Source organism: Triticum dicoccoides, chromosome 3B, assembly GCF_002162155.2.
Source record: "Triticum dicoccoides isolate Atlit2015 ecotype Zavitan chromosome 3B, WEW_v2.0, whole genome shotgun sequence".
Classification (NCBI taxonomy): domain Eukaryota; kingdom Viridiplantae; phylum Streptophyta; class Magnoliopsida; order Poales; family Poaceae; genus Triticum; species Triticum dicoccoides.
Window position 1 is genome coordinate 67176034 of NC_041385.1, and position 67185 is coordinate 67243218.

Consider the following 67185-nt stretch of genomic DNA (forward strand, 5'->3'; position numbering starts at 1 on the left):
ACCACGGTTGCCCTGCCCAATCTCAACGCTGTCTGCGATGGCGGCGCCATGTCCGAGATCAAGCATCTGGTTTATCAGCACCTCTCTGATCTAGAAGTGCTTTTCTCTTCCGAAGATTTAGCCGCAGAGTGCTCCGAGCGAGAAACAACTCCTCCTGATGTCGACGAAGGTGGAAAATCCCACGAGCATCACGCAGTTCAGGCCGATTAGCTTATGCAACGTGGTGTACAAAATCATTTCCAAGATGCTCGCGAGTCGGCTTAAGGTGATTCTCCCGGAAGTTATAAGCCCAACGCAAAGTGCCTTCGTCCCCGGGAGATTGATCACAGATAACATACTAATAGCTTATGAGTGTGTCAACACAATTAAGAGGAAGAAAGGGAAGTCTGGCATTTGTGCAGTAAAGCTTGACATGCACAAGGCGTATGATCGAGTTGAATGGTGCTTTCTCAGGCGAGTAATGCAGAGACTGGGTTTTGCGGAGCAGTGGATTGAGTTGATGATGGAATGTGTGTCTTCGGTGTCATATAATGTGAGATATAACTCCTGCTGTACAGAGGGTTTCTCTCCTACTTGGGGGCTTCGACAAGGCGACCCGTTGTCACCTTACTTGTTTTTGATATGTGCGGAGGCGCTATCCAGTATGCTCCAGGCAGAAGAGAATGATGGCTCGCTTATAGGGGTCAAGGTATGTAGGGAGGCACCGCAAATTTCACATTTGCTTTTCGCTGACGATTCTTTGATCCTAATGAAAGCAGAGGAGTCTAATGCGGCGTGCCTCCGAAGGGTACTCGATGACTACTGTGCGAGCTCAGGTCAACTGGTTAGTGATGCAAAGTCCAGCATTTTTTTCAGTGCAAACACTCCGGTACAGGAGAAAGTTGTCATATGCCAGCAACTAAATATTGACACTCAGGCTCTCAATGACAAATACCTTGGCCTACCTGCAATGGTAGGAGTTGATAGGAGTGATTCTTTTGAGTACCTGATTGACAGAATAAACCAGTTGGTCATCGGATGGAAGGAGAAGTTACTCTCCTCTGGCGGTAAAGAGACACTTATTAAGGCTGTTGCTCAATGTCGGTGTCAAAACCGGCGAATCTCGGGTAGGGGGTCCCGATCTGTACGTCTAGGCGGATGGTAACAGGAGACGAGGGACACGATGTTTTTACCCAGGTTCGGGCCCTCTTGATGGAGGTAAAACCCTACGTCCTGCTTGATTAATATTGATGATGTGGGTTACAAGAGTAGATCTACCACGAGATCAAGGAGGCTAAACCCTAGAAGCTAGCCTATGGTATGATTGTTGTTCCTCCTATGGACTAAAGCCATCCGGTTTATATAGACACCGGAGAGGGCTAGGGTTATACAGAGTCGGTTACAATGGTAGGAGATGTACATATCCGTATCGTCAAGCTTGCCTTCCACGCCAAGGAAAGTCCCATCCGGACACGGGACGAAGTCTTCAATCTTGTATCTTCATAGTCTTGGAGTCCGGCCGATGATGATAGTTCGGCTATCCGGACACCCCCTAGTCCGGGACTCCCTCACTCAAGCTATGCCGGTTTTTGCGATGTCGGTGTTCAAAATTCCGAAGAAAATTTGTAAAGGAATGACGGACGCGATAGCAAAGTTCTGGTGGGGTGATGATGACAACCACAAGCGGATTCATTGGGCCGCATGGTGGAAACTCTGTGTGCCTAAGGACAGAGGAGGACTGGGGTTCAGGGATTTTCATAGCTTTAACCTTGCCCTACTTGCTAAACAAGTGTGGAGGTTGCTGGAAAACCCTGAGTCTCTCTGTGCGCAGATTTTGAGGGCCAAATATTATCCGGATGGAAAGTTACTAGATGCTAAGTTAAAAAGTGGGAGTTCATATACATGGCAGAGTATTTGTGCTGGTATTAATACGTTCAGGAGAGGAGCAATTTGGCGCATAGGAGATGGGTCACAAGTGAATATATGGTCTGACCCTTGGATTCAAACGAGTGTGGATGGACGAATTATTACACCAAGAGGTACGACCTTACTGACCAAGGTTTCAGAGTTGATCGACCCTGTCACCGGCCTATGGGACCATGAGCTGATCAATAATGTGTTCTGGCCGGTTGATGCCCATCGAATCTTGTCAATACCTTTGGTGCCGAATGGCATGATGGATGATTTCGTGGCTTGGAGATTTACAAGGAACCATATCTTCTCGGTAAGATCTGCTTACTACATAGAGTGGGATCATCAATTTGCTCGCTGGTATGAGAGAACAGAGGGATAACCATCACAACGGCACCCGGATTGGGCAAATATGTGGAGCTCCCAAGTCCCAGCGAAGATAAAGATCCACGCTTGGAGGATCCTACATGGTTTTATTCCATGTCGCGGGGTTCTGGTGAACCGGCATATTGGCACGGATGATAGCTGCCCCATGTGTGCAGGTGGATTTGAGGACATCATGCACTCACTGTTTACATGCCCGAGAGCAGCGGAAATTTGGAGATGCCTGAAGCTAGACAGATTCATTGAAGAAGCTTGCGCAACGGACAGGGCGGGAACGGCGGCTCTGGACTATATTCTATGTGCACCACGGCGAGTGAGCCCATTATCGCATGCTCCTGCCCAAGCTCTCATCTTAGTTGGAATTTGGTATATTTGGTGGGAACGACGACAACACGTTCATGGCGAGGAAGTGCAAGTCCCGGCGCGGTCAGCTCTGGCGATTGCGGCGCTGACTACTAACTATCTTAAGGCCATGAAGAAAACTGTTGAACCAAGAAAGAATGTTTGGACAAAGCCGCTCGAGGGCTTCGTGAAGCTGAATGTAGATGCATCATTCAGGACACAGACCCTCCAGGGAGTTGTTGGTGCAGTCCTAAGGGATCACAAGGGAGGATTCATTGCGGCGTCCAATGAACAATTGGAGCATGTTGCAGATGCAGGGATGGCGGAAGCCTATGCACTTCGACACGGACTGCTACTGGCGCAACAACTAGGGATATGTAAGCTTGTGGTAGAGTCCGATTGTCTTGAGGTGATAAATGTCATGCAGAACGGAGGATTCACGGCTTCAGGCGCAGCGGCGATTTATTCGGATTGTTTGGTCCTTGTAATAGGTTATACTTCGATCACTTTTGTTCACTGCCCTAGGGAGGCAAATTTTGTAGCTCACGACCTTGCTAGGTTGGCGGGTCCATCACCTTCATTATGGGTCGAGGAACCGCCTGATTTTATTGTAAAAGGCTTGGTGGACGATGTAATTGTTATTTGATCTAATAATGTGATCGAAGCTTCAAAAAAAAATGCAACTCTATGTCCGGATGCGTCCTTTGGGCTGCTGGAGCCGGGCATCAGTTAGAGTCGTAGTCCAACAAACACACGTATAGTATTAAATTTATTTTCCTTTAGTAGATATTATACAGTATATATGTGTATTAGATTTCGCGGTTCCATCAGTTCCCCGTGGACCAAGTTTTCCAAGTGACCCCGCAAAAAAAAAAGTTTTCCAAGTGACGTCCATAAAATAAACTCGGCCTCTTCATAGGCGAAAGCCACAGGACGATCGATGGCGGAGCACGAGCAGCCCGACTGGCTCTCCAAGATCCCCTTGGACGTCCTGAATCTCATCGCGCAGAGGACCCGCAACGCCGTCAAGGGGCTCACCACCTTCCGCTCAGTCTGCCGGACGTGGCGCGCCGCCGTGGAACCAGCACCGCGCCTCCTGCCTCATTCCCCTTTGAACGCCACAGACGTCCAAGACGGTTCAGACTACACGCTCGTATTCCCCTTGTCGCGCGGGTGGTCTATCGTCGTCGATGCCCGCGATCTCTCCAGCCACCTGTCGCACCTCGCCACGGGCACCACGGTTGCCCTGCCCAATCTCAACGCTGTCTGCGATGGCGGCGCCATGTCCGAGATCAAGCATCTGGTTTATCAGCACCTCTCTGATCTAGAAGTGCTTTTCTCTTCCGAAGATTCAGCCGCAGAGTGCTCCGAGCGAGAAACAACTCCTCCTGATGTCGACGGAGCAGATGATGCCGACGATCAATCCATAGATCAAGACGTCCAGTCTTCCTATGACGACATCTCATGCCAAGACCAAAAGGAGGACTATTTCCCAGATATAGAAGCGCCTTCATGGCATGGCAGCAAGGCTGACCTGACGCCATTGACCAAGACCTCGCCATGCATCCACGATGTCTTTGAGCAGAGGGTGGATTTGCGACGGCACAACAACCTCACGAGAAGGAGAGCATCGCCTCACGAGAAGTCCTAAATCGCACACGCACCCCGCACGCGGATGGATGACTATCTCCAACATATATAGACATGGTCTTAGAAGGCATGACGGAGCCGCCATGCCGTGGATCAATGAGGTGGCGCAAGCCGGAGCCTGGCTGACCGCTGGACTTTCCTAGGGCCTTCAATGACATGTTGATGATGATTCATTTCCAAGAAAGAGAATCATTAAGTACATGTGGTAGTGTGTCTCTGAAATGCATGCAAGCCCATGCGGGAAACTCTAGGCTGGGGCCCTCCAGCGAGGAGGGAGAGCGACTTTACTTCTTCAGGACGACCAAGAAAGAAAGAAAGAAAGAAAGAGATCTGGCATCCACAAGGTGACTTTTGCAAGTGCCGACCCGTTGTCACGACGCTGACCTGACCCTGAGGCTGAAAAACTGAGAAGGTGTAGCTTCACGTCGAGCCAAAGCAAAGCAAGAAGGCCAAGTCCAGTAGTAATAATCGATGGGCACTCTTGTTTTCTCTTATTTCAAAAGAAAAGGGAAAAAAAAGACAAGCTCAGTTGATCTAGAGCTTGTTATTTCTATGTTATTACTAAATTTTAAGCCTTCTTTGATGTTGATGGGCATGGGGCATATATGCTAGCTAGCGCTTACCAGCAAATGGACCATAGCCACGCAAGCGACAGCAAAGACAAGTTGATTATGTGATCAACTATAAACCAAGATTTGCTTTTATTGCATCTTTCAAAGACATACAATAATTCTCATCAACCTTGCATACGTTCACTGGTTGATGTTTACATTTACCCACACGCCTATTAAAAGTTTTGCTAATGAAAACAACAACTCTCCAAGAACATATGCATCACCTCACAAACAAGCGGACGAAACAAACAAAAGACACCTTGGTAATGCCCTCCAAGGAGGCGATCACAAAGCGGAAGCATTACCAGTAGTAATAATCGATGGATGTACGTGGGTGCTTGTGTTGTACAATTAATGGCATGTATGATCTCCAGAATGTGAATGTTACACGGACTTCAAGTTCATCCGTTTGTTAGCAAACTTTCCAAGTTAGTCAGTTATGCTCGTTTCTTCAAAGATGTCAACAACAACAAAAACCGGCGTTGAAGGGCACTCTGTTTTCTCTTATTTCAAAAGAAAAGGGAAAAAAAGACAAGCTCGGTTGATCTAGAGCTTGTTATTTCTATGTTATTACTAAATTTTAAGCCTTCTTTGATGTTGATGGGCATGGGGCACTCTCTTTTCTCATATTTCATAAGAATATCAAACAACCAGGTACATATATGTGATCAAGTAGGTGACAGCAAATGGACCATAGGCGCGCAGGCGACAGCAAAGACAAGTTGATTATGTGATCAAGTAGGAACCAAAATTTGGTTTCATTGCACCTTTCAAAGACATACAATAATTCTGGTTGATGTTTACATTTACCCACACCCCTATTGAAAGTTTTGCTAACGGAAACAACAACTCTCCAAGAACATATGCATCACCCCACGAACAAGCAAACGAAACGAACAAACAAACAAAAGACAGCTTGGTAATGCCCTTCAAGGAGGCGATCACCAAGTGGATGCATTTCACCACACTACCTATGTTTCCAGTTAGTATTAGTGTACATGCAGATGATTGCACCAAAGACAGATCCACGCTTCACTCATGGAGTCACACCCATCAGGGAGCCGCTCGAGTTTTGCCTGTAGAACATACGCCGGCATCTTGTTCCTGGCCGTCAAGCAGAATCATGGTTGCATATCGTACAAACTGCCCTGGCAAAACAACAAATAACAACAACTCAGTTGGTTACTATCAACAAGAAGAAAGGATTGCACGCAAATTCACCCGATTCAACAGCGACATTATTCCATGAGATGATTTCCATGCATCAATACCAGGATTTCTAGATGTTCCCATCTTTCTCCATCTCCTTCAAGTACATACACAGGACACTCATGCAATGTATCAGCCCCCAAAAAAAACACAAAAGGAGACGATTTTATTTGTTACAACTCAAGCAAACCAAGGATGATCAATTCTAAAATTCATTCATGCACTCCAAATCAAGGATGATCCATCACCCCAAACCAAGGATTATCAAACTCATCCTACCAAAGCATGAAAGCAACAGGTTCCACAACTAAAATCAAACACAGCAGAGCTAGCTGTTCACCACGATTCTAAAAGCAAGAAGCTAATCGAACACCACGACAAAACTAACCTGATGAATCTAATCCAAGAAAGCCAGCTTTGAGTACTCGTCGCAACCGATGATGAAGATGGCCTTCTTCAGGAAGATCTTGAACAAGAACACATCAGGCACTCGCCAAAAAATGATCAACACCACCAGAAACACAAAACGACGAGCTCAAATTTACAGATACTAGAAATACAAAAGAAACCTACTGATTTCCCATAGACCAAGCTCCATCGATCACTCTTCTCGCCCAGGATGCGATCACTCCGGTCCACCATCACCAGCATACATATCTTCGACGTGCCGCCTTTTGGGATGGCCCAAAGTTTGGCACCAAGTCGCCACTGCCATAATGCATCTATGACTATGAGGATGAATTTTGCCTAAGGACAATGTTAACTAAGTACTAAGAACAATATGCTAAAGATTTCCGGAAATCTAATGAAGAGTGTATCTATTAAAAGTTTAGAATGACACGCCATCATTATTTCTAGTCAGCTTGTTACATGGCCATCTACTTCAAGGAAAGGTGTCTGCAGATATATCCTACTCACTTCACAATACAGTAAAGAAATTTTAGCTCCAAACGGAGAAGAAGTAATGCCATTTGAGAAATGAACAATACTGGCGCATACAAAATATTACAAAGAGGCATCTAAAACAAAATTTCACTACCCATCTACTGACCACAAGATTATGCAGTTGGGAAAACATCAATTTCATATATAGAAGGAACTACTCTCACACGATTTGTTTACCAACATCAAAGAATCAATATAAATTATCATCCCTGAGCATCAGGGAGGGAAGGTGTAAACACAAAAGGGGACACGGGCACCTCTAATCAAGAGACCAACTGATTCTATATTACCAAACAGGAGAACATGATTCATGTACATCGAAAGAGAACATTAATATCCAAAATAGCACCTCACATTATTGTGAGTATCGACAGGATGGTATGCCTTCGACATGTTAAGGCGAAGGTAGTAGTTATGTTATTACAAATTTACTATACATAAAGGTTGATATTTTCACATACCTGTGAAATTTATTCTTTAAGCTTCAAACTGATGAATTCATCTGGTGCTCTCTTCACAATCATGAAATGGCCCTTCTGGACCATTAATCGTCTCCCCCCAGCAAGGACCTGGGTGAAGATACTAAATCAGAAACACACAAAAGCACCACTGAAATACTCCCTCCATAAACTAATATAAGAGTGTTTAGATCACTACTTTAGTGATCTAAACGCTCTTACATTAGTTTACAGAGGGAGTACATGGTATTCTGCAGCACAAACTGAAGGTTCGATCAACATTTACTTCAGTAATGGTTCAAGCACCTGTTTATTGTGAGCGAGAACAGGATGGATGTCATTTTCTTATTTAAGCACAGCCGTTATAGTTGATCCCGAAAGGTCCTTTGGAACGTGATTGCTAAAATCTAGAAACATCAAACGACTATTCTGATGAGGGCATGTCATCTTCTTGAGAGTTTTGAGCATTCTTTCTGAACATTGACCAAAACTGGCTCCTCCGTGCCTGCAAGCAGCCACCACACATCAGAAACTCATCTAACAACACACCAAAACAATGAGCAGGAGAAAGGCAGTAGGGCATGCCACAAACGAAGAGGGTAGAAAGATGAGTTTCGTACCTGCTCGTGTAGTTCTAGATGAGCATGTAGCCCAGGTTATCGACGGCACTGACGAAGAGCTCATCCTAGGCCCATTCTCCTTGCCGTGGCCGAGTTTAGCTGCGCCGGAATATATGGGTGATCATAGGGGACGCCCTCAGGTTGAGAATGTTCATCTAACCATTTACTCTGTTGTCCAACAAAAGAGACCACCAAAATCAAATATCACTCAGCCAAGCAAGCACAATTAAATCGAGTATTTACATTATTCAAGCCATCAAAGATATCTTGAGATTTTTCATCCCCTATGTGCATAGTACCAATCAAATTAACTCTCCAGATTATGTTTACTCTAGCTGTACAACATAAAAGAAAGAAATAGTAGGCTGCATAAAAGAAACAAAAGCCCATAAAGATTCTGGACCAGCATAACACTCCAGTTAAATAAAATTCAAGCTCTTTGTATTGAGGGAATCGTTTAAGCCACTTTGTGGAAGACATTTATGCCAAATGTGGTGGTCCATGACCAAGCCTCTTTTTACTTGTAGCAATATAAACACTTGCAGGGGAGGGGTTCCAACGTAAGCCCAAATAAATTAGAGCTTACCACCTATGTCGAGGAGGAAGAATAATCAAGGCCACCGGATGGGCAGGGCAGGAGTCATCAGGAGAGGCCACCTTGGTAGCATCCGATCCTCGCCAGATTGGAGCAGCTTTTCCTTTCACCAGATGGTAGCAAAGAGCACACAACCTGCGGTGTTGCTGCAAGAAAAAGCATCATGTAATCAGGGAATGCAATGAGTTGTTAAGGTACTAGACTTCAATACACAAGATCAATTCTTTTAAAAATACACCATGTCAAATTATACTGAATGCACAAGAAACAAAATCCCATAAAGATTCTAGACCAGCAAAATTCTCCAGTTAAATAAAATTCACGCTCTTTGTATTGAGGGAATCATTCAAGCCACTTTGTTAGGAAGACCGATGAATAAAATGGGTACCGATATGAAACAAGAAGGGTTGTAAGACTGGAAACTAACGACTACAATATGAGTGTAAGTAGCCGTTCAAGGATCCAATTCATCGAAAATAAAATACTGCTAAACACAAGCAGTCGACTTTGTGCACTCAGCCAGTGGAGGTGAGCATCAGATAAAAAATTGTTGAAGGTACTTGTTTTGCACAAGTGTGGTGGGACTTTGCATCTACCAGTTGGTCAAATTTCATGGCCAATTGCAAGATACAATGATTTGTGCTTATGTGGTGGTCCATGACCAAGCCTCTTGTTACTTGTAGCAATACAAACACTTGCAGGGAAGGGGTTCCAATGTAGGCCCAAACTAATTAGAGCTTACCACCTATGCTGTGGAGGAAGAAAAATCGAGGTGACCGAAGGGGCAGGGCAGAAGTCGTCAAGAGAGGCCACCTTGGTGGGCATCCTCACAGATCGGAGCGGCTTTTCCTTTCACCAGATGGTAGCAAATAGCACAAAACCTGCGGTGCCGCTGAAAAAGCATCACGTAATCAGTGAATGCAATGAGCGGTTAAAGTACCCTTCAGCAAACATGCAATCCAGTAAGCATGAAAAGGTACTGGACTTCAATACATGAGATCAATTCTTCCAAAAAAACACACTATGTCAAATTATACTGAATGCAGGCACCAGTACCATAATTGTCTATCCAGGAATATTCAAGCCAAGAAAAAAGAAACCTATATAGCTAGATTTCCGAGCAATCAAACAAATTCTCATCTAGCCATTTACTCTGTTGTACAACAATGACACCAGTGATCAAATTCAAATCTCACCCACCCAAGCAAGCAAAAATTAACCAAATATTTAAGTTATTCAAGCCATCAAGCAAATCTTCAGCGTACCATCTCCTATGTATACTCTAGTTGTACAAGATAAAAGAGATAATAGACTGCACAAATAAAAGAAACAAAAGATTTTAAGAAACTGTTAAGATACATACATCTTCCAAACCAAGCTGGAGTGCAAGGTACAGTGCACTATCAGAAGGTTGGCAAGAGAAAATGGGTACTGTAGAAACTAACATTGTACTCCAAAATAGGTGTAAGAAGCAGTTCAAGGATCTAATTCATCAAAAATAAAATACTAGTTGACACAGACAGTGGTGAAGGTGATCATCCGATAGTAAATGGTAGGTAGTCAAATTTTATGACCAATTGCAAGCAAATCAACCAGCCTTGAGTTGTCTAGGTTTATTTCCTTAATTAGGGACTAGCTTTCAATTTTTTATTAGAAGAAATAAGAAGACAATTTCCATGAGCCGATACAAGACAGCTAAACCCCAGTTTATAATACAGGAAACAAACATGGGAAGGCTCTTTCATAACTCAATTGAAATGATGATACATATGGGCGAAACAAAGCAATTGACTTATCACATATGTTATGATCCATGACCAAGCCTCTTGTTACTTGTAACAATAGAAGCGCTTGTTTGTTTAGCACTAAAACCGCAGAAATCGAGATGCACAAATGTAAGCCTATATGGCATGATGGCCAGCGTAAAATTCAACACGGTTCAATGCTCATGAACACAATCAACAGAGAGAGAGAGAGAGAGAGAGAGAGAGAGAGAGAGAGAGAGATTTTACAAACCACCTTGTGTAAGTCAACGCAGCAGCGGGGGAAACTGTAGATGGCGGCGAGTTGCCAAAGATGGGCGGCTCTTGCGGGCCGTGGATCTGCAGCTGAATATGGTAACCACGTAAGCAATTCAAGAGATAATTGACTATAAGATTTTGTTACAGAAACAACAAGTTGCTTGAGAAACACATGATGTACACATAGACAGATACAGTACAACTACAGACTAATCCACCAGAAATTCAATTCACTTTCAAAAATGTTAATTTGATCTCCATCAACATCTTGATGTACCCAAAGTTACTGCCTTGTAAAAGAAGGCAACTAGCAATAGCTCCCTACTAAAAATTATACTAAAGCAACGACAAGTAATATGGATCGGAGGAAGTAATAAACATGCAGAGCCTAATAGCAGAGTGCAATTAACTAAGATCACTGAGATGAATCTTGTGTTGGAGAAGTAAACTGTGTGCTAGAGCAATCTACTACACTATGTGACAAGATTATGAAGAGTGTGTTAGACTAGAACAGGGCGGTGAGGTGTGATCCAGTTTAGTCCACCAAGGATGGAAGCGCTAACCAAACAATGTCGATCCCGTAGCAATTTTAGGTGATATAGTAGCAGTGCGCTAAAACAGGTACAGACTGAAATACCATTAAGTAGCAAAACAACATCCTTAGCTAGCACGTGACCATCAACAACACACGCATCATGCAGAAATAAGGGGCATACTCAGCCTTGAGTTGTCTAGGTTTCAAAAAAAATTAGGTACTAGCTTCCGGTTACTTTTTAGAAGAAAAAGTAAGACAATTTCCATGAATGGATACAAGACCCAATTATTTCAAGTACAAACCCAGCTTATATCAATGATCTACTAGCGTGTGATCATCAATCACACAAGCATCATTATGTAGCATCTAAATCAGTACTGGAGTTCCGGCAGAAGATAGGCCAGAAGCCACTTCGCACATAGAATTTGGAGACTACGTCGATTAACAGTAGCAACTAGGTGAGAGCTAGAAACTAGTCCACTGTGTGAACAGGACCCGATGCGAGTGTCTAGAAACTATACTAGAGCAGAGCAAAAAAACTTGGGGAAAATAAAATACTGCTAAACACAAGCAGTCGACTTTGTGCACTCAGTCAGTGGTGAAGGTGAGCATCAGATAGAAAAATGTTGAAGGTGCTTGTTTTGCACAAATGTGGTGGGATTTTGCATCCACCAGCTGGTCAAATTTCATGGCCAATTGCAAGAAGCAATGATTTGTGCCAAGAAAGCAGAGCTTCCGGTTTAACAACCAACCGATCAGCTTTCAGTAATCTAGTGAAACATGGGGCAGACTCAGCCTTGAGTTTTGTAGCTATCAATTCTTTAGAAGAAAAAAGAAGACATTTTCCATGAATGAATACAACACCGCTAAACCTCGGTTTATAATACAGAAAACAGACATGGTAAAGCTCTTGGAGTACTCAATTACAATGATGATACACATGGGCAAAAGCAAAGCATGTCACTTATGCCAAATGAGGTGGTCCATGACCAAGCCTCTTCTTACTTGTAGCAATACAACCACTTGTAGGGGAGGGGTTCCAATACAGACCCAAACAGATTAAAGCTTACCACCTATGCCGGGGAGGAAGAATAATCGAGGCCACCAGAGGAACAGGGCAAAAGTCGTCGGAAGAGGCCACCTTTGTGGGCATCCTCGCCAGTCGGAGCAGCTTTTCCTTTCACCAGCTGGTAGCAAAGAGCACCCAATCTGCGGTGTTGCTGTAAGAAAAGGCATCATGTAATCAGGGAATGCAATGAGCTGTTAAAGTACCCTTCATCAAACATGCAAGCTAGCAAGCATGAAAAGGTACTAGACTTCAATACACGAAATCAATTCTTTCAAAAAAATATACACCATGTCAAATTATACTGAATACACGCACTAGTACCATAATTATCTATCCGGGATTATTCAAGACAAGAAAAACGAAACCTATACAGCTACGAGTACATTTCCAAGCAATCAAACAAATCCTCATCTAGAAATTTACTCTGCTAGACAGCAATGACACCACTGATCAAATCTCACCCAACCAAGCAAGCAAAACTAAATCGAGTATTTAAGTTATTCAAGCCATCAAGCAAATCCTTCAGCTTGCCATCTCCTATGTACACAGTACCGACCAATTAATTGTCCACATTATGTTTACTCTAGCTGTACAACATAAAAGGGACAATGGACTGCATAAATAAAAGAAACAAAAGCACATAAAGATTCTATGGACCAGCATAACTATCTCCAGTTAACTAAAATCCAGTTATCACCATTGCTCAAAATATCAACAGAGGTGTTTGAATTCAAATAAGCAACACAAACCGGTGAATCAAGGAACAAGATATTTACAACTGAAATATTAAGAAATTGTTGAGATACATATATCTTCCAAACCAAGCTGGAGTACAAGATACAGCACACACTCAGAAGTTTAGCAAGAGAAAATGGGTGCTGATATGAAACAAAAAAAAGGGTTCTAAGACTAGAAACTAACACTTTACTCCAAAATTGGTGTAAGAAGAGGTTCATCCAAAACTAAAATGCTAGCAAACAATGACAGTGGTGAAGATGAGCATCCGATAGTAAAAGGTAGGTAGTCAAATTTTATGGCCAATTGCAAGCAAATTAACCAGCTTTCAGTACTCTGGTGGAAATAAGGGGCAGACTCAGCCTTGGCTTGTCTAGGTTTCAGTCCCTTAATTTAGGGACTAGCATTCAATTCTTGATTAGAAGAAACAAGAAGACGATTTCCATGAACCAATACAACACATTTAAACCTCAGTTTATAATACAAGAAACAAACCTGGGAAGGCTCTTTCAGAACTCAATTGAAGTGATGATACATATGGGCAAAAACAAAGCAGTTGACTTATCACAGATGTTGTGATCCATGACCAAGCCTCCGGTTAAAAAGGACAGACCCAGTGCATAGAAGCTCCCACACAAGGTGGGGTCTGGGGAGGGATTATAGGAACCTAGTCTTACCCCTGCAAAGTGCAATGCAGAGAGGCTGGTTCGAACCCAGGACCTCTTGGCACAAGTGGGGAGGACTTCACCACGCGCTTGTAAGAGAGCTTGTTTATTTAGCACTAAAACCCTAGAAATCGACAAGCACAAATGTAAAAGCCTATATGGCACGATGGCCAGCGCAATTCAATGCAGTTCAATGGGAGAGAGGGAGAGAGAGAGAGAGAGAGAGAGAGAGAGAGAGATTTTACAAACAACCTCGTGGTTCAAGGTGAAGACATATTGGGCTGCATCTCAACCACCTTGTGGAAGTCAACGTAGCCGACGCGGGGGCGGGGGCTGTATGTGGCGGCAAGTTGCTGAAGATGGGCAGCTCCAGCGGGCCATGGATCTGCAGCTGAACATGGTAAGCACAAAAGCAAGTCAAGTGATGATTGACTACTAGATTTTGTTACAGAAACATTACGTTCACATTATGATTCCCCGACAGTGTTGCTTGAGAAACACCTGATGTACACAGATAGATACAGTAAAACTAAACACTAATCCACCAGACATTCAATTCGCTTTCAAAAATGTTAATTTGATTTCCATCAACATCTTGATGTCAGGTAGTGTACCTACAGCTACTGCCTTGTAAAAGAAACAAACAAGTGTACATGCATGATGGCCACTGGAGAGTAGAGACTGGACACTGGATTGGCATATATACTAGCCACTCTTCTACCATGCTCCCTACACAGCGATAGATTGTGCTACTATCAATGCAAGGTATTTTAATTACTGTCAATTGCTCAAACAGAGCAACAGTCGCTCCACACCAATAACTAACAAGAGAGGCAAACTTAAACCTTGATGAAGCCATGGCTGTTCCTCCTACCACAAGCCTTCTCAAACATCCTTTCCTTGGAGCACACGTACATCTTGATGTGGTTTGTGCGGCACGCCAGGAGCCTTGCCAAAGTGCCTCACCGCCTCACGAGCATTCTTGGGTCCCCTCAAGAGGATCTACAGATGCACACATTTGCAAATATAAGAGTTCATTCCCAACACTACTGGAAGGACTATTAACACAAATAGCTGAACTGTGTTTCTAGAATCAATTTTGAAAGTACACTTCGTCTGCACACCGCTGCCACCCCATTCTTGCATGAAAAAACAAAGCCCAAACTGAGAAGGTAACGACAAATGCTTTAACGTCACCCAACTATATCAATGGTAACAATAAGCTTCCAATAAAAAAACCTTACGTAAAAGGGAAGAAGGATCATTCTAGGAGTGGAAATTAGCAACATTGCACAGTGCCAACCATTAAAATCCAACACGAAAAGAATGCACCAGTTCATCTCTTAATCCTTGAAGTAGGGGGTAATAAAGAAATATAATCAGATTCAACATCTATTCTTTTCAGCATGCGAGAATTCTACTTCAGACGCATGCAACATAGCTCCTATGTCTCAGTCTCAGTAAGTACTGCCTATACAGTGCTCAAACAGAGCAATAATCGCTCCACACCAACAACAACTAACAAGAGAGAGGCTGGCAAACCTTGAAGCCACCCCTGTTCCTCCTACCACAAGCCTTCTCAAACTTCCTTTCCTTGGAGCGCACATACGACTTGGTGTGACTGTGCGACACACCAGGATCCTTGCCAAAGTGACTCACTGGCATTCTTGGGTCCCATTGAGAGGATCTGCAGGTGCACAACTTTGCAAATATAAGAGTCCATTCCCAAGACAACTCGAAGGACTACTAAGTACTAACCACTGCATAATGGTAACGGGAAATCGTGCTCTGAAACTACTGTGCTCAGATTACCTATAACGCTTAGCTCATATCACAAATGACGTACAGAGGAAAGTCTTTGGGATTATAGTAAGCATGGTGATATCTCAGGATTAAGCACTCATTAAAATAGAACTCTTAAATAAGGTGCCTATCAGACCTACCAAGTGGTATTCACGACATGCACATTCCTGGGTTGCAATGGCTGATTTGTTCTTTGTCAATATACAATTGAGTTACTTAAATTTATTTTACTGACAACTGTTACTCTGCAAGTGTCTGTTTTGTCATCACCCAGCATCCAGCAAGTTGATCAGAATGAGCACAATGATATTTTGATTCTTCATTAAGTTTTGGGGGAAGATGGTATTTTTCGTTGAAAAAACCTGGAAAATGTTCTGCTAATGTTTTTCTAAGACTCTGCTCCCATGTGAAGTGTTTTGAGTACTCTGCACCTGTGGTGATCGTGGGTTCAGGAAAGAATTAAAAAATGAGAACTGAATGTTTTTCCACACAACGTCAGGTAGCATTGGCATTTGACAGGTGCATTAGAAAATCAAAAAACCAACATCAATGAAATCAATGAACAACATGAAGCATTATGTATTATATGCAAATATTAGTCATTAGAAGGTTAACCACGAAGAGATAAGCCTGATATGAATTCTGAATTTGGGGACCAACTGGGATCAGTGCGAGGGCTCAAAATTCAAAAAAGAATCTCGGAAGAACTGTGGGGTAGCATTTAGGGAAGGTAGCAACTTTTGTATTTAGTAACCCACATACATACTGATGTACTCTTGACAGTGGACAAGAGAATTGTGTATCTACTCTCGACAACAAACTTAATTCTTCAGGAAGATGCTTCAGAAGTGGATTTCGTAGAAGAGCATTTTCTTGTATAGCTATTAAATCTAAAAAAGAAGAAACTACACAAGAGGGGTGCACAGGAGATTGTGATGAACGGAAAATCTATATGATATCTAGTCTTAATTATGAGCACATCATTCAGTGAATTATGTTGTTATCATCCATATCAACTATATAATAAACCAATCTACTCTATTCAAACAACACAAACTAATTTTCTATTCATCTTCCAAGAAAGTAACCTAAAATGACAACCGATCAGACAAACACAAGCATGAAGTTGGAGAAGATGATCTAACCATACTAATTAGGGATATGTTAATTCTAGTACATCACACAGAAATGTTCCCTGATAAGGGAAAATGCAGTTGAGTCCCATATACATAATATAACCATTGCCCAATAGATATATTTAGTACTAACAAGGGATTTGTTGATTCTTGCTCATTACAGTAAAACAAAAATCGTCTGATGCACTAGTTGATAACAACATATAATTGAGTTACCTAAATTTATTTTACAGACAAACGATTAATACTACCATGACCATGTGGACATGCAGTTTAGAGCTCAATCTCAAAGTCTGACAGAAAAAATACAGAGAGAAATCTTTGAAGAACAGGAATGTTGCAGTCTAGTTAATTTGGGTCATAGCAGTGAGGTCTACAGTCTAGTTACATGAGAAAAGACACGCCAAATTTATCATTCATCATTGACACAAAACAAGTGCAGTCTATAAAAACTGATCCCTATATGACCAAAATCACAGCAAAATGAATTATCTAGGAACCACAAACTGCTCTTCGTGTACTGCTGCACAGTAATTAAGTATACCACAGCTTGATGGCCGTGGGCACACAAAGCATGAGAAAATATAATCACTAGCTCTTGGTACTCGTATATTTCAAAATACACAATACGTTCCTCGAAAATATTTTGTATCAATGCTGCTGACTATCTGAGAGCTGAGAATCAAATGTTAAGGCTGTGGATTGTTTCTTAAGACGAAAGAGCTCGAGGCTGAACAGATTCAGAGACTCGAACTGGAGTTGTGTTTCAACTTTCAAGACAGAGGAAAACAAGTCTTTGAAGAAGCAGCATGAAGAGTTGAGAGTTGAGAACGAGTACTACAGGAAGACAGTAAGCTCTACATGGAATTCTACTCGTACCCGTGTGCCTCTAGATTAATTGCTTCATATGCAAATTTGTAAAATATGGTTGAATAACCAATGCCGCTGTCTTGACTACTGAGCTAGCTGTAGATGTTATTTGTATTACAAATTACTTTTCATTCTGCCTTAGCCCCTATATTCCTAGGGCAATCACATTTACTTTTATTCAGATGCTATAATGTATGTGTTAAGCAAGCAGCCTCCATAGTGAATATTCTCATTGACTAGTCCCAAAAAATTGATATGACTAGAGTATTTTAATCTTTACAATGTAATAATTTTTAGAAGTTGCAGACGACTGGTCCTGATGGTATTCTTTATTTTACTGCTAGTAAATCATCCATTTAGCTATGATATCACCATGCCATGTCCTCTATTGAAAACATTGTTTCGACTTACAAGCAGTTGCATATATTTATTACTGACTAGATCCTCTTGTGTACCAGGCAGAGCCAAAAAAAGACGAAGGTTGTGCCAGGTCTGTAAGGAATGAGATTGGAAAGGGAATGCCAGCTCCAAAACATAACATCATTCACACGATAAAATGTTTCTAGATGGCTTTGGAACTACAACCAACAAAAGGTCACTGGAAGAATCTAAACAAAGTTTCCTCATTCACATAAACTAAAAAGAACTTGTACAACCAGAATAAATTGCCCCTATGACTAACAGTTCATTAATCCTACAAGTTGTGCTGCAGGGTAACATCTCATCCTCAACTTGACAGTGTTTGACCTTGCAAAAATCAAACCAAATGTATCATTTTTCCTCTGCAGTCGTTCACTTGTTAGACTTGATAAGATGACACTAGCTGTGGTATGAGAACTAGCACAGTGAGGCAAAACTGAACATCATGTCTCACTCAATATTTCTGCACTATACTACTGGCTATGGCGTGCAGTGTACTACCAACAACATATTGCAAATCGCAGCACTACAGGGAGGACATGTGTGGAGGCAGAGTGAGACGCACCTATGGTCTCCATCGTCGTGGAGGTTGATGCCGTGGCTGCGAAGGATGGCACAGACGTTGGTGCGTTGGGGATGCTCCTCGACCTTGTGCTCCAAGTATTCGAGGCAGAAATGGTCGATGCGTCTGCTCCTGCCCAAATTACATACACCACTGCACGGATTTCAGAATCAAAACCAAATCAGATATGCAAGAGAGCAGTGAGAGGGAGAGGGAGGAGGGGGCTTACCTGAAGGAGAGGGCTTTGCTGCGGACGAGGAGTAAACTAATTTTCCATTCATCAAGTGGAACTGATCTTCCAAGAAAGTAACCTAATATGAACAACCGATCAGACCAACACACACATGAAGTTAGAGAAGATCATATAACCATACTAATCAGGGTTAAGTTAATTCTAGCTCATCATGCAGAATGTTTCCTGATAAGGGAAAATGCAGTTGATTGCCATATATATAATATAACCATTACCCAATAGATCTATTTACTACTAATCAGGGATTTGTTAATTCTTTCTCATTACGGAAAAACAAAAGGCTTCTGATGCACTAGTTGATAACAATATATAATTGAGTTACTTAAATTTATTTTACAAACAAACGAGTAATACTAACATGACCATGCAGAAGTGCAGTTTAGAGCTCAATCTCAAAGTCTAAGGGAAAAAATACAGAGAGCAATCTTTGAAGAACAGGAATGTTGCTGTCCAGTTAATTTGGGCGATAGCAGTGAGGTCTATAGTCTAGTTACATGAGAAAAGACAGACCAAATTTATCATTCATCGTTGACACAAAACACGTGCAGTCATTGTAAAATCTGATCCCTATATGACCAGAATCACGGCAAAATGAATATCTTGAAACCACAAATTGTTCTTCGTGTAGTGTACTGCTGCACAGTAATTAAGTATAGCACAGTTCGATGGCCATGGGCACACAAAGCATGAGAAAAGGCAGAGGAGAGAACCCGAGTAGCTTACCTATGCCGTAGTCAAATAGGAAGTGGACATCCGAGGCGGAGGGGGGAGCCGCAAGGGAAGCGTGCGTCTGTGTGAGCTGAGCCAAAAAACGGAGCTCCAACTCCTTATCCGTCTCTTCCACAAATAGGTGAACATGCCCTTGAGCACGCTTTTGCAGGACCTCAAGTAGGGAGGTGAAGATCAAGAAGTGAGTCCCCGCTGAGAGTATCAAAGTTTGAATTAGAAATGCTAGTTGCTGACTAGGCAAGAGGCTATGCATTGCAGGCAGTAAATATGTACATGGCTTGGAAAGAAAACTACTTCCTGCAATATTACCAATCCACTCAACCAATCTGAAACATCAATATTAAGAAAACCCAAAGGTAATGAAGCGTGTGAAACAAATGAAGAACTCAACAAAGTGCTTCCAATTCAATATGCAAAATAATATATGGTACTTCCAAGTCAAAAATTGTTTCGCTTCAGTTAAGTATTCTGCCAAACAAGAAAAATGCCGATAGACTAGAGCTCCTTTGACAAAAGTAAGTGTAAACCTTGAGCCTATTCCTTCAGCCTATACAGAAGTTTAAGAGCCTCAATATAACACAACAGAATCAGAACAGTGCATCAATCATACAAGTTGTACTGCAGAGTAACATCTCATCGTCATCATGACAGTGTTTGACCTTGCAACAAATCAAACTAAATGTATCAGTTTTCCTCTGCAGTTGTTCACTTGTTCAGACTTGATAAGTACTCCTATCAAACTAGCTGTGATATGAGAACTAGCAGAGTGAGGCAACATTGAACATCATGTCACAATCAAAGCACTCAATATTTCTGCACTGTACTACTAGCTACGGCATGCAGTGTACAACTAACAACATATTGGAAATCACAGCAGCACAAAGATGACATGGGTGGAAGCAGAGTTAGACGCACCTATGGTCTCCATCGTCATGGAGGTTGATGCCGTGGCTGCGGATGATGGCCCGGACCTTAGTGCATTGGGGATGCCCCTCGACCTTGTGCTCCAAATATCCGGGGCAGAAGTGGCCTGTATGCATACGAGATATTATAGAGATACCGCATGGTTTATTTTCGCATATGCAAGTAAGAACCAATGACGATCTTTTTGGCGATCGATGGTCATTATTGGGTTTGCAGCTCTGAAATAACTAAGCCTAGTAAACGTCATCCTAATATTCGAGCATCAATCAGTTTGGCTTTAGTTCCACCTGCCAAGCCAGAGTTGGTTTGGTTTGGCGTTCCAACCCAGTTCCGACAATAGAATGCAGTTCAAGATAACTGCTTTACTATCTGGGTTTTGCCTTTGCTTTGCGTCACCGAACATCCTTGCAGTTTTCACTCATTCTGAAATATAAACTTCTGGAAGAGATTCAACGCAGAAACTAATATACCTCGTTTTCTGTCAGAAGACGCTGAAATGTGCATCTTCTTTCAGAAGTTGTTGACAGATTTGTGCTGTGGAGCCAACTATGGCAGGTACTCAATATTTCTGCACTGTACTACTAAGTAACCATGGCATGCAGTGTACTACTAACAACATATTGCAAATCACAGCAGCACAGAGATGACATGGGCAGAGGCAGAGCTAGACGCACCTTGACATGGTCTCCGTCGTCATGGAGGTGGAGGTTGATGCCATGGCTGCGGAGGATGGCCCGGACCTTGGTGTTTTGAGGATGCTCCTCGACCTTGTGCTCCTCCAAGTATTCGAGGCAGAAGTGGTCGATGCATGTGCTCCTGCCCAGATTACTTACATACACCAGAAGTGCACGGATTTCAGAATCGAACACAAATCAGACATGCAAAGGAGAGAGGAGGGAGAGGGAGGAGGGGGCTTACCTGAAGGAGGAGGCTTTGCTGCGGACGAGGAGTAGGACGCGGTCACGCGCGACCTGGTCCGCCGAGAGGTCGCGCGGCGAGAGCCACCGCCGCCGGTGAAGGCGAGCAGGGGTGAGGGAAGGAATGAGCGACGAATAAGGAGGGGAGGGGTCGCGAGTTGAGCAAGGCGGCCTCCGGCGACCCGTGGCGGGGACGGAGCCGGGGACGGAGCCGACCTCCGTCGAGCCCCAGGCCCTGGACGACAGCGTTGGCGGATCTGAGCCGGAGCGCCACGGCTGCCGCTGGCCTACTCGCTCGCTCGATCTCCCTCTCGGCTTCTCTTCTCTTCTTTCCTGATGAGGGAAGGGGAGGGGAGGGGACGGAGAGAGGCCGGCGGCGAGGTCCAGAGAGACGGGGAGTGGCCGGCGGCGGCGATGTTGGAGGGAGCGGAAAGGTTGGGGAGGAACGAGGATGAGTCGGGTGAGTCGGTGGGGATCTCTTCTAATGGAGCAGTTGGTAGTCTCGCTTCCAGGTTTTTTTCGTTCCACCACTTTCGTCCGGTTTTTTTCCGTAGATTAATCGTCGTAGATTTTTTTCGTCGCCTCCCCCACTTCATCGGTTTATTTTCACTTAACCCTCTCACACAACGAAAAAAACTGAACGGATCAGAACTTTCCATATTAACGCAAATTATTTAGTAATGTCTTTATGTAAAAGAATCAATCACAATCAATCTCTAAAGATCAAATCTAAATTAATTAATCTTCATATTGTTTCCTTTCGAATCACGTCCATAACTTTCCTTCCTTGTTTGGGCAGAAACTATTTGATAGCAGAGATTAGGAAGCTTCCTATGAGTGTAGTAATAGGAAGTATTCTTTTTCTTGATGATTCGTTTCCATGCATGATGATAATAAATTAGGGATCCGGCTTGCCTGCTCCCTCTCCATGCTCCCATCCGTGCTCCCACTTCATCCTACGGCTGTTTTTTTTTTCTTTTTCTAATCTAATCATCTCCCCCCCTGATTTTAAGGGGGTGGGACCGGACCTTATTTTGTTCCAATCAAATTAAGCCACGTACGCGGGAGCACGGATGGGCACACGCGAGGGGAGCAGGCAAGTCTCGTCCGTAAATTAGGCCAACATTCACCACTATTTATCAACGTCATCAATCGTATCCATTCCTACCAGTTTTAAGGGAATCTGCTCGCTATGTCTTTTTAAGGGGATCCGCTCGCTAAGTCGTCGTCGCACGTTATTTTCACAAACAATCTCTATTCCTAATGGAGCAGTTGGTAGCCTCATACAGTTTATTTTTGTCCTCCTCTCACCTCCACTGGTTCTTTTTCTCTCCACTCTTTCCTTGCAAGCCAATAATTTCCTAACATACAAAAGATCACGAATCTATCTTTCCTTACCCGAACCAATCGCGCCCTACATCAGGGCATTTCTTTATTAAGAAAACTAACACGTAAATCTTAACGCATTGTAAATAAATCCCGTTATGGACCTAATTAATTTATTATGGAATCTATACGTGGTCGCATTGGTTCTTTTTCTCTCCACTCTTTCCTTGCAAACCACTAATTTCCTAACATACAAAAGATCACGAATCTATCTTTCCTTACCCGAATCAATCGATCCCTACATCAGTGCATTTCTTTATTAAGAAAACTAACACTTAAATCTTAACGCATTGTAAAGAATTCGCGTTATGGACCTAATTAATTTATTATGGAATCTGTACGTGGTCGCATCCCTCCCCTCGTGAAAAAATCGCATCCATCTCCCGTTAAAAAGGAAAAGAGAACATGAACGATCAATCCCACACCATGCATCTCAGTAGCAAAAAATCGCCCCCGCCTCTGCTACTGCGCCTCGCCGTGTGCCCGGCTCGACCCATGCCTCGCCTGCATGGCTGGACGCCGCCGTCTCCACCGCCACGTACAAGAAAACGGTGGGCAGAACCATCCATTCAAATCGCACACCCCCATCCTCCTCCGCAATCCCTAGCCCTGCATCACCCTATCGCTTTCTCGCCTCTCTTTCCCCTTGATGTAGATGGTGCCGAGCGGCGGCCTCGAGCACCGGCAGTGTCGCCCTCTCTATCTTCGTTGCGTCAGAGATGGGCCGAGGCTATCGTCGGTTCGCCGCCCACGATTGGGCTGCCTCCGGTTGTCGCGCACCACCGGCTCCACCTAACGTGCCCGACCCTCTCCGCTTTCGACCTTCTGGCGACCATATCCCTCCGCGCCTTCATCCATCATCCACAAGGCCACTCCCTGCACTCACCCTCCTAAATTCTCCATACCGGCGGACAATCACCGAAGATCCAAGTTGGCCGGATATCAATTTTCTTACATGCTTTCTTTACCAGTTGGTGATGGGAATGGGTTCCAACTTCTCTCTCTGACTGTGGATTCGCAGGCAATAAGCGCTTCTACATGCATCCTCCTGTCGGTCCCTAAAGTACCAAGGCAAATGGTTGATGTTGCGTTTGTCTAGGATGATATATGTTGGCTCTGTTCCAGTTCATCCGAGCAGTTCCGGTACATCGTGCATTTATCTTGCCAGTAATGTTCTGTGATGCTCTGATGCACTTTGGGAATTGTTTATCTTGTCTTCAGTGCAGAACATTTGTTTATTAATGCATGAGAAGAATCCTTGTTACTACCTTGAACCTGTTTTATAATCCATATTGTTATGCACTAGCGCGTGTGCGTGTGAAATAGATGGATTATGGTCCCGTATCCAATAAGATGGATATGTGTGTGTGTTAGAGAGAGAGGGGGGGGGGAGAGGGGGAGAGAGAGTGAGGAGGAGGGAGGGAGAGAGTGTGTGTGAGAATTTGATGGTAAAAAGGTCGCCAATGTCACTTGATATGTATGAGAATATTAAATGTAATATTAACATAATTGATATTGAACTCTTAAATTTAATGTGGCCCCGTTGCAACGCACGGGTGTTCTTCTAATCGAGTTGGTTTCGCTGACATAGGTTCCTCGCTTGCTCGCTAGCTCATTGGTCAATCTAGACGTGGCACGGATCGATGTCCCTCTTCGCACGATCTCAACCGTTTATCCACATCCGACGGAACACATAGGGCTGATTTGGTTTTCTTTTCTCGGTATTGGGCGTGCCGGCGCGCGCGGCGCGGTTTGGGGAGGTGGGGAGTTAATTTGTTTCGGTGGGATAGGAGAGGTCTCCTCGCTCGCTCGTTTATTCGTCAATCGAGACATGCCACGGATTCATGCCCCTCTGCACATAATCTCAACCGTCCGTCCACATCCCACGGTATGATTCTTTCTTCTAGGTATTGAACAGGCGGTGTGGTTTAAGGAGAGGAATAAATTGGAATGGGTTGGGTAGGAAGCCTCGTTTTAATAGGGTAGACTCTTCCGATTAATTAGCCGGCCTCGATGAAAATGACAGTAACACACTTGTTTACTGGGTGCTTCGGTGCCCAGTTATTTGGATTTGATTATTCCCAATGGAGAAAGGCCCATGTGGGTGGCGGCGTGTAATGTTACATCATTTTTTTGTGACATGTTGCTATCACGAAGGCATAAAATGAAAGATGACACCAACATGAAAGTTTCTCAACTTACCAAGAGGTGTAAAAGTATTTTTTGTTTCATCTCAATTTAGAGGTGGAACGACGCACACATGTAGCTAGGTGGCGCCGTGCTCGCCAGCTGCTCCGATCCTCTGGCGTAGTACTACGTCCGTCTAGGTGAATAAGTCATTCGCGTAGTTCTAGGTCATCGATTTGAGGAATTAAATATGTGTTATATGTCATGAAAAGTATATCACTAGAATTCTACACAGATGTAGTTTCTAAATATATATTTTTTGTTACATATAATACATATTTAAATAGTTAAATCGTCGACCTAGAACTACGTGAATGACTTATTCACCGAGACGGAATGGAATGTCGGTCGCCCTAGAGCACCCACGTCGGCCGGTCATTGGGCGCGAGACCTGCTTCCCACCTCACCAAAGAGACCTGCTTCCCGGACGCCGAGCATGGCGTGGAGCGCCATTCGTCCCGAACAATATGTGTGCACGTAGCAGATGAGAGACGAGAGAGCAGTACTGGAGCTCGTCCATGGCTGAAAATACGTTTTTTTTTCTTCTACTACTACTTTTTTTTTGCAGAAATTAGAGCATCTAGTCCACCTCGCAAAAATAAAAATAAAAATAGAGAGAGCATCTAGTCTAGAACCAGAGTGGGCAAATCGGGTCCCTGCACGTGCGTAGACGCATTCATGGGTAGTGATTGGTCACCCCTCAAAAGTCCGCGTCCACAACTACGTCCTCCATAGCAAGTCCTTAAACCCATACTAATGTCATGCAACGTTAAACTTGCACACGTAGTTAGTTTAACAGAGACATTTCATTGGATTACCAAAAGTTGACATGTTCTACTAAGTACGCATGATACGACAATGGGGGAAGCTCATCCCACCGTCTTCGTCATGGGAGTAGCGGCCGAAGACGCAAAACAGATCGAGGCAGAACTTCTCACTGCCGGAGCTGTCTGATTCGTCGGCTTTGCTCCCTTGAGAGGGCGTGCACCGTCCTCCTTTGCCACATCTTTAGGATGCGACACGGTGGGCTTCCTTGCTCCTGTCCAGGTCGGCGTATGACTCCGCCTTCACGGCTTGCCATGCCCTCACCGTCGCACGCCAGTTGGGCCATGAGGTGTGCCGGCTTTGACCTCCGAATTGGAGCCCGCTGCCACCGGGACGAGGCACCACGACAGGGATTGCGGCGTTAGCCGACGGGCGCCGCACCCGGCTCTGTGGCGGTCATGCGCCTCGAGCCGCTGGATAGGGGTGGGCAATAGCCCATTTGGCGGACAACGTATGGTCTGATTATTAGCTAAGGTTGAGTGATTGATGCAATCGTCATTTTAATTAATTATTACTTTTGCGGCGGGGAATTGAAGGGCTGCATGCCGCGACGTGACGTGGATCGGTCGGTAATCCGATTCCATCGAATCCAAGTGTAGTTTATCCAGGGAAGGGAAGGGAGGGTAGATCGATGCGTAGTAATACGTAGGCGTGCGTGCATGAAGTTGAAAGTAGGAGTAGCTAGCATGGCTACGTGCACGCACCCCTCATCATCAATCAAAAAAAAAAAAGAGGAGGAGGCTACGTGCAAGGCAGAAACGTTTTTTTGCCACGGAACCAAACGCACCCTAACAGGTAACCATCCTTTGCTAGTTAGTCGTTACCCAGCACCCTGAAGTTCACATGAATATCAGAGACTAAACAAAATCAAGTGCAGCGCAGACATCTTCATGTTCTGCAGCAAATCCAGTTCTAAGTAACCACAACTCATATAGATGCAACAAAGACACTAGAAGCAACAAAAGGTATCTTCATTTCAGCTCAGGACAGGAGCAGATTCTATCTAATCTAATCCTTGTGGGTGGGGTATTAACATTACATAATTAGCCGAGTGTTAGTTGGGATCATATCATTCCTCTTGTTCAGAAGAAGCAGAAGCACGCCACTTCACTCCCGCCCAAAGGATTCAGTACGAATAATATATCAACGGCTTAAAGTTCAGATAAACACCAGAGGAGGCTGAACCTGAACATATCAACAAGTGCAGACATCTTCATGTTCTGCAGCAAACCCATTTCTAAGATAAGTAAGTAGTAACTAGCGGCCATTAGAGCTCGCATAATCATTAAAGTATCACTAAGAGCAACAGAAGGCGTTGCTGTGCGAGCCGATTCTACTACCTAACTAAATCCTGCATAGCCTTCGTTTTTTCTGTGCCTTTGTCTGGTACACAGGAGGATCTAGTCAGTGATAAATATATACAACTTCTTGTAAGTGGAAAAAATGTTTTCAACAGAGGACATGGCATGGTCGCATGATAGCTAAATGGATGATTTACTGGCAATAAAAGACAGAAATACCATCAGGGCAAGTCGTGTGCAGCTTCTAAAAATTATTACATTGTAAAGATTAAGATACGCTAGTCATATAATTTTTTTGGGACATGTCAATCAGAAATATCAATATGGAGGTTGCTTGCTTAACGCATACATTATATACCATCCGGATAAAACTAAATGTGATAGTGGCATTAGTCATTCACCCATATTTTACAATTTTGCCTATGAACCAATTAATCTAGTGGCACCCGGGTACGCGTAGAATTCGGTGCAGAGCTTACGGTCTTCCTGTAGTACTCATTCTCAGCTCTCAACTCTTCATTCTGTTTCTTCAAAGACTTGTTCTCCTCTGTCTTGAAATGCAACTCTAGTTCGAGCCTCTGAATCTGTTCAGCCTCGAGCTCTTTCGTCTTGCAAACGAGCTGCTGCCTCAGCCTCTGATTCTCAGCTCTCAGATACTCACCTGCATTGATACTAAAAATTATCGAGAAACACATTGTGTATTTTGAAATATGCGAGTACTAAGAGCTAGTGATTATCTTTTCTATACCTTGACTTGTTTTGTTCTGGATCTCAATTCCAGTCGATTGCACTCTGTTGGGTGTCGCGGCTGCTTTCCTCTTCCTTCCTTGCTCCCAGCCTCCAATCTGAACGTAGTTGTCCGCAGAAACGTACTTGTCTGCATTTAACCATTTCATTTGCACATTACTCAAAATGTAATCAATCTGACAGATAGGGACGCATGCATTCTACTCATGATGAAACTGCATACGTGCATACTGTGTTCTATAAGTACCATTTGCAACAAGGTTCATACCTTGACCTTCTTCGTTCTGGATCTCATTTCCAGTAGCCTGAGATTCGTTTCGTTTGTCGGTTGCCTTTCTCTTCATTCCCTGCAGCCCGCCTCCAATCTGAACATAGCTGTCTTCAGAAACATGCTCGGCTGCATTTAAACATTCCATCGCACACCACTCAAAAATTAATGTAGTAAATCTCAGAGATAACAAAGCATACATTCTACTTATGATGAACTGCATACATGGATATTGTGTTCTGTAAGTAACAATTGCAAGAAGGGGTGATCAATACTTCTTTATACCTTCATCTTCAGAAGCCTGTGGTGCATTTAGTTTGGCGGCTGCTTCTCTGTTCCTTCCCTGCAGCTCAGCTTCACACGGAAAATGGCTATTCTGAGAAATCCCCTCCTCTGCCACTGACATTTCCATTTGCAACACCACTCAGGTTTAAAAAATACAATCAATCTCATAGATATAGCACCAATTGCATGGAAAATCAAGAACATTGTCGATCTACACTACAGCTAGTACTAATTGCAGGAACATTTGATTACGATCCAGTACTACCAAATGCTCTGCTCCTGGGAACAGATTTTTCTAGATGGCCTGGAAACTGTGTCGACTGCATAGAAACCAAACGCATTTGGCTGATCGCTGACTAGGATTCAAATTGTGGAGTCGATCGATTCAACAAAACCCTAAATCAGGGAGTGAACCCCCAAAAAAATTCCCCAACCTATCCGGGAAGCATCCTAGAAGTCGCTTGCGATTTCCAGAGCTGCGAGCCATGAGAGATGGCCGCGGCGAGGAATCGAAGCAAGGGGTGACCGTTCACGGCGATCGAAAATGATGTAATTAAGGAAGTGCGTAAGTGTCCGGCTTAATTACCGTCGCAATCGCGGGCGGCGCCGCTGCCGCCCTCCCTCCCGGCGGGCGCGTGGGCGTCCGACACCGTCTCCTCGCCCGCCACCACGCCCGCATTCTCCTCCTCCTCCTGCTGCTGCCCCCGCTCGAAACTGGAATCGGAGTCCGTCCCGTCCTCCTCGTCGTCTTGCCCTTGGTCGACGGCGACGCCATTGTTGAATGTCTCCCACCACTTTTTGAAATCGTCAGGTACGTCGGCGGCGGTGGCGGCCATGGGGAAGTCGGCCGGCTTGAAGCGGAAGACTCTCGTGCTTCTCACTCTCACTCTGTCTCTCCGGAGGCCGGCTGTGATTTGGGAGTGGTGGGGTGGTGGGTGCGGACTGACGACGAAATTGTCGAGTTTACTTAACTTTTCACCTTCCCGCTGTACCCACGCGCTGTAATTCCGTTCCATTTTCCCACCAAAAAAAAAGTCAAAATGCTACTCAAAGTGCTACTAGTACTGTAAATTTCATTTCCTGAGACTTAAACTTTGGTATTTGATTTATCGAGAGAAACAGGCGTCCTAAATATATTTGGATATGTTTGTTCTGGACTAATAAGGTTCCGGGAACGCTCCGGCACGCAGGGTGGGAGCTAGGCTGGATGTGATGTGAAGCTGGGATGGGCCACAAAGTAAAAGGAAGAAGTTAGGGAGGTGGTGACCCTAGATCACCGAGGTGTTCTAAAGCCCTCCTCCGACGTTTCTCTAATGCGACGCTTTGCTATACAGACCATAGAAGCCGGTGTCTTCTGGTCTACGTTAACGATTTCGTGGCCGTTACTTCTACAAGCTCATGGTTTTCAACAAGTTTGCTTTACTAAGATAGAGATATAGAGGAGGCAACAAGCTTTGCTCATGGTGCGGAGCCAATGAGTAGAAGGAAGAAAATTTTGGTACCCCGAAAGATTTGGATGTATCTTTCAATTCTATAAGGTTGTTTTTATAACGACATATGTTTTATTTAATATATGGCATTTGATTTTTTTAAATAAAAAAAAGACAATGTCACCTTCACCTACACTAAATCAACTCTCGTTTCTTTTCCGACGAGGAGAACAAGCATAGATCATACACATTGGTGGAGATGCACAATCAACATCCCTAATGTTGTTGTTTTTCAGTGCTCAAGAGCAACGCTCTCTCCATTTGACCTTCAAGGTTTTATTGGACGCGCCCTCCATTCGGATATATAATGTATATTTCTGTGGTGCTAAGTCACATTTTAAATTATGATCAAGATTATAGTACATCTTTTTTAGTTGTATAGTACATCTATCATTCTATGAACTTGGTCAAACTGATGAACACATTGCGAGTTACAATGATGTTAAGATCATTGTCTCTTTGTCTAAATTTATTATTCCATAGCAACGCACGGGCATTCAGTTACTATAATGTATATTTCTCTGGTGCTAAGTCACATTTTTAAGCGTGATCAAGATTATAGTACGTTATAGAATTTCCGTTAGAGTACATCTTTTTTAGTTGTATAGTACATCTATCATTCTCAGGTCAAACTGAAAGAAATTTAACTTAACACAAGATTTATTAGTCCTTCAAAACCCGAACAAGGAGAGTATGTCATAAGACATGGAATCGACCACAAGATAAAGAGGTCAATCATGAAGTTTATGCTAGCACGTTGTTCATCTAACCGTTTAGTATAAAACTTGGGTGCTCTTATACTTTTCAAACTGAATTAACGATATAAACCACACAATGAATTATATCAATATAAGAAAGCTACATAAAAGTAGACAATCCTCATCCAAAAAAGGAGTCGATGTATTCCAGATTGCCTAGATATAGGGATGCTGGTGGACGTGTTCGTGAGGCCCATGACCATGCAAAATCGATGATTTTGTTAATTAGCTTGGTTTTTAAAGTAGCAACAATTAGCCTATTTTCGGTCTCGTGGACCCGTCCATCCCCCTGCCTCCCTACCTAGAAAGTCTTTTCCTAAAATGTCATTTCCAAGTCATACTTGGAGAGAGTGTTGTCCCTCAGCATAAGTTGGTGGTTGCGGACTTCCACTTTTGGATTCGTGTCCAGCGGGATAAGCGTACCAAAGTCGCTAGAACAAAGTGGTGGAAGCTCAAGGGGTAAGTAGCTCAGGCGTTCAAGGAGATGGTCATTAAGGCGGGCCCTTGGGAGGAATGAGGGGATGAGGACAATGTATGGATGAAGATGGCGACTTGCATTCATAAGGTGTTCGCGGAGGAGTTTGAAGTGTCCAGGGGAAGAAGAAATGAAGGTAAGGATACCTGGTGGTGGAATGATGATGTCTAGAAGGCGATTTTGGAGAAAAAGATTGTTTCAGACGCCTATACCTGGATAGGAGTGCAGACAACATAGAGAAGTACAAGATGGCGAAGAAGATCGCAAAACAAGCTATTAGTGAAGCAAGGGGTCGGGCATATGAGGACCTCTACCAGCGGTTAGCCACGAAGGAAGGCGAAAGGGACATCTATAAGATGGCCAAAATCTCAGAGAGGAAGACGAGGGATGTTGGCCAAGTCAAATGCATCAAGGATGGAGTAGACCAGCTCCTGGTGAAGGACAAGGAGATTAAGCATACATGGCAGGAGTACTTCAACAAGCTGTTTAACAGGGAGAATGAGACTTCTACCATTGAACTGGATGACTCCTTTGATGAGGCCAACATGCATTTTGTGCGGCGAATCCAGGAGTCTGAGGTCAAGGAGGTTTTAAAAAGGATGAAAGGAGGCAAGGCGATGGGCCCTGATTGTATCCCCATTGAGGTGTGGAAAGGCCTCGAGGGCATATCAATAGTATGGCTAACCAAGAATTTCAACCTTATTTTTGGGCAAATAAGATGCGAGAAGAATGGAGATGGAGTATATTAGTACCAATCTTAAAGAACAAGGGGATGTTCAGAGTTGTACTAACTACCATGAAATTAAACTGATGAGCTATACAATGAAGCTATGGGAGAGAGTCATTGAGCACCGCTTAAGAAGAATGACAAACGTGACTAAAAATCAGTTTGGCTTCATGCCTGAGAGGTCGACCATGGAAGCCATTTTCTTGGTATGACAACTTATGAAGAGATAAAGGGGGCAAAAGAAGGACCTACATATGGTGTTCATTGACTTGGAGAAGGCCTATGATAAGATACCACGGAATGTTATATGTGGTGGGCCTTGAAAAAACACAAAGTCCTAGAAAAGTACATTACCCTCATCAAAGACATGTATGATAATGTTGTGACAAGTGTTCAAACAAGTGATGTTGACGCTGATGACTTCCCGATTAAGACATGACTGCATCAGGGGTCAGCTTTGAGCCACTTATCTTTTTTTTGGTGATGGATGAGGTCACAAGGAGATATCCCATGGTGTATGCTCTTTGCGGATGATGTGGTGCTAGTTGACGATATTCAGATGGGGGTCAATAGGAGTTAGAGTTATGGAGACAAATGTTGGATCGAAAGGTTTTAGGTTTAGTAGAACTAAAACCGAGTACATGAAGTGCAGTTTTAGTACTACTAGGCGCGAGGAGGAGGAGGAGGAGGAGGTTAGCCTTGGTGGGCAGGTGGTGCCTCGAAATGACACCTTTCGATATTTGGGGTCAATGCTGCAGAAAAGATGGGGGTATTGATGAATATGTGAACCATTGAATTAAAACCGGATGGATAAGTGGCGCCGAGCTTTGGGCATTCTCTTTGACAAGAGAGTGCAAAGAATGCCACAAAAGCTAAAAGAGAAGTTCTATAGGACGGCGGTTTGACCCGCAATGTGTATGATGCTGAGTGTTGGCTGACTAAAAGGTGACATGTTCAACAGATAGGTGTGGTGGAGATGCGCATGTTGAGATGGATGTGTGGTCACACGAGGAAGGATCGAGTCCGGAATGATGATATACAGGATAGAGTAGAGGTAGCACCAATTGAAGAGAAGTTTGACCAACATCGTCTGAGATGGTTCAGGCATATTCAGCGCAGGCCTCCAGAAGTTCCAGTACATAGCGGACGGCTAAAGCGTGATCAAGAGAGGTCGGGATAGACCGAATTTGACATAGAAGGAGTCTGTAAAAAGAGATTTGAAGGATTGAAGTATCACCAAAGAACTAGTCATGGACAAGGGTGCGTGAAAGCTTGCTATCCATGTGTCAGAATCATGAGTTGGTCATGAGATCTTATGGGTTTCACCTCTAGCATACCCCAACTTGTTTGAGACTAAAGGCTTGGTCGTTGTTTGTTGTTGTTGTCATCATCATTTCCAAGTCATCAATATTCTCGTCGTCAGATTTATCACCAGAGAAACTCCAGCCTGAATAATTAAGTCAATCAGAATAAGCCCGATTAATGCTTAAGCTCATGCCTAAATTAAATTGCACCTTCTTTCCGAAGCTGTTGACTGTGTGTGTGGGAAGGACGACGAAGGAACAACCCCTTGTGCAGACTTTTGACTATCTGGTCAAATCATAGTCCTACAATGCGCAGACTTTTGACTACCTGGTCAAATCATAGTCTACAATGTGCATACTCATATGGCAGGTAAATGAACGATTTACCGGCAACAGAGTAATGAATAACCAATAACTTTTGCTTTGCTAGTACGTTGTTTCCCAGAAGATTCAGTACTAATCAGACTAGCCTTCAGGTTCTCACATAAACATCAGAGGAGCTCAACAGATCAAGTGCAGCAGACATTTCATGTTTCTGCAGCAAACCTGTTTCTAAGATACGTGGTAACTAGATGTCACTAGAGCTAATATAATTGCAAAAGCATCACTAAAATCAACAAAAGGCTTGCGCACTGCCGCACGAGCAGATTCTACAGATCGTAGTGTAACACAGCATAACTTCACAGGATGTTAGATGGAGCCGTCGTCTTCTTCAGAACAAGCGGAAGCGCGTCTCTCGGGGCAGTTACGGAAGTCGTGGTCGACATACTCCTTACAGAACCTGCACAGCCTTTGGGTTTTTGTTGGCTTTGCCTGGTACACACAGAGGACCAAGTTAGTGAATACATACAAGTGCTTGTAAGCGTAAGTACCAGATGTTTTAAACAGAGGACATGGCATGGTCATATATGACAGCTAAATAGATGATTTACTGGCAATAAAAGAACGAATACCACCAGGACAATTCGTGTGCAGCTTCTAAAAATTATTCCATTGTAAAGATGTGATAACCCCCTATATCAATTTTTTTGACATGTCAATGAGAAAATTACTACAGAACTTGTTGAATGCATATATTCTATAGCATCGGATTGAAACTACAGGTGATGGCCCTAGGAATATTAAGGGCTAAGGCAGAATTCAAAGTAATTTGTAATACACAAAACATCTACAGGTTGCGCAATAGTAGGGCAGTGGCATTAGTTATCCAAACATATTTGCAAATTTGCTTGTGAAGAAATTAATCTAGAGGCATGCTGGTACGAGTAGAGCATTCTGTGTAGAGCTTACGGTCTTCTTATAGTACTCATTCTCAGCTTTCAACTCTTCAAGCTGCTTCCTCAGAAACTCGTTCTCCTTTTTCATAAAATGCAATTCTAGCTCAAGTCTCCTAATCTGCTCAGCCTCAAGCTCTTTCGTCTTGCGAACAAGCTGCAGCCTCAGCATCTGATTCTCAGCTCTCAGGCACTCACCTGCACTGATACAAAATATTACCGAGAAATGGCATGGACTATTTTGAAATATGCGAGTACTAAGAACTAGTGATGATGCTTTTTTATACCAAAAGCATTTTTCTTCTGGATCTTAATTCCGGTCATTTGTTGTTTGCTGGGTGCCACTGTTGTTTTCCTCTTCCTTCCTTGCTGCCCGCCTCCAATCTTGTCCTCAGAAAAATATCCCTCTGCATTTGAACATTCCATTCACACACACTCAAAATGCACTCAATCTCAGAGATAACAAAGCACGCATTCTACTCATGACGAACTGGATACATGGATATTGTGTATTATAAGTAACAATTGCAAGACAAGGTGATCAATACTTATTTATACCTTGATCTTCTTCGTTCTGGATCTCATCTCCAGAAGCCCATGGTGTATTTAGTTTGGCGGCTGCTTCTCTGTTCCTTCCTTGCAGCCCATCTTCATGCTGAAAATGGTTATCCTCACAATTCTCCTCCGTAACTGCAATTTTCGTTTGCACTACCACTCAGGACTCAAAATCCAATCAATTTCATAGTCATAGTGATAAGAACTAGTGATGTTGTATTTTGAAATATGCGAGTACTAAGAGCTAGTGATGATGTTTTTTTATACCATGAGCATTTTGGTTCAGGATCCCAGATCCAACCGTCTGCGGTTTGCCTGTTGTTACGGTTGCTTTCCTCTTCTTTGCTTGGAACTCACCTCCAGCGTAGTTATCCTCAGAAACATACTCCTCTGCATCTAAACATTCCGCTTATGCACCACCAGAATATTCAATCAATCTCAGAGACAACGAAGCATGGATATTATGTTCTATAAGTAGCAATTGCAACAAGGGGTGATCAATTTATACCTTGACCTTCTTCATCACGGGTCTCAGCTGCAGTAGCCCGCGGTGTATTTCGTCCGGCGGCAGCTTCTCTCTTCATTCCCTGCAGCACACTTTCAAGCTGAAAATGGCCATCCTCGGAAATCTCCTCCTCTGCAACTGAAATTTTCATTTGCAACACCACTCAGATCTGAAATCCAATCAATCTCATAATCATAGATATAGCATGAACAAGCATGGTAAGTCAAGAAAAGTGTCTGTGTACACTACAGCTAGTACTAATTATAGTAGTGGAATTCTTAGATTCTACAAGGCGTGCACTAATTGCAGGAATGTTCGAATCTACGATGCAGTGCCACCACAAGCTCTGCTCCTGGGAACTGATTTCTCTTAATAGTACATTTTGATGGTCCTTGATTACGATTCAAACTGTGGACTGAATTACTGAAGCCCCCCAAAAAAATTCCCCAATCTATCCGCGAAGCATTCCAGAAGCCGCTCGCGATTTCAGTACCTCCAACTCCAAGCCATACGAGATGGTGAAGGCGGGAACCGAAAGCAAGAGCCAAGAGGTGATGTTCGTGGCGATCGAAAATGGAAACAAATTAATGCTGCTGCCTAATTAATTAATTAAGGAAGTGAGTGTCAGGCTTAATTACCGTCGCAATCGCGGGCGGCGCCGCTGCTGCCCTCCCTCCCGGCGGGGGCGAGGGCGTCCGGCTCCACCTTCCGGTCGCGCTCGCCCGCATCCTCCTCCTCCTCCGCGCCCTGCTCGAAATCGGAGTCGGAGTCCACCATCGGCTCATCTTCCACGGCGCCGCCATTGTTGAAGGTCTCCCACCACTTGTTGAACCCGTCGCGGACGTGGGCGGCGGCGTCGTCGGCCATGCCGACGGGGCGATGCCCGCCGGCGTTGTTGTTGGAGTTGCAGCGAAAGCGGAAGGCTGCTGTGCTGCGCGTCTCTCCCTCTGGCGTGGAGGTCAGTTGTGATTTTGCGAGTCGTGCGTGGCCCAGTGGGTCGTGGGTGAGCACTAAAAGAAATCTTTTGCGACATAGTTGATATTGCAGATTTTTTTTCTTCACTATTTTTGCAACGTAGGTGTTGTTGCGGGAAACAAATTGCACACATACAATGTTGCAAAAATATTTGTCATTTTTTTGTCTTTATTTTTTGCAACATGATTGTTGTTGCGGAAGACAATTTTGCAACACACATGATGTTGCAGAAAAAAAGGCGCGAACGACACGTGTCACATGGAGGAGGCGGTGGATCGCTCGCGTGCGATCCGCCGGCACCGGCTGAAGGCAAGAGTTTCCCTTAAAAATAATCAAAGTGGGACATTTTTCTAACAAAGGGTGATTTTTGTGATCGGGACATTGGTGTTCTTATTTGCACAACATTTATAAAACGTGATTTGGTGCATCTAGTTTTCGAGAGAGATAAATCACATCGAGACCTTGTATTGGCACTACTGTTTTTCCACCATCAAAGGGTCTAGAATTCGGAGGAGATTTGGTGATCCCTTCCCCTTCACCAGACCTCTCAAACTCTCATAAGTCTGGAATCTATAATCCTAAGTATTATTGCACTATACTGGAAAAAAAATGGTTGCACTGGATCTTCTCTAGCCCTCAAGTTAGGTCAACATGTGTGTTGTCATCGGAACGGATCATGGAGGTGCACGCCACAGCAGCACTTCTTATACATAGAAGGACGCAAGTGGCTGGTGGCTCTATTCTATACATATTTTTAGAGCTCAGTTGTTGCATATTATCTTCATATAGCATGTCTATTATGCATGATTTTCAGTTGTTATTACTCTTTTCACTGTGAGCAATGCATGACCTTTAGTCTTTGTTAATTTTTATTAGTTTTCTTTGTTTTTGTGTGTTTTATAGGTAATGTGAAACTCCCATGGACTTAGCACGATGAAAGGGATCAAAATGAAGGACTTTCAGACACCATACTTAGGCATTTCGGAGTGTCAAAAATGATTATCTTCCAAAGTGATTCAATTAAGATCTAATACCACTGATACATCGACATCATTCACGTGATTCCAACGAGTCCATGAACGTCAAAAGCCCAATTCGTACGAAGAAATGGCGTACTAAAGGGTCTAGTGCAAACGACAGAGCATGGTACGACCGCACAGGGTCATACATGTGGTCGTACTATAGCCAGAATATCCCGAAATCACTCAGATTGCTTCCTTGTCCATTAAGGGATGTATTGGGAAAGGTTCTGGTTCATCTAGAGTGTTTGGATTAAAGGAGAGAACTTACATTCGCAGAGGAGACCATGGAGGCCGGCTATATAATCACCATCAACCCTAGCGGTCGGCAAAGATCATCAATTATCCATCTCTCCCACGCCCAGCCGCCATCCACATCAAGAGGCACATGGGGGTTGTGTACAGCCCCCATCTCCATCTATTCACCAATGCCCCTTCTCCCTTCCCCATCACGGTCTCCGTGATGGGCTGTAACAACTCTTGAACCTCCTTTTTATGTGATTTTATTTGAGTAATTATTGGCTATGGGTGTTATCGCATAGTAACCGGTTATTTGATATGCATCATCTATTTATATGTGTCCTTGTCGGTGTCAAAACCGGCGGATCTCGGGTAGGGGGGTCCCGAACTATGCGTCGAAGGCGGATGGTAACAGGAGGCAGGGGACACGATGTTTACCCAGGTTCGGGCCCTCTCGATGGAGGTAATACCCTACTTCCTGCTTGATTGATCTTGATGATATGAGTAGTACAAGAGTTGATCTACCACGAGATCGTAGAGGCTAAACCCTAGAAGCTAGCCTATGATATGATTGTTGTTGTCCTATGGACTAAACCCTCTGGTTTATATAGACACCGAAGGGGGCTAGGGTTACACAGAGTCGGTTACAAGGGAGGAGATCTACATATCAGTATTGCCAAGCTTGCCTTCCACGCCAAGGAGAGTCCCATCCGGACACGAGACGAAGTCTTCAATCTTGTATCTTCATAGTCCAATAGTCCGGCCCAAGGATATAGTCCGGCTGTCCGGATACCCCCTAATCCAGGACTCCCTCAGTAGCCCCTGAACCAGGCTTCAATGACGATGAGTCCGGCGCGCAGATTGTCTTCGGCATTGCAAGGCGGGTTCTTCCTCCGAATACTCCACAGAAGATCTTGAACACCAGGATAGTTTCCGGCTCTGCAAAACAAGTTCCACATGCCACCGTAGAGAGTATAATATTTCCACAAATCTATTCTGCTGACACACTCCATATCATGACAACATACCACGGCCCGGTCTTTATTCGAACCGTTATTCTCGACCAGCCTTAACGCATATCGCGAGGTGGTTTCCTTGGAACGTCTTGTCGAAGCAGAGATCGTGTCCCCTTATTACGGGATTCTCCTTAATACGGGCGTGGGTAACCCAATCGTGCCCGTTGGTATGACTCCTCGATTGTAGGCAAGTCCCAAATGGTCACGAGGAGGACGCTTGGTATTCACCCTCTTTATAAAGAGACCAAGGCCTATCATTTTTACTCCTCGAACTCAACCGAATCCTTCCCCCGCTTCGAGTTCCAACACCCGAAGCTCAGGTCAAGCGCTTCGGACCTTCAACCATGTCCGGATCCGACCTTCAAGGTCGGTGGATGCCTTCCTCCGTCACGGAGGACGTCAAAAAGTTAAGAGAGGCTAGGTTTCTGACCGGCGAGATCCCGCACCGGCTGCCTGCTCGAGGGCAGGTCATTCCCACTCCCAAACCCGGCGAGAGCGTTGTGTTCGTATCTCACTTCCTCCGAGGGCTAGGCCTTGCCCTAGATACCTTCGTGAGGGGGCTCATGTTTTACTATGGGCTGGATTTCCATGATCTGGCTCCGGATTCTGTCCTCCATATCTCGTCGTTCATTGTCGTGTGTGAAGCTTTCCTCCGCATTACCCCTCACTTCGGCCTGTGGCTCAAGACCTTCAAGGTGGAGCCGAAGATGATCGAGGGGCGGCACGCAGAGTGCGGAGGCGCAGTAATAAGCAAAACTGCCGGCGCCCCATGGCCAGAGGGTTCTTTCCAGGAGGTGTCCAGCTTATGGCAACGAGAATGGTTTTATATCATATCTCCCAGGGGTACCAAGTGGGTGGCTCCCCCTGCTTTTCACTCAGGCCCCCCGCCACAACTAGCGTCATGGGTCAACGAGGGGCTGGACTGGGGGCTAGTAAAGGATGTGCCAATATTGCATAGCCACATCCAAGATTTCCTAGAGAGAGACATCAGTCTAATCACGGTAATGCAAGTCATGTTAATTCGTCGAGTCCTGCCCTGCAAACGTCGTCCCCTCCGCATGTGGGAGTTCAACCCAGAGGGACCGCGAGCTATCCATCATTTCCTTGGCATGACGCCCGAGGAGATGTATAAATTGTTCTTCGGACCACAAATAATGTGTCTAGACTGTTGGGGAACGTAGCAGAAATTCAAAATTTTCTACGCATCACCAAGATCAATCTATGGAGAGACTAGCAACGAGAGAGAGGGGAGTGCATCTTCATACCCTTGAAGATCGCGATGCGGAAGCGTTACAAGAACGCGGTCGGTGGAGTCATTCATGAAGCGATTCAGATCGCGGCCGAATCCGATCTAAGCATCGAACAACGGTACCTCCGCGTTCAACACACGTACAGCCCGGGGACGTCTCCTCCTTCTTGATCCAGCAAGGGGAGAAGAGAAGTTGAGGGAGAACTCTGACATCACGACGGCATGGTGGTGATGGAGCTCGTGGTTCTTCGGCAGGGCTTCGCCAAGCACTATGGAGGAGGAGGAGGAGGTGTTGGAGGAGGGAGGGGCTGCGCTAGGGGAAGGGTGCGGCTGCCCTCTCTCTCCCTCACTATATATAGGGGGAACGTAGGAGGGGGAGGCGCCCTAGGGTTCCCTAGGAGAGGGCGGCAGCCACAAGGGAAACCCTAGATGGGTTTGGGCGCCCCCACACCCTAGGAAACTTGCCCCCCAAGCCGGGAGGGGCGGCTGCCCTAGGGGTGGCGCCCCCACCTCTCCTGGTTACGTGAGATGGGGTGGGAGGGGCGCTCAGCCCCTTAGTGGGCTGATGTGCCCTCTCCCCTTGGCCCATAAGGCCCCCCAACGCTTGCCAGGGCCTCCGAAACCCCTTTCGGACACGTTGGTCATCACCTGGTACCCCCGGAACAATTCCGGACTCCAATACCCTTCGTCCAATATACCGATCTTCACCTCCGGACCATTCCGGAGCTCCTCGTCATGTCCGGGATCTCATCCGGGACTCCGAACAACCTTCAGTAACCACATACTATTTCCCATAACAACTCTAGCGTCACTGAACCTTAAGTGTGTAGACCCTACGGGTTCGGGAACCATGCAGACATGACCGAGACGTTCTCCAGTCAATAACCAACAGCGGGATCTAGATACCCATGTTGGCTCCCACATGTTTCACGATGATCTCATCGGATGAACCACGATGTCAAGGATTCAAGCAATCCCGTATGCAATTCCCTTTGTCAATCGGTATGTTACTTGCCCGAGATTCGATCGTCGGTATCCCAATACCTCGTTCAATCTCGTTACCGGCAAGTCACTTTACTCGTTCCATAATTCATGATCCCGTGACTAACTACTTAGTCACATTTAGCTCATTATGATGATGCATTACCGAGTGGGCCCAGAGTTACCTCTCCGTCATACGGAGTGAAAAATCCCAGTCTTGATTCGTGCCAACCCAACAGACACTTTCGGAGATACCCGTAGTGCACCTTTATAGCCACCTAGTTACGTTGTGACGTTTGGCACACCCAAAGCATTCCTACGGTATCCGGGAGTTGCACAATCTCATGGTCTAAGGAAATGATACTTGACATTAGAAAAGCTTTAGCAAACGAACTACACGATCTTGTGCTATGCTTAGGATTGGGTCTTGTCCATCACATCATTCTCCTAATGATGTGATCCCGTTATCAATGACATCTAATGTCCATGATCAGGAAACCATAACCATCTATTGATCAACGAGCTAGTCAACTAGAGGCTCACTAGGGACATGTTGTGGTCTATGTATTCACACATGTATTACGGTTTCCAGTTAATACAATTATAGCATGAACAATAGACAATTATCATGAACAAGGAAATACAATAATAACCATTTTATTATTGCCTCTAGGGCATATTTCCAACAGTCTCCCACTTGCACTAGAGTCAATAATCTAGTTCACATCACTATGTGATTGTAATGAATTCAACACCCATGGGGTTTGATCATATCTCGCTTGTGAGAGAGGTTATTAGTCAACGGATCTGAACCTTTCAGATTCGTGTGTGCTTTGCAAATCTCTATGTCATCTCCTAGATGCAGCTACCACGCTCTATTTGGAGCTATTCCAAATAACTGTTCTACTATACGAATCCGGTTAACTACTCAGACTAATCCGGATTAGTGTCAAAGTTTGCATCGGCGTAACCCTTTACGACGAACTCTTTTACCACCTCCATAATCGAGAAAATTCCTTAGTCCACTAGTTACTAAGGATAAGTTTGACCGTTGTTCTGTGATCCATTCCTAGATCACTCTTGTACCCCTTGACTGGCTCATGGCAAGGCACACTTCCGGTGCAGTACACAACATAGCATACTATAGAGCCTACGTCTGAAGCATAGGGGATGACCTTCGTCCTTTCTCTCTCTTCTGTCGTGGTCATGTCTTGAGTCTTACTCAATACTCACACCATATAACACAGCCAAGAACTCCTTCTTTACTGATCTATTTTGAACTCCTTCAAAATCTTGTCATGGTATGTATTCATTTGAAAGTACTATTAAGTGTTTTGATCTATCCTTATAGATCTTGATGCTCAATGTTCAAGTAGCTCAATTCAGGTTTTCCATTGATAAACACTTTTCAAATAACCCTATATGCTTTCCAGAAATTCTACATCATTTCCGATCAACAATATGTCAACAACATATACTCATCAGAAATGCTATAGTGCTCCCACTCACTTCTTTGGAAATACAAGTTTCTCATAAACTTTGTATAATCCCAAAATCTTTGATCATCTCATCAAAACGTATATTCCAACTCCGAGATGCTTACTCCAGTCCTTAGAAGGATTGCTGGGGCTTTGCACACTTGTTAGCATCTTTCAGGATTGACAAAACCTTCTGGTTGTATCACATACAACCTTTCCTCAAGAATATCATCGAGGAAACAATATTTTGACATCCTATCTGCAAGATTTCATAAATCATGCAGTAATTGCTAATATAATTCCAACAGACTCTTAGCATCGCTACGAGTGAGAAAGTCTCATCGTAGTCAACTCCTTGAACTTGTCGGAAAACATCTTAATGACAAGTCGAGCTTTCTTAATGGTGATACTTACCATCATTGTCCGTCTTCCTTTTAAAATCCATCTGTACCCAACAACCTTATGACCATCAAGTAGTTCTTCCAAAGTATACTTTGTTTTCAAAAATGGATCCTCTCTCGGATTTTATGGCCTCGAGCCATTCATCGGAATCCGGGCCCACCATCGCTTCTCCATAGCTTGTAGGTTCATTGTTGTCTAGCAACATGACCTCCAAGACAGGATTACGTACCACTCTGGAGTAGTACGTATCTTTGTCGACCTACGAGTTTTGGTAGTGACTTGATCTGAAGTTTCATGATCAATATCATCAGCTCCCACTTCAATTGGTGCAGGCGCCACAAGAACAACTTCCTGTGCCCTGCTACACACTAGTTGAAGCGACGGTTCAATAACCTTATCAAGTCTCCACCATCCTCCCACTCAATTCTTTCGAGAGAAACTTTTCCTCGAGAAAGGACCCATTTCTAAAAACAATTACTTTTGCTTCCGGATCTTGAATTAGGAGGTATACCCAACTGTTTTGGGTGTCCTATGAAGATGCATTTATCCGCTTGGGGTTCGAGCTTATCAGCATGAAACTTTTTCACATAAGCATCACAGCCCCAAACTTTCAAGAAACGACAGCTTAGCTTTCTCTAAACCATAGTTCACACAGTGTCATCTCAACGGAATTACGTGGTGCCCTATTTAAAGTGAATGCGGTTGTCTCTAATGCATAACCCATGAACGATAGTTGTAATTCGATAAGAGACATCATGGTATGCCCCATATCCAATAGGGTGCATCTATGATGTTCGGACACACCATCACACTATGGTGTTCCAGGAGGTATTAGTTGTGAAACAATTTCCACAATGTCTTAATTTTGTACCAAACACGTAACTCAGATATTCATCTCTATGATCATATCATAGACATTTTATCCTCTTGTCACGACGATCTTCAACTTCACTCTGAAATTACTTGAACCTTTCAATAATTCAGACTTGTGTTTCATCAAGTAAATATCCTCAGCATCTACTCAAATCATCTGTGAAGTAAGAACACAACGATATCCATTGCGTGCCTCGACACTCATTGGACATCACACATCAAAATGTATTACTTCCAACAAGTTGCTCTCTTGTTCCATCTTACTGAAAAACAAGGCTTTTCAGTCATCTTGCCCATGTGGTATGATCTGCATGTCTCAAGTGATTTAGAATCAAGTGAGTCCAAACGATCCATCTGCATGGAGTTTCTTCATGCGCACATACCAATAGACATGGTTCGCATGTCTCAAACTTTTCAAAAACGAGTGAGTCCAAAGATCCATCAACATGGAGCTTCTTCATGCGTTTTATACCAATATGACTCAAATGGCAGTGCCACAAGTATGTGGTACTATCATCACTATCTTATATCTTTTGGCATGAACATGTGTATCACTATTATCGAGATTCAATAAACCATTCATTTTAGGTGTAAGACCATTGAAGGTATTATTCAAATAAACAGAGTAACTATTATTCTCCTTAAATGAATGACTGTATTGCGATAGACATAATCCAATCATGTCTATGCTCAATGCAAACACCAAATAACAATTATTTAGGTTTATCACCAATCTCGATGGTAGAGGGAGTATGTGATGCTTGATCTCATCAAGCTTGGAAACACTTCCAACACATATCGTCATCTCACCTTTAGCTAGTCTCCGTTTATTCCGCAGCTTTTATTTCGAGTTACCAACACTTAGCAACCGAACCAGTATCTAATACCCTAGTGCTACTAGGAGTACAAGTAAAGTACACATTTAAAATAATGTATATCCAATATACTTCTGTCAACCCTGCTAGCCTTCTCATCTACCAAGTATCTAGGGTAGTTATGCTTCAGTGACCGTTCCCTCATTACAGAAGCACTTAGTCTCGGGTTTGGGTTCAATCTTGGGTTTCTTCACTAGAGCAGCAACTGATTTGCCATTTCATGAAGTATCCCTCCTTGCCCTTCTTGAAACTAGTGGTTTCACTAACCATCAACAATTGATGCTCCTTCTTGATTTCTACTTTCACGGCGTCAAACATCGCGAATATTTCAAGGATCATCATATGTATCCCTGATATGTTATAGTTCATCACGAAGCTCTAGCAGCTTGGTGGCAATGACTTTGGAGAAACATCACTATCTCATCCGGAAGATTAACTCCCACTCGATTCAAGTGTTTGTTGTACTCAGACAATCTGAGCACAAGCTCAACAATTGAGCTTTTCTCCCTTAGTTTGCAGGCTAAGAAACTCGTCGGAGGTCTTATACCTCTTGACATGGGCACGAGCCTGAAATCCCAATTTCAGCCCTCGAAACATCTCATATGTTCCACGACATTTCGAAATCGTCTTCGGTGCCTCAATTCTAAACCGTTTAACATTACTGAACTATCACGTAGTTATCAAAACGTGTATGTCAGATGTTCGCAACATCCACAGACGACGTTCGAGGTTCAGCACACCGAGCGGTGCATTGAGGACATAAGCCTTCTACGCAGCAATGAGGACAATCCTCAGTTTACGGACCCAGCCTGCATAATTGCTACTATCAACTTTCAACTAAATTTTCTCTAGGAACATATCTAAAACAGTAGAACTAAAGTGCGAGCTACGACATAATTTGCAAAAACCTTTTGACTATGTTCAGGATAATTAAGTTCATCTTATGAACTCCCACTCAGATAGACATCCCTCTAGTCATCTAAGTGATACATGATCCGAGTCAACTAGGCCGTGTCCGGTCATCACATGAGACGGACTAGTCATCATCGGTGAACATCTTCATGTTGATCGTATCCACTATACGACTCATGTTCGACATTTCGGTCTCTTGTGTTCCGAGGCCATGTCTGTACATGCTAGGCTCGTCAAGTCAACCTAAGTGTTTCGCGTGTGTCAATCTGGCTTACACCCGTTGTATGTGAACATTAGAATCTATCACACCCGATCATCACGTGGTGCTTCGAAACAACAAACTTTCGCAACGGTGCACAGTTAGGGGGAACACTTTCTTGAATTATTATGAGGGATCATCTTATTTACTACCGTCGTTCTAAGCAAATAAGATGCATAAACATGATAAACATCACATGCAATTAAAAAGTGACATGATATGGCCAATATCATTTTTTGCTCCTTCTGATCTCCATCTTCGGGGCTCCATGATCATCATCATCACCGGCATGACACCATGATCTACATCATCATGGTCTCCATCATCGTGTCTCCATGAAGTTGTCTCGCCAACTATTACTTCTACTACTATGGCTAACGGTTTAGCAATGAAGTAAAGTAATTACATGGCGTTATTCAGTGACACGCAGGTCATACAATAAATAAAGACAACTTTTATGGCTCCTGCCGGTTGTCATACTCATCGACATGCAAGTCGTGATTCCTATTACAAGAACATGATCAATCTCATACATCACATATCATTCATCACATTCTTTTGGCCATATCACATCACATAGCATATCTTGCAAAAACAAGTTAGACGTCCTCTAATTGTTGTCTGCATGTTTTACGTGGCTGCTATGGATTTCTAGCAAGAACGTTTCTTACCTACACAAAAGCCACAACGTGATATGCCAATTGCTATTTACCCTTCATAAGGACCCTTTTCATCGAATCCGATCAGACTAAAGTGGGAGAGACTGGCACCCGCTAGCCACCTTATGCAACAAGTGCATGTCAGTCGGTGGAACCTGTCTCACGTAAGTGTACGTGTAAGGTCGGTCCGGGCCGCTTCATCCCACAATACCGTCGAAACAAGATAGGAATAGTAACGGTAAGCATATTGAACAAAATCAACGCCCACAACAACTTGTGTTCTACTCGTGCATAGAATCTACGCAATAGACCTAGCTCATGATGCCACTGTTGGGGAACATAGCAGAAATTCAAAATTTTCTACGCATCACCAAGATCAATCTATGGAGATACTAGCAACGAGAAAGAGGGGAGTGCATCTTCATACCCTTGAAGATCGCGATGCGGAAGCGTTACAAGAACATGGTCGGTGGAGTCATTCACGAAGCGATTCAGATCGCGGCCGAATCCGACCTAAGCACCGAACAACGGTACCTCCGCATTCAACACGCGTACAGCCCGAGGACGTCTCCTCCTTCTTGATCCAGCAAGGGGAGAGGAGAAGTTGAGGGAGAACTCCGACAGCACGACGGCATGGTGGTGATGGAGCTCGTGGTTCTCCGGCAGGGCTTCGCCAAGCACTACGGAGGAGGAGGAGGTGTTGGAGGAGGGAGGGGATGCGCCAGGGGAAGGGTGCGGCTGCCCTCTCTCTCCCTCACTATATATAGGGGGAAGGTAGGATGGGGAGGCGCCCTAGGGTTCCCTAGGGAAGGGGCGGCGGCCACAGGGGAAACCCTAGATGGGTTTGGGCGCCCCCACCCCCTAGGAAACTTGCCCCCCAAGCCGGGAGGGGCGGCTGCCCTAGGGGTGGCGCCCCCACCTCTCCTGGTTACGTGAGATGGGGTGGGAGGGGCGCTCAGCCCCTTAGTGGGCTGATGTGCCCTCTCCCCTTGGCCCATAAGGCCCCCCAACGCTTGTCGGGGCCTCCAAAACCCCTTTCGGACACGCTGGTCATCACCTGGTACCCCCGGAACAATTCCAGACTCCAATACCCTTCGTCCAATATACCGATCTTCACCTCTAGACCATTCCAGAGCTCCTCGTCATGTCCGGGATCTCATCCGGGACTCCGAACAACCTTCATTGACCACATAATATTTCCCATAACAACCCTAGCGTCACCGAACCTTAAGTGTGTAGACCCTACGGGTTCGGGAACCATGCAGACATGACCGAGACGTTCTCCGGTCAATAACCAACAGCGGGATCTGGATACCCATGTTGGCTCCCACATGTTCCACGATGATCTCATCGGATGAACCACGATGTCAAGGATTCAAACAATCCCGTATGCAATTCCCTTTGACAATCGGTATGCTACTTGCCCGAGATTCGATCGTCGGTATCCCAATACCTCGTTCAATCTCGTTACCGGCAAGTCACTTTACTCGTTCCATAATGCATGATCTCATGACTAACTACTTAGTCACATTTAGCTCATTATGATGATGCATTACTGAGTGGGCCCAGAGATACCTCTCCGTCATACGGAGTGACAAATCCCAGTCTTGATTCGTGCCAACCCAACAGACACTTTAGGAGATACCTGTAGTGCACCTTTATAGCCACCCAGTTACGTTGTGACGTTTGGCACACCCAAAGCATTCCTACGGTATCCGGGAGTTGCACAATCTCATGGTCTAAGGAAATGATACTTTACATTAGAAAAGCTTTAGCAAACGAACTACACGATCTTGTGCTATGCTTAGGATTGGGTCTTGTCCATCACATCATTCTCCTAATGATGTGATCCGTTATCAATGACATCTAATGTCCATGGTCAGGAAACCATAACCATCTATTGATCAACGAGCTAGTCAACTAGAGGCTCGCTAGGGACATGTTGTGGTCTATGTATTCACACATGTATTACGGTTTCCAGTTAATACAATTATAGCATGAACAATAGACAATTATCATGAACACCACCGAGGATGCGGGTTTGGACTGCAATCGTCCAGATACCCAAGTAAGTAGTCCTGTAACCGAACATGATGTATCTTTATTTATCACAACATCATTCTGAAAAGTCGCTCTTTGACCAGGACTGGGTAACAAAGGCAAAGATGATCAGGTGTCCGGCCCCCCTCCCTGAGGTCTCACTGGATCCTGTACTAGCCAGGATGCTGGAGCTCGTGCCTTATCAAGTGCCCTTAGGGGAAGACAAAGGGGGGAAGAAAGAGGCTAGCGCCTCTGCGAAGGAGGATAATCGGGGGGAAGAAACTGAAATTCCCCCTTCGCAAGGAAGGAAGAGGACCGCCTCTGAGGACCCGGAGACAATGGTCTCAAAACGGGGGAAGAAATCTTCGCCAGAGGGTCCTGCCCCGGGGGATACCCCGGCCGCACAATGCCCGCAAGGGGGTCAGCCCCCCGCCGAGCTGTAAGTAGAAAGGGGACTTAATAGTAAAAAATGTCCTGCTTTGCTTCTGAGGAAAATAACCGAAACGCTTATCTTGTAGTCCGGATCATAGCCATTCTCGGCAGACTTTGTCTTCAGGGGATCTTCTTCCGAAGATGATGGAGAGCGAAACGCCTACCCATGCCCTCCCGCCTTACGAGGCGGGCGACCCCGAGGTGTCATCGCGGAGGGCTTCTCCTGATCCGGCAAGGCCAGAGGGTAATCCTTTGTCCACCCAAAGTCCTCGGTATCCGGCTCTTGAAGAGAGCAACCGGAAGGGTCTGGCACCGTCTGTTATGCAGTCAGACGCACTGAAGGATCTGCTAGAGCAGGCGGCTATCTCAGAAGCGCATCGTACGCTAATGGGTATGGTGGTTGAGAGGATTTCATCCGCCGAAAGTAGGTTGCATGAAGCCTTTATGAGTCTGCTGAAAGGTTTTGAGGTACGTGAAATAGTGTGTATTTTTTACAGTACCGCACACATTAAGGTGTGTCCTGTGCAGATAGTAGCCCCTGAGACTCTGGTTGCTGTCGAAAATGGCGGCAAACAGAGGATCATAGTCCCAGGTAACAATCCGGCCGTCTTCATATGCAGGTGGCGGAAGGTCCGGTGGCTAGCCGAACTGGTGAGTTTACCGAGCTGAAGCGGCAACTTGATCGGCGGATGCCGACATCGTGCTTGTCAACAAGCGGCTTGACGAGGCACAGGGTATGTGATTTCTCTAGTGATCGGTACGTAGTAAGAGGAGCATGATGCCAGTATCTTTAATATGTTGCGACTGCAGATGGAGCTACGGTCGTGGAGACCCTTTAAGCAGAACTTGCCCGGGCCAAAGAACAAGCCAGGAAAAGTGATGCGGCCGCCCTGAAGGTGGTCGAGGAGCTGAGAGCCAAAAAGGCTGCTCATTGCCGAAGCAAGGAGGAAATAGCCAAGATGGCTATGGAATTGAAGGATGCCACCGGCCGTTACGAGCTTCTCAAAAAGGAAGATCGAGCGAATATGACAGACCTGGAGAAGGCCACGGTGGCGGCCAAGGACGCCTGCTCTACAATTAGAGCGATGAAGGAGGAGCTGCGTCATGTCGGGGATATCGCGGCTGGGATGCCCTTTATGATGCGGATGAAGTTTGTAGATCCTCAGTACGCTCCGCTGGATTGGCTGTGGAGTTTTGCAGACCCTTATCTGGATTTGGCAGCAAGTGCCGCTGATGCAGCCGGATACTTCAAACATCAAAAAGATCGCGAAGTGGAGAAGCTGTTTTGGTCAAAATTTAACGTTCTAGCGCGTCCGCTTCCTTTGAATGAGCGGATGTCCGAATGGGCCAAGCTCCATAGGTTGTCCGAGCTTGCCATAAGGTTGTTGTGGATTATCTATGGCCGAAAGGGCCAAGGCCGAACAATTATTTTAGTTTGGTATAGCAATTCCTTGGTGTTGTGTCGTGCATCGACGCTATGAAGAGGTCGGCGTGCATCGAGGGTGCACGGATGGCGCTTGCCCGTGTCAAGACATACTAGGCGGAGATGGAAGCCACCGCAATTGCAACCCCGAGTTTGGCCGTTAGCCGAGTAACTGCCAAGCACTACTTTGACGAAGTCCTTGAAGGCGCTCGTTCAATAGAAGCTCAGTGCTCGAAGAATATTATGTTCTAATGACATGTATTCCCATTGAAAAACAATGTTTTACTGAATTGTAAAGGCTATTTTTATACTTTTGCCTGAAAGTATGATGATGCCCCATGTGCGTCCGTTTGTGATATATGTATATAACCTGAAAGTTTGCAGTCGTCGGCTTCAGCCCCCACGCGTATAATGCGGGGGTGTTCACAGAAGACGCGTGTTCACACTTGATCCAACCTCTTGGTCCATTAAGGAGGTGATTAGTGCAGCGAACGAGGCAACCGGACTATATTGCTTTAACACTTTCACTTAGCCATAGGAGTTTGATAGTGGGGCTACTATATAGCCCCTGGTGGCTCCGCGCTCATCCGAATATGGGGCGCGTACATGCCTGGCCGGGAAACGACCCTTCGTTAATGCGGAGGAATCCCGAAGATTCCGTTAGGTCATCAAGTGGTTGACCAGTCTCGCGCTTTATCATGATAGTCAGTTTTCGGCTTTCTCTACTGAGGTGCTCGTCTGGCCGAACCAGGGCACGATCGCAGTAGTTCTCCTGGTGCCGCCTTAGCCAATAGAGCGGAACATAAGGTAGCAAAACACAGGAGCCGGGCAAACCCAACATTTGACCAAAGACATGACTCGGAGCTGATGCATATAAGGCCAAACTTGCGATGCCGAACACTCCCTAAGGTATTCGGTCTTTGAGATATATACCGGGCTAAATGATGCCCTTGGATAATGAGCCCCTAGTGTCAGGGTACGAGCAATATTCTGACGTGGCCACATGCCAAGAACGTCAGGATCCTTCTCGGTTGTATTGAGAATCTGGAGGATGTGAACAACAAAAGACAGTAAAAAAGGTTTACGCAGGGTCTTAATCCAAAGAGAAACCTTTGAACAGGTCACTGCTGCACGTCTGCGCCTGTGTCTCCATTGTGCCATATCCTGGACGGGTGTAGTACGATTGTCATTTGTAAAAGATAGGAACTTAGTTGAAAGTTGTCGTGCAAAAAATTGGCTCTTATAAATAAACCATTTAAAAGTTAAAATGGGTAAAGTTCAGCCGAACTATCGCTAAGAAGCCCCTGGTACCGTCTACAAGGGTATAACCTCAAACCAATCTCTATCCAATGATTAGCTGGACTCGTCTAACCGTGTCCATGGTCTTAACGACTAGTCATCTGTTCTCGTGGTGAGGCCGTCTAGTGTTCGGTTGTTAAAGCAGCCATACGTTCTTCTGCTCGTAAGGAGCGCTCAACATTTCCATGTACTGTGATGATGCCACGCGGACTGAGCATTTTAAGCTTAAGAAAAGCGTAATGCGGTATTGCATTAAAACGAGCGAAAGCCGCTCGTCCGAGTAGTGCTTGATAGCCACTTCGGAATGGAGCAATGTCGAAGGTTAACTTTTCGCTTCGGAAGTTGTCGGGCGAGCCGAACACAACCTCTAGTACTAGAGAGCCCGTGTAGCGAGCCTCTATGCCTGGTATTACTCCTTTGAAGGTATTATTACTGTGGCTGATTTTTGTTGGGTTTATCCCCATTTTGCGGATGGTGTCCTGATATATCAGATTTAGACTACTGCCGCCGTCCATAAGGACTCGTGTGAGATGGTATCCGTTTATTATTGGGTCCAGCACCCAGGCGACTGATCCTTCATGCCAGATTCTTATTAGGTGATGCCTACGGTCAAAAGTGACCGGGCAGGTCGGCCAGGGGTAGAACTCAGGGGTGACGGGCTCTATGGCTTGTGTATTTCGGAGTGCATATTTGTTTCTCCTCTTTGTCACGTGGATCACGTTTACTGTCTTGACTTCTGGTGGGAATTTTTTCTGTCCCCCAATGCCTTGCTGGCGAGGCTCATCCTCGTCTTTGCTTGGTGTGTCCTCCCCCTTGTGTTCAGCGTTTAGCTTGCCGACCTGCTTGAAGACCCAGCATTCTCTGTGGGTATGATTTGCAGGTTTATCGGGGGTGTCGTGGATCTGACATAGTTTGTCTAGAATCTTGTTTAGGCTGGTTGGTCCATCTCTGTTGCCTTTAAAGGGCTTTTTCCGCTGACCCGGTCGAGAGCCCCTGAATCCGGCGTTTACCGCCGTGTTATCTGGGCTGTCTTCTTTGTTCCGACGCTTGTTTTTACTACGTCGTGGTTTTCCATTGCCATCCCTGACTTCGGATGTGCTTGGGTCGCTGGTGCTGCTTCGGGCTAACCAGCTGTCCTCGCCCACACAAAAGTAGGTCATAAGGCTTGTTAGAGCTGCCATTGTTCTTGGTTTTTCTTGGCCGAGGTGTCTGGCAAGCCATTCGTCTCGGACGCTGTGCTTGAAAGCTGCTAAGGCTTCGGCGTCCGGACAGTCGACAATTTGGTTCTTCTTAGTGAGAACCTGTTCCAAAGCTTTCGGGCTGACTCTCCGGGCTGTTGAATTATATGACTCAAATCGTCTGCGTCCGAAGGTCGGGCATAAGTCCCTTGAAAATTAGCCCGAAAAGCATCCTCGAGCTCCTCCCAACTTCCGATGGATTTTTCGTGGAGGCTTTTTAGCCAATGCCGAGCTGGTCCTTTGAGCTTGAGGGGCAAGTATTTGATGGCATGGAGATCGTCTCCACGAGCCATACGAATATGGAGGATAAAGTCCTCAATCCAGACCCCCGGGTATGTTGTCCCGTCGTACGCCTCTATGTTCACTGGTATGAATCCTTCTGGAAATTCATGGTCTAGTACCTCGTCGGTGAAACATAGGGGGTGTGTGGCACCCCTGTATTTAGCTGCACCATGGCGTTCGGATGGTTGTGATATTTGGTTTTGGTTGATTGCTGGAGCGTGTTTCCTTGATCCATAGATGGATCTGGTTGCGGCGGTCCTTTGATGTGAGTCCTCATGTGGGTCATGTACTGACTTATGTGCGGCCTCGTTGGCCACTCTATCGCGGACACCAGGTCGTCGACCCGACCGGTCGGCATTTTTTATTTTTTGGCTGTGGGGGCTCTAAGGCCTCATTGTCGAATTCAGGCAGCAGCTTTCTCTTTGGGTAGCTCTTCGTGTGGCGACTGCCACCATATTTTTCTGCCGTATCGGGCACTTTGTTCCATCTACCGTTGAGTGTGTTTTGTGCGGCCTTGAGTCTTTACTTCTGCTTCTCCATACTCCTCGCAGTGGCGATAAGCCTTCTATGGAGGTTCTCTTGCTCCAGCTGCCTTTCCGGGATGATGTGTTCATCGTCATCCGGACTGTTCTGCTCTCCGAAGACGGGTTGATTAGCTTGACGCTCGGCGTCGCCGTGTTCGGTCAGCGGCTCTGTACTTTGCTCGTCGTCCGCTGGCTCACCCTGCTCTATCGCTGGGTCTATTTAGTCGTCGTTTCCTCTGGAGTCGACCGGGGTATTGTTTTTTCTTATGCTGTTATCGTTGTTTTTGCTGAGGCGGGATTTGGAGCGGTGCCTACGGCACCGCTTTAATTGCTTCTCGAGGGAGCTATCTTTCGCTGCATCCTTCCGTCCCTCGTCATCATTTTCTTTGGGTGTATCCACCATGTATATGTCATGTGATGAAGTGGAAGTCCAGCGCCCTGTTAGCGGTGGTTCCTGTTCGTCTCCTGCATTGTTGTCCATACCATCGATGTCTTCGGAGTCGAAGTCGAGCACGTCGGTTAAATCATCGACAGTGGCTACTAAGTGGGTGGTGGGTGGGGAGTGAATTTCGTCATCCGCATCCCATTCTAGCCGGACATAGTTTGGCCAAGGTTCTCCTGACAAGGAGAGCGACTTTAACGAGTTTAGTACATCGCCGAAGGGCGAGTGCTGAAAGATATCCGCGGAGGAGAACTCCATAATCATCGCCCAATCGGATTCGATAGGCATGGGCACACGCGGTCCGGAGTCCGTGGCCGGAGAGGAGTCCAACGGTTTGGTGTCACGGTTCTTGTGAGGGTTAAGGTCAGTATTCGGTTCTATCACCACTAAGGGTGCGGCCTCCAAGGCGGGGTCTATCCACCCATCCTCGGATGGCGCTGCCTGTTCCGGATTGAAGGTCGGAGTGGTTGCTGGCGTGATTTCCCGAACACTGGCCGATGGCAGAGCTACATCGTGCTCGTCGTGAGCGTGCGGCACACCTGGCATGGGCTCGAATCCGTCGAAGATTGAGTCTCCATGGATATCGACAGTGTAATTTAAGTTTCCAAACCTGACCTGGTGGCCAAGGGCGTAGCTCTCGATCTGCTCCAGATGGCCAAGCGAGTTGGCCCGCAGTGCGAAGCCGCCGAATACAAAGATCTGTCCGGGGAGGAAAACCTCACCCTGGACCGCATCGTTATGGATGATCGGAGGAGCCATCCAGCTTTACGGCGATGGCACAGTGGAACTCTCAATGAAAGCACCAATGTCGGTGTCAAAACCGGCGGATCTCAGGTAGGGGGTCCCGAACTGTGCGTCTAAGGCGGATGGTAACAGGAGGCAGGGGACACGATGTTTACCCAGGTTCGGGCCCTCTCAATGGAGGTAATACCCTACTTCCTGCTTGATTGAGCTTGATGATATGAGTAGTACAAGAGTTGATCTACCACGAGATCGTAGAGGCTAAAACCTAGAAGCTAGCCTATGATATGATTGTTGTTGTCCTACGGACTAAACCCTCCGGTTTATATAGACACCGGAGGGGGCTAGGGTTACACAGAGTCGATTACAAGGGAGGAGATCTACATATCTGTATCACCAAGCTTGCCTTCCATGCCAAGGAGAGTCCCATCTGGACACGAGACGAAGTCTTCAATCTTGTATCTTCATAGTCCAATAGTCCGGCCCAAGGATATAGTCCGGCTGTCCGGATACCCCCTAATCCAGGACTCCCTCAGTCCTCTTTGTGTTATTATTTACCTTTACGGTAATTTAGTGATTGGAGATGTCTGATTTATTGGCGTATTTAGAGACATCTAACTCCCCAGTCCACACATGGAGTTGATAGGTAGTTGTGTGATCTGATAGACCTCCAGGTGATAGGTGTTGGATCTTAAGGGGTACATCTCTTACCTAGCAGTAAACGGTTATCCATTGAAGTTATTGCCTTTGGTTCAGTCTTTGTGACCTTAATGTCTTCCGTTAGCTGTCGCGTGTATGTTACGACAAGTAGGACAATTGAGTTGTGTCAATATGACACGGCTTTAGTGTTGGAAATATGCCCTAGAGGCAATAATATTGTATTATTACATTTTCGTTTTCATAATTAATAGTTTATATTTCATGCTATAACTGCTATGATCCTGAAATATGTGATTCAGTGGAAAACTCATATGCACTTGTGGAGATAAACGATAAAGAATAGGTTCTAAGTCTTGCCTCTAAGACTAGCTCAAGTATTGTTGATGATCATGTTTTCCGGATCTTAGGATATCGTTAAGTGTAACGATAGTAAAACAATCTTGAGAATATGTCGTTAAAAGAACGATCATATATAATCGATCCAAAACTTGTTTGTTATATTTTGAGATAATATCGTCTGAAATCAATTGTTATAACACAAAGTGTTAGCATGTGTTTTAGTTTCTCAGACCATGAGAGTATCGCAGTCACTTCCTACCATACGTTGGACTCTGGGGTTGCTCAAACGTCATCTATAACACAGTGATCATAACGACAACTTACCGGTCCATCGGAAAGTTTGACAAGGGACTGGATAGCTTGTGTGGGATTTGCTCCTCCGACGATGAAAAGATATTCTTAGGGCCCTCTCGGTGTGACGACATCCATCGTCATGTGGCCATACATAGGTGCCTACATCACGGGGATGCCGGAACACTTCAACAAGAAAGAAGAACAAAACCGGTAACGAGGGCAATGGTATAGTGAGCATGGTGATGACTCAGGAGGATACCGATGCACCCCGGGTTTTGTAAACTATCGCGAAGCAAAGGGAACATCACATGATAACCAAAGGATCACTTGAATGCCATTCGTGTAACCATAGGGGTCGATATGTCTTGATAACCCAGAAGTATAGGGGATCGCAATAGTTTTCGAGGGTAGAGTATTTAGCCCAAATTTATTGATTCGACACAAGGGGAGCCAAAGAATATTTGCAAGTATTAGCAGTTGAGTTGTCAATTAAACAACACCTGGAAACTTAATATCTGCAGCAGAGTGATCAGTAGCACAATAATATGATGGTTTGATAGCAGTAGTAATAGTGACAACAGTGATTTTGTAGGAATTGTAACGGCAACACCAACAGTAGTAACTTAGCAGAGATCAATATAGGAAAAACTCGTAGGCATTGGATCAGTGACATATGGTGGATGACATTTATCATGTAACAGTTATAACCTAGGGCGACACAGAACTAGCTCCAATTCATCAATGTAATATAGGCATGTATTCTGTGTATAGTCATACGTGCTTGCGATAAGAACTTGCATGACATCTTTTGTCCTACCCTCCCGTGGTAGCGGGGTCCATAGGGAAACTCTTTTGTTCTTGTTTCTATATGTATTCTTAAATAACAACCATGTTTTCAACAATGATCATAACTAACCACACTCATCATAACTCTTAGAAACTCCATTCACTCATATCAATGGCATAATCAACTAGCGAGCAATAATAAGATATCTCCAATGCCAACAATTTGTCAAAACAATCATGATACAATATGACAATAGTGGTATCTTGCTAGCCCTTTCCGAGACCGCAAAACATAAATGCATAGCACCTTCAAGGTTCAAGGAGCGACTAAACATTGTAATTCATGGTAGAAGAGATCCAGTCATGCTAACACACAACATCAACTATTTACAATGCATGGGAATGACAATAGTACTCTCAGGTCTGGTTCTTATATGAGAAGGTGATGACTCAACATAAAAATAAATAGATAGGCCATTCATAGAGGGGAGCATTGATTTGCAGAGGTGCCAGAGCTCATAGTTTAAAACAAAGATAAATTTAATTTTGGGAGGCATGCTTTTCCTGTCAATGTCACGACCAAGAGTATTCAATATCTTTCATACTAAACACATTATAGGTGGTTCCCAAATAGAAAATAAATTATACTCCCCTTCATTAAGATAGTGCTTCTTTCCGTTGAAGTAATCCCCTTCATTAGGATTTTGTCCTTCCGTGAGAGATTTGCTTTTTCATTATTCTTGCATTTCTGTAGTTTTGATGTTTTAGCATTTTAATAGTTCAGGACTGGGCATCCCTATTACCACCATTCTCTCGTGCAATGACAAGTGAATAAACACTCATCGTGAGAATAACACACTTAGCATGGAAGATATTGACCACCCCCTGTCACTCCATGAGCGGTACGGGCACACAAAACAGATGTTCGTTTGAAGTTATAGTTGACACATGCAAATTTACTTGGAACGACAGGGTAATACCGTGTATAGGTAGATATAGTGGACTCACCTGGAATAACTGGTTTAAGGGTTTCGGATGTACAAGCAATATTCCCGCTTAGTACAGGTGAAGGCTAGCAAATTTTAGATTGGGAAGCGACCAGCTAGAGATCGAATACGGCCATAAACATGCACCATAAATAATCATCATTGTATACTAGCATGAGTTCGATATAGACACCACGAACATAAATATCATCGAGGCTATGTTAGTTTTGAATCAACTACATGTGTGAACATGTGCCACATTAAGCCACTTGAAACATTTAGAGGAGGATACCATATCATCATACTACATAACAATCATTTTAATGCATGTTGACACTCAAGATAAATCATTATCCAATCCTAACTACTTAAGCATGGCATGAGCAATTATAATCTCTAAGGGTCATCACAAACATGTTTAATCATGACATGCTGAATCATGGATACTGAGTTAAACATATTTACAAAGACAAAAATAGTTGAGTTCCTACCCACTTTTTGTTGCCATAGTCAATTCATCAAATTATCGTCATTATTGCATTTCACTTGCACAACCGAATGATATGGAAATAATAATAGTGCAAGAGTGTTGTGGACTAAGCTGGAATATGCAAGCATTTTATTCAAAGGAGAAGACAAGGCAAAATGGGCTCTTTGTTAGATAAACAATAATTCATATGAGATCCACTCAACATTTTTATTGTGATATTCTCCTTGCAACGACTCAACAAAAGAAAATAATTTCAGAGAAACACACTAAAATATTTTTGGAGTTTTTCGTTTTTCTAAAGAAAACAAAAATAACAAGGAAGAAAAATAAAAAAACAAGAAAACTATTTATATGGGAAAGCTCCCAACAAGCAAACGAAGGAACGAGAAATCTTTTTGGGTTTTCTTTAAATACTACAAAGGAATGACAATTTAAGCTAGAAAGAAAAACCAAAAAAAGCGAGAAATATTTTTGGGTTTTCTAAAGTTTTTCAGACACGGAAGAAGAAAGCGAGAAAAATAAAACTAGCATGGATGGTATAATGAAAAAATGTGAACACTGACAACTGGAATGAAATGTGTGAACATGAATATAATGTCGGTGAGGAACACGTACTCTCCCAAGCTTAGGCTTTCGCCTAGCTTGGTCTATGGCCCACGTACTCTCCCAAGCTTAGGCTTTCGCCTAGCTTGGTCTATGGCCATGGCTGTGATGGATAATGATCGAAATGATAGCTCGTAGAGGCGTTCCAAGCCGCCTCCTCGGCCTGTCATGTGGCCTCGACAGCCGCCTCCTCGGCCTGCTCTCTGTTGGAAAATATCTTTCTTTCTTCTGAAAATCAAAAAGAACAGGAGCAGGCAGAACAACATAGAAGAGGTTCCGTTTGTTAAAATTTATTTTATACTCATAAGGTGGCTCAACACTTGTCAAAAACTTATGTTCCTTCATTGCTTCGGCATTCAAATATTTGTAAGGTATGAGGGGGTCGTTGAATTTGTGCACTACCCCGAACCGTGCAGCCAAGCATGAGCATAAATTCCTCCATATAAATCACCACCACTCGCATTACGCTGAAGCCTACGTGCAACAATAGCCCCAAGATTATAATTTTGAGCACCAGTTATAGCTGTATGAATAAGACTTAGATCAGGGGCACAAAGAGCACTGCACTCTTGCTTGCCAACTATGCATTTCCCATTGAAAAGTGCAAAGTGTTGGATAGAGGGAAAATGAATACTACTAATCCTAGCTTGCGTAACTCTCCTATCTTCGCCATTGCAAAGACTAGTGAGGAAAAATGCATACTGAGCTGGTTGTGGTACCTCTACCGAGCCCCAACGTGGAATTTTGTATGAATCACAAAATTCATCTAGAGACATGGTATAGGAGCTCTCATAGAGGCGAAATGAAACTCTAAATGTGTGCGGGTGGTACATAAAATTCCGAGTGAATGTACGAGTAAGGTTGTAGAACTGTTGTGGCTTATCTGCGACAAAGGCGGAGAGGCCGGTATTGTGAATATATTGGTAAAATTCTTCCTTAATGCCTATCTCTGTCATGAACTCATTGTACAGCCACCGACACGATTCCATATCGGCCTATCGCACTGAACTTACCCTTGGTTCCTCATATGATTGGCGTGTTGAGCTTTCACCCAGGGAGGTTTCAGAGGACCTCTGCCTCAAGGAACTTCTCCTAAAGAAATTCATGTCTGCGTACAATTTTCTGAAATTTTTGGGACACCAAATGACATCAACAAAACTTAACAAGATTGATAGCAACTACTCATATGGAGGTCTAGAGGCTATAACAAGCATTCAGACTACTTGAAACTCAAAGAATTCAATATGCAAGCTCATTTGTTGTAGCACCAAGAGCAACCAATTATGCAAAATATAAACCATTAGAACAAAAACTAATTGGAGGAATGGGGGAGTCACATAACAAGGAGCAATTCCCCAAAATAGTTTCGGAAACGGAGCTCCGAACAAAAAGATCAAAAAATCGAGTGTATGAGCAAGAACATGGGGTGAGCGCTGCTGGAGATTTTTTTCTGGAGGAGGAAGAAGAAGTGGGTGCGAAGGGATGTGAGAGGGGCCCCATGGGGCCCACATGTCACCAGGGGGCACCTGGGGTGTGAGGCGCGCCCTCGTGTCATGTGGACATCTGGGGCACTCCCCCGGCTGATTTCAGTGCCAAATATTTTTAAATATCCCACAAAAATTTGTGTAAATTTTTTGTTGCATTTTGAGTACTTTTATTTCTAGGCACTTTTTATTGCATGGATAAATTAGAAAGCAGGATAACCATGGCATTATATTTTATTTAACCAAGAAAAACAGAAAATGAAAAGTAGGTACAGAAGGTTGTGCCTACTAAATTCATCGACAACATGCCCATCAAAAGAATCCATCAATAAGGTTGATCAAGTCTTATTAACGAACCTCTTCCGAGTAACATGAAACCGAAGAACTTTCGTAAAACACTAAGTTACCTCAACGGGGATATGCACATCCCCGACAATGAGAATATCACATTTCTTATTGACAGTGGGAATAGGGAATTGAAAACTTCCGAAAGTAATTGTCAGAGATTTTTCAATAATATTGATACCATTGACTTGTAATTGTTTCTTCGGGAAATGAACCGTATGCTTAGTACCATTGATATGAAAAGTGACCTTGCTTTTGTTGCAATCAATAATAGCCCCTGTAGTATTCAAGAAGGGTCTGCCAAGGATAATTGACATGTCATCCTCGGGCATATCAAGTATAACAAAGTCTGTCTAAATAGTAACATTTGCACCTACAACAGGCACATCCTTACAAACACCGATAGGTATGGCTGTTGACTTGTCAGCCATTTGCAATGATATTTTAGTGGGAGTGAGTTTGTCCAAATCAAGTCTTTATATAAAGAGAAAGGCCTAACACTAACATCAGCTCCTAGATCACATAAAGCAGTTTTAACATAATTTTTCTTAATGGAACAAGGTATAGTTGGTATTCCGGGATCTCCCAATTTCTTTGGTATTCCACCCTTGAAAGAATAGTTTGCAAGCATGGTGGAGATTTCAGTTTCAGGTATCTTTTTTTTGTTTGTGACTATGTCTCTTTCATTTATTTAGCATAAGGAGGCATCTTGATCATATCAGTCAAGCGAGTACGCAAGAAGACTGGCCTCAACATTTCAGCAAAGCGTTCAAAATCTTCATCATCCTTTTTCTTGGATGGTTTAGGGGGATAAGGCATGGGTTTTTGAACCCATGGTTCTCTTTCTTTACCATGTTTTCTAGCAACAAAATCTCTTTTATCATAGCGTTTGTTCTTAGAAGGTGGGTTATCAAGATCAACAGCTGGTTCTATTTCGACATCATTGTCTATTTCTTTATCATTATCTGGTTGGGTATCCTCATGAACATTTTCATTATTATCATCATCAAGTGGTTGTTCATTACCAGATTGTGTTTCAACACCAGAGATAGAAACATCATTACTCTCTTCCAAAGGCTTTTCTACTTCAGGTTATCTAGAAGTATGCAGAGTCCTATCATTTTTTTTCTTTCTAGAAGAGCTAGGTGCATCTACATTACTTCTTTGAGAGTCTTGTTCAATTCTTTTTGGGTGACTTTCAGGAAACAGTGGCTCCTGAGTCACTCTACCTCCTCTATTCATTACTCTAACAACATGATCATGCATATTGTTGTTCATTTCATCAAGCAATTCACTTTGAGATTTAGTGACTTATTCTAATTGCGTTTGAACCATAGAAGCATTCTTACTAACACACTTAACATCATTAGCAATTCTAAACAACAAGCCACTCAAGCGATCAATCATAATAGAGTTTCGTTTCAACTGGTTCATAATATTGGCATTGAAATGTTCTTGCTTGATAATATAGTTGTCAAATTCATTCAAGCATTGTTCAGGAGATTTATTATAAGGAATATCACCTTTATCAAACTTTAAGAGAGAATTTACCTCTACTTCCTGTGTCGGTTTATCGAGACCATGTATTTCTTCAATAGGTGATAAATTCTTAACATCTTTAGCTTTATTTTTTTTCTTCATACTCTTCTTTGCTTCTTGCCTATCCTTGGGACTTAGATGTAAAATACCCCACTTCTTTGGAGTGGGTTTAGGCGGTGGTTCGGGAAGTGTCCATTTATTATCATTTTTCACGTATTATTCAATAATCCCTCAGCTTGTTTAATAGTTATTTCCCTGAAAACACAACCAACACAACTATCTAGGTAGTCCTTAGAAGCATCGGTTAGTCCATTATAGAAGATATCAAGTATTTCATTTGTCTTAAGAGGATGATCAGGCAAAGCATTAAGTAATTGGCGAAGCCTCCCCCAAGCTTGTAGGAGACTCTCTTCTTTAATTTGTACAAAGTTAAATATTTCATGTAAAGCAGCTTGTTTCTTATGAGCGGGAAAATATTTTGCAGAGAAAAATTAAATCATATCCTGGGGACTACTCTCACAACCAGGAGCAAGAGTATTATACCAATCTTTAGCATCACCCTTTAGCGAGAAAGGAAACAATTTAAGAACATAGTAATAGCGAATTTTATCCTCATGAGCAAATAGCGTGGCTATATCATTTAATTTAGCGAGATGTGCCACAACGATTTCAGTTTCATAACCATGAAAAGGATCAGATTCAACCAAAATGATTAACTCGGGATCAACAGAAATTCACAATCTTTATCAGTAACAAATATGGGGGAGGTAGCAAACTTAGGATCAAATTTCTTTCTCTCCCTCGTAGATTTATCTCTTTCAGCAAGCATAGCAATAAGTTCATGTCTATCATTACAAGAAGGAATAGCTAGAGCGGTATCTTTATCAAAGCACTCTTCATCTATATCTACTAATAAAGCAATGTGCGTTTCTCCGATTTTTTCATCCGTTCATCGTCTAAATTTTTTTTTTTCTATCCGAGGTGGTACTAAAATTTTGTGCGTTCGTCTATTAGAAAAAGAAAACGTCAGAATTTGTTAGGTGGGCCGCCCTCATTGTGGCCCAGCAAAGCCAGCCCATTATTTTTCTGCCCACGCAGCTGAGGAAAACCCTATTTGCAGCACTAGGCAGCAAATAGTAGGAAATTCGCTCACTGTTTTCTTTTTTGTGATGTGTTTCTATTTTCCTTTTTTGCTCCTTTCTCTTTTTTCTGTTTCTCTTTTATTTTATCTCTTTCAAGTTTATTATCTTTTGCCCTTTTTGCATAAATTGAAACTGTTCAAAAACATCATAATTCAAAAAAATCAAATAATTGAAAAAAGTACAGAATAAAAAACATTTTAAAAAATGTTCATAATTTTAAATATTTGTTTTCGTTCCAAAATTGGTTCAACTTTTACGAAATTGTTCCATTTTCTTTGTGCTTTCCAAAGCTATTCAAGATTTTCCAAAAAAATGCATGTAAAAAATGTTCCAAGTACGAAACACGTTCTTACTTCAGTGAAATGTTCACAAATTCAACATAAAGTCTGAGTTTAAAGAAGCACATTTTCTAAAATTGTTCTGAATTTTCAAATATTATTCCTATTTTAAAAAATGTTAACAAATTTAAAAAAAACACATGATTTTCGTACGTGGGCCGCCCTCATTGTGGCCCAGCAAAGCCAGCCCATTTCTTTTCCTGCCCACGATGCTGAAAAAAAAACTATTTGTCACATCGGGCGAAAAATAGTTGCAAATTTGATGGTTTTTTTATGTTGTGTTTCTATTTTTCTTTTTCTGTTTATTTCTCTTTTTTCCGGTTTCTTTTTTCCTTTCAAGTTTTTTTTCCTCTTTTTGCGTAAATTAAAAATATTAAAAAACGTTCATAATTCAAAAATATCAAATAATTGAAAAAAGTACATAATTCCAAAAAAATCCCGTTTCCTAAAATATTCAAACTTTAAATCTTTGTTTTCGTTCCAAAATTGGTCCAATTTTTTTAAAATTGTTCCATTTTCTTTATTTTTTTCAAAGTTGTTTGAGATTTTTCAAAAAAAAATATGTTTAGAAAATGTTCAAAGTACAAAAAATGTTCTTATTTTAGTGTAATGCTCACGAATTCAACATAATGTCCGAGTTAAAGTGACATATTTTCTATAATTGTTCTGAATGTTCAAAACATTATTCCATTTTCAAAAATTGTTTGCAAATTTGAAAAAACTCAAGTTTTTATAGAGGTTCATGTTTTCAAATAAAACTGTGAATTTTAAATGTTTCAAATTTTGGCGTGTATTTCCAAAATGTACATAATTTCAAAAAAAATCAGGATTTCCAAACTTATTCATATTTCCACGAATATTCAGCAATTTATATTTTTAAAAAAAATTCAAAAAAATCTGAAATTGTTTCCAATTGAAATTGTAGTATGTTTTCTAAATATTCGAGCTCACCATTGGTTAGTAGGACTCCGTAGAAGTTCAAAAGGACAAAGAATTAACCTGTCAATTTATTTTTAGAACCATAACTCAGTTGTTATGTAACGGAATAACTGTAAACTAGCTACAATTTCTGAATGAGGTGTCATCTTAAGATAGAGGAGATGGACCGGAGAGGGGGCCTGAGAAATGCTTATTAGGCTAGAGGCGTATAGTTTTTGTTCTCTCGTTGCAACGCACATGCATATTTGCTAGTTAGGTTTTCCAACTCTAGTAGGAGGGATAGGCATATCAGGTGAATCACAATTTTCAGTAGTTTCAGCATGTTCAATTTCATTGACTCTATCAAGTTGTTCTGTAAGAAATTCACCAAGTGGCATGTCAGGCAAAGTACTAGCATCATCATGAGTATCATGCATAGCAGAAGTAGCATCATCAATAACTTGCGATATCTCAGAATTAATAGCAGATGGTGGTGTTGCAAATTTACTCATAACAGAAGGTGAATCAAGTGCAGAGCTAAATGGCATTTCCTTACCTCCCCTCATTTTAGAGGGAAAGATTTCAGTCTTTTTGTCTTTCAGATTTTTCATAGTGATCAGCAGATATAAATCCCAAGTGACTTAGCAATAAAGCTATGCTCTCCGGCAACGGCGCCAGAAAAAGGTCTTGATAACCCACAAGTATAGGGGATCGCAATAGTTTTCGAGGGTAGAGTATTCAACCCTAATTTATTGATTCGACACAGGGGAACCAAAGAATATTTGCAAGTATTAGCAGTTGAGTTGCCAATTCAACCACACCAGGAAACTTAACATCTGTAGCAGAGTGATGAGTGGCACAGTAATATGATGGTCTGATAGCAGTAGCAAACAGTAGCATCAGTAGTAACAGTGACAACAGTGATTTTGTAGCAGTTGTAACGGCAGCAGCAACAGTAGTAACTTAGCAGAGATCAATATAGGAAAAACCCGTAGGCATTGGATCGGTGACATATGGTGGATGACATTTATCATGTAACAGTTATAACCTAGGGCGACACAGAACTAGCTCCAATTCATCAATGTAATGTGGGCATGTATTCCATATATAGTCATACGTGCTTGCGATAAGAACTTGCATGACATCTTTTGTCCTACCCCGTCATGGCAGCGGGGTCCATATGGAAACTAAGGGATATTAAGGCCTCCTTTTAATAGAGAACTGGAACAAAGCATTAACACATAGTGAATACATGAACTCCTCAAACTACGGTAATCACCGGAAAGAATCCCCATTATTGTCACTTCAGGGTATGTGGATCATAACACATAGTAGGTGACTATAACTTGCAAGATCGGACCGAAATAATCATGAAAACATAATAGGTTCAGATCTGAAATCATGGCACTCAGGCCCTAGTGACAAGCATTAAGCATAGCAAAGTCATAGCAACATCAATCTCCGAACATAGTGGATACTAGGGATCAAGCCCTAACAAAACTAACTCGATTACATGATAAATACCATCCAACCCATCACTGTCCAACAAGCCTACGAAGCAATTACTCACGCCCGGTGGTGAGCATCATGAGATTGGCGATGAAGAAGGGTGATGATGATGATGATGGCGACGAATCCCCCTCTCCAGAGCCCCGAACGGACTCCAGATCAAACCTCCTTATGAAGAATAGGAGGTGGCGGCAGCTCCGTCTCATGAAACGCGATGAAACTTTTTTCTTATTTTTTTCTCTCCGGAAATCTGAATTTGTAGTCCAAGAATTAGGGTCGGCGGAGCCACGAGGGCCCCACATGCCACCAGGGCATGCCTGGGGTCTCGGGCGTGCCCTGGTGTCATGTGAACCCAGGGTGGCCCCCCTCTGGTGGTTCTTCGCTCCAATAATTTATTAATTTTTATATATCATATAAAAAATTCGCAGAAAGTTTCGTCCAATTCTGAGAACTTTTATTTCTGCACAAAAACAACTCCATTGCAATTCTGCTGAAAATAGCGTTAGTCCAGGTTAGTTCCATTCAAATCATGCAAATCAGGGGCCAAAACAAGGGCAAAAGTGTTTGGAAAAGTAGATACGTTGGAGACGTATCAATATGGACGTCCACGGTTCCGCTATCGGTCATTGAACGAAGGAGTTTCATTCATGTCTATGTTTTACAGAACCTATGGGGTGACAAGCTTAAGGTAATCATGATCTGCTGAGTGGTAGTAGGACGAGAGTATCGAGGATTTATTTTTGGATTTTTTCATTAATATTCAGAATAGTTTCGAGAGAAACCGGAAGCGTTTCAGGGACACCGGAAGGGTTTCAGAGTTTACCGGGCAATATCGGGTGTTAAATGCTCCTGGAGGTGTTAAATTATATATAATATGCTCTAGTAATTTTTAGAGGGATTTTATATTTAATGGTGGAAGGAATATTGGGCCACCTTGGCCCAAAGGAAGTGGTGCCTCCT

The 67185-nt window shown here is 43.7% G+C and overlaps 3 protein-coding genes and 1 long non-coding RNA gene across 8 annotated transcripts; all 4 read right to left on the bottom strand.

The window, feature by feature from the left end:
* Positions 1-5611: 5611 nt before the first annotated feature.
* On the bottom strand, positions 5612-14119 carry LOC119274749. Of its 4 annotated transcripts, none has more exons than XR_005135306.1 (11): positions 13985-14119; positions 12334-12483; positions 10727-10815; positions 9453-9599; positions 8699-8853; positions 8113-8280; positions 7799-7997; positions 7496-7603; positions 6663-6797; positions 6478-6555; positions 5612-6028 (listed from the first exon to the last, which is right to left on the bottom strand). It is a non-coding gene; the product is annotated as an uncharacterized LOC119274749 (long non-coding RNA). The 4 variants fall into 4 exon arrangements; XR_005135307.1 differs by having other exon boundaries at positions 6478-6543; positions 9450-9599; XR_005135308.1 differs by having other exon boundaries at positions 5612-6023; positions 9450-9599.
* Positions 14120-15307: 1188 nt separating this feature from the next.
* LOC119279302 lies at positions 15308-25372 on the bottom strand. Its single transcript, XM_037560590.1, has 5 exons — positions 25311-25372; positions 21348-21827; positions 21104-21257; positions 20421-20535; positions 15308-15419 (listed from the first exon to the last, which is right to left on the bottom strand). Exons 1-5 carry the CDS (start codon positions 25370-25372, stop codon positions 15388-15390), a joined length of 843 nt encoding a protein of 280 aa, XP_037416487.1. The 3' UTR covers positions 15308-15387.
* Positions 25373-27332: 1960 nt separating this feature from the next.
* LOC119280804 lies at positions 27333-29270 on the bottom strand. Its single transcript, XM_037561523.1, has 5 exons — positions 28932-29270; positions 28346-28459; positions 28061-28189; positions 27794-27922; positions 27333-27706 (listed from the first exon to the last, which is right to left on the bottom strand). Exons 1-5 carry the CDS (start codon positions 29179-29181, stop codon positions 27477-27479), a joined length of 852 nt encoding a protein of 283 aa, XP_037417420.1. The 5' UTR covers positions 29182-29270; the 3' UTR covers positions 27333-27476.
* A 4246-nt stretch (positions 29271-33516) lies between these two features.
* On the bottom strand, positions 33517-36338 carry LOC119280805. Of its 2 annotated transcripts, none has more exons than XM_037561524.1 (7): positions 36072-36338; positions 35437-35571; positions 35196-35336; positions 34932-35063; positions 34661-34780; positions 34390-34571; positions 33517-33912 (listed from the first exon to the last, which is right to left on the bottom strand). In XM_037561524.1, exons 1-7 carry the CDS (start codon positions 36298-36300, stop codon positions 33790-33792), a joined length of 1062 nt encoding a protein of 353 aa, XP_037417421.1. In that variant the 5' UTR covers positions 36301-36338; the 3' UTR covers positions 33517-33789. The 2 variants fall into 2 exon arrangements, with proteins under 2 accessions (XP_037417421.1, XP_037417422.1); XM_037561525.1 differs by having other exon boundaries at positions 35196-35324; positions 36072-36336.
* Between the last annotated feature and the right edge of the window lie 30847 nt (positions 36339-67185).

What these genes read in the sequence shown, in the direction of transcription:
- LOC119279302 (XM_037560590.1), bottom strand. Translation starts at nt 25,372, where the DNA reads ATGGCGCTCCACGCCATGCTCGGCGTCCGGGAAGCAGGTCTCTTTGGT. An exon ending in TTTGGTGAGGTGGGAAGCAG is followed by an intron (nt 21,828 to 25,310) that starts GTCTCGCGCCCA and finishes CTGCTCCATTAG; the next exon opens with AAGAGATCCCCACCGACTCA. An exon ending in CATGACGATGGAGACCATAG is followed by an intron (nt 15,420 to 20,420) that starts GTGCGTCTAACT and finishes GTGCACCTGCAG; the next exon opens with ATCCTCTCAATGGGACCCAA.
- LOC119280804 (XM_037561523.1), bottom strand. Translation starts at nt 29,181, where the DNA reads ATGGCCGCCACCGCCGCCGACGTACCTGACGATTTCAAAAAGTGGTGG. An exon ending in CGCCGCCCGCGATTGCGACG is followed by an intron (nt 28,460 to 28,931) that starts GTAATTAAGCCG and finishes TGGAAATGTCAG; the next exon opens with TGGCAGAGGAGGGGATTTCT. An exon ending in CCAGAACAAAACAAGTCAAG is followed by an intron (nt 27,707 to 27,793) that starts GTATAGAAAAGA and finishes GTATCAATGCAG; the next exon opens with GTGAGTATCTGAGAGCTGAG.
- LOC119280805 (XM_037561524.1), bottom strand. Translation starts at nt 36,300, where the DNA reads ATGGCCGACGACGCCGCCGCCCACGTCCGCGACGGGTTCAACAAGTGG. An exon ending in CCTGAACCAAAATGCTCATG is followed by an intron (nt 35,064 to 35,195) that starts GTATAAAAAAAC and finishes CGAAAATTGCAG; the next exon opens with TTACGGAGGAGAATTGTGAG. An exon ending in CCAGAAGAAAAATGCTTTTG is followed by an intron (nt 34,572 to 34,660) that starts GTATAAAAAAGC and finishes GTATCAGTGCAG; the next exon opens with GTGAGTGCCTGAGAGCTGAG.